The sequence below is a fragment of the Nestor notabilis genome, unplaced genomic scaffold (genome assembly GCF_000696875.1).
Source record: "Nestor notabilis isolate BGI_N333 unplaced genomic scaffold, ASM69687v1 scaffold7922, whole genome shotgun sequence".
Taxonomy (NCBI): domain Eukaryota; kingdom Metazoa; phylum Chordata; class Aves; order Psittaciformes; family Psittacidae; genus Nestor; species Nestor notabilis.
In genome coordinates this window covers 1-58,094 of record NW_009918707.1, presented here as the reverse complement: position 1 = coordinate 58,094, position 58,094 = coordinate 1, and the positions used below count along the sequence as shown (strand labels likewise).

At 37.8% G+C, this 58,094-nt stretch overlaps 1 protein-coding gene across 1 annotated transcript; it reads right to left on the bottom strand.

The window, feature by feature from the left end:
- Positions 1-15,266: 15,266 nt before the first annotated feature.
- On the bottom strand, positions 15,267-56,041 carry ATP11A (ATPase, class VI, type 11A; the record flags this gene model as incomplete). The annotated part of the gene is made up of 26 exons (XM_010009860.1): positions 15,267-15,762; positions 22,330-22,495; positions 23,303-23,406; positions 23,694-23,759; positions 28,774-28,797; positions 29,357-29,492; positions 31,110-31,237; positions 32,297-32,356; positions 33,162-33,307; positions 33,557-33,659; positions 34,906-35,080; positions 36,148-36,399; positions 37,129-37,310; positions 39,306-39,409; positions 39,642-39,715; positions 41,944-42,015; positions 42,343-42,506; positions 43,914-44,087; positions 44,732-44,929; positions 46,087-46,237; positions 47,248-47,329; positions 48,955-49,019; positions 51,434-51,484; positions 53,346-53,449; positions 53,933-54,061; positions 55,934-56,041. Coding segments are annotated over 26 exons (3,276 nt in total), but the record flags the coding sequence as incomplete, so codon positions are not given.
- Positions 56,042-58,094: the final 2,053 nt, after the last annotated feature.

Sequence of the window (58,094 nt, the reverse complement as noted above, 5' to 3'; positions counted from 1 at the left end):
GAAGGGTTTTCAAACTGAGGGCTGTGCCGTGCTGCGTCCTGCAGCGGCGGAGTTGGGGTCCTCATGTGCCTCTTCCTAGGGAAAGCGGTGGTTTCCAAGGAAAGCAGTTACTACCTGTAGGAGTATCGCTTCGTCTTTTGGGGAACTACGGTAATGGCAGAGATGCACGACCTGGCCAAAGTTTTGCAACCTCCATGCTGACGTTTCCCGGTATTTCAGTGTTTGGCTTCCAGCGTTTTATTTTGTTTTTATCTCTGTACGTGGAGATAACCGCTTTTTGTGTTTGCCTCTTGATCAGGCAACTGAGCAGCTGGAAGTGGACTCGGTTTTGCATTATTGAAAGAAGAAGAAGTAGAAAAAAAAGACACCAACCAATAGCATGAATTTGTTTTCTTATTTGGGTATCTCAAGCAGTAAAACCTTTGCCTATAAGCAAAATAGTGCTGGATATATCAACACATGGAGGATGGGTGCTGCAGAGAAGGTGAGTGCTTCAGGGGAAGCACCCAAGATGTGTGCATAGCTCTGAACACGCACACTTCCCAATGCCTTCTCTCAGGAGGTCAGCAGTCTTCCACACCACTCTCCACATCCCTGCTGCTGCAACAGTGGTGGTTTACATTCCTCATAACCGAACCTCAGGTTTCGGGAATTAAGTTTTCCAGGAAGAGTATTCCAGGACTGAGGATAAAGGAGGATTACCATTTATTTCTTGCACTCTCTTGAGTGAGAGGCATTTGATTTTCAGAAATGCATCAGATGACAGAGATATGCTGTGTACAGTTGTCATCTTAGCCTGAAATGCTTTTTCTTAAAGCCTGGTGACCCGTGATAGAGTCAGGAAATGGCTTAAAGAAACAAGGTTTCAGTGTCCAGGGGCTTCTTACAGCAGCTTAACCCAAAATGGGGGTCAGGCAGAACCTGAGGTGCAAGGAGGTAATCAAGTAGCCTTAGCGGCAACCATGCTCCATGAGATTCCCTGTGTCACAGTGTGCCATGGGAAAAGGTGATCCTGTAACACTTCACTGCAGAACAGGGGACTCCCTGGAGAGAAAGTGCAGATTCAGATTGGTCACTGGGGTTTTTTGGGTTCTTTTTTCAGTACCTCATGAGGGTGTTTTCAGTGTTGGTTGAAAAGATCTGGCTGGTTGTCCAGGGAAAAGGGCCAATTAATGATGACATGAAAGAGCAGATGGGACGCCTTAATTTGGTGATACTGTCAAAAATAGCTTTGAAAGAAGAGTCTGTGAAGCACAAGGGAGACGTTGATGAAACTTACAATTTAGATTTCAGTTCTGTTTTCTGTTGCAGGCACTTTTTGATCTCTATCCCTATAGCTACCCCTATAGCAGTAAACTGAACAGGGATAGGGTTCAGGCTTAAACCATGGCACATGGTCATCGTCTGCGCTGTTTCCTTGGTGGCAGTATCCCCAGCATGGTTCTGTCCTACCAAACTAGCAGTCTCTAAAGCAATTCCCAGTGCGGCTCATGGGTTGGGATGGGCCAGGGGCCATTCCCAGCAGACCATCTGCATGCAGCTGACCTATTTCAGGAGATAAGAGAATTTAGTTGTGCGTATGCAAGCCGTGTTGTGCCAGCTGGTTCCCGTGCCAAAGGACAGTGCCTGACCTGCTTTATTTGCAAGTAGAAACATGAGGGGGTTGACTTGTGCGATCCCCACTGTGTTCTGTGTCAAACCAGAACGTCAGCCACTGACTGATTTCAAGCACTGAGAGGTCAGGCAGGAAGATCTGAGCTTTCTTTGATTGAGCAGGATTTCTGCAGAAATCTTTGCTCAAAAGAAGGCACAGTTACTTTGGCTAGTAGTGTCAGAATAACCTTTCTTTTGTTTCCTCAGAAATGTTATTTCTTCTGCATTAAATGAAATATTACATTGGCTTGGATAAGAATGCTATATTCCGTGGAAAATACTCTTTTGTTTCTAGTCATGCCAAGAAGCAGGAGTGAATTTCAGCAAGGAAGCTCTTAAGTTTGAAGCAAATGTCAAGAACAGATGGCATTTAGGAGTTCTGAAGAAATTAATAACAAAAGTAAGTAAGCCACTAGAGCAAATGTGTGCTTTCACATTACAGCAGCCGAAGGTAAAAGTGGGTTGGAATAAGATTGAGATAACTTAAGGTACGCATCCTAAATAGGAGTAGAGTGGGATTCCTAGGAATTGTAAACCAATGAAATATCATGGCTCTTACAAAAATTGTACATGGACCACCTCCTTCAAATGCATGTACCTTCTATTTCTGGTGCCCTGTCAGTGTGCAAGTGCTATAAATAAATATGGGACAAGGTTTGCTGATTTTTGATACTTTAAAAAAAAAAAAAAAACCCAAAAAAAATAAAAAAAAAAAAAAACCAAACAACAAAAACCCAAACAGCTCAAACAAAAGCTGGGAAGAAAAATCCCAAAAGGATTCTAACAATTGCTGAGGTGCTGGATGTACTCATCTATTGCACAGATGTTGCAGACTGTGAATGGACAAACTGCAGTCGCTGGCAAGGCTGTGCTTTGGGAGTCAGGTTGGGAAGCCAGGTGAGTACTTTCAGTGAAGGGCCTTAGTTCAGGAGTTCACTTCTCTCTGTCTAGTGCCCCAGGCCTGTTGCCAAATTTCTCCAAAGAACACTCTAGGATGCACGTTTACTTTAAACTGTAAGGAGTAAGAAGAGGTGTACAAAGGTATCTAGATAATACCTCTATTTAGTCTAGAGAAGACTGAGAGGAGATCTCATTAATGAACATCAAAGGCAGGTGATGAATCTCTCAAAGGCAGGTGCCAGACTCTCTTCAGTGGTGCCCAGTGACAGGACGAGGTGCAGTGGCCATAAACTAAAACACAAGAAGTTTCACCTCAACATAAGGAAGAACTTCTTTACATTGAGGGTGGCAGAGCACTGGAACAGGCTGCCCAGGAGGTGGTGGAGTCTCCCTCCCTGGAGACATTCAAAACCTGCCTGGACACGTTCCTGTGTAACCTGCTCTTGGTGGTCCTTGCCTTGGCAGGGAGGTTGGACTGCATGATCTCCAGAGGTCCCTTCCAACCCAATCTTTGTGTGATTCTGTGAATAGGGAGTCATTGTTGTGTGTGCTGTGTGGTCTGGTGTGATTCTACATGCACGTACTTCAAGCAAGAGCAGAAGCAACTATGGTGCTGTAGGAAGAAGTGATGTTAGTGCAAGCTATACCCATTTCTGCAAGTTATGAAGTCTGGAGGGGCTCCAAAATGGCAACAGGTTGGCTTTCAGGGTGAAATGATATGAATTGTGTCTCTCAAATATCCGAGACCTTTCTTTATTGAGCAACTGGTCTAAGCCACATCTAATACAGAATCAGAAAGTGCCTGTAAAGTCATGGTATTCTGCTGAGAAAAAATACACAGAAAATCAAGCCTCAAAGCCGTTGTTTGGAGAAGTTGTCCCAGGTATTCCAGGGACATTTTTTAAACATGATGAGGAAAAAACAGTAATGATTGTCCACAGAGAAGAAGAAGAAATTCAAAGCTTTGGTTTTGTTTGGTTTTTGGGTTTTTTTACATAGACTGACAATGATTAACTTTTTTATAATTGTGGCAATAATTAGTGAATAATGTAAAATAAAATCGTAACAAAGGCAATCTGAAAAAAAAATTAACCAGAGCAACTGTAATAAAGCACTGGGCTGAAGGGTTTGTTAGCGGCAAGTGTAATGGAGATGTGATAAACTGGAGAAAGGAAGAGCTCAGACTTTCAGGAATCCCATTGGCAGGCTGCACAGTTCCGTGTTTTTGCAAGATGTGAGCAAAACAGGTTACCAGAAAACCTAGCCTGTCTTCTTATTTCATGGTGAACATTAACAAACATGACTCATAGGCTCAGGGGACGCAGTGCAATCATACTCTGCTTTCTGATGGGGTAAAGCAGCTCCAGAAATTCCTTCTCCTCTGATATGAAATATTTACCTTAAAACAAATCCTAAGAACTCACTAAAAATAACAGCAGACTCTCCATAAATATAGAAAGACTCTTGATTGTAGAGTTACTCTATGGCCGAAGTGGAATGTGCTAGAAATACCAGCATAGCCCATAGTTGTCCTTTTAGCCTATAGTGAGTTAGATTTTATCAGAAGGGCACGGCTGGAGATTCAGCTTGCTACGGCTGGATGATGATTTTGCACCCACCAGAGTTCTTAATGAAGCACAGGATGATTGCCCATAACAAATGGCATTGCATCAAAAAGAACTGGCTTTAGGAGCAATTGAATGGACAAGACACTCAAATCTGTGCATCGAATAGAAGGAAAGCTACAGGGAAAAATAAATGTGCGCACCAACTGCTCCTCAGTGCCCCTCCTCAGCTCATTTTGATCAAAAAGCATTGTACAGGCTTGGGCTGCAAAAACCAGATGGTAGAATGGGAGACTTTTTAAGCACTGTTACAACCTGTGGGAAGACACGCGGGGGTCTGGAGATGAAGTCATTCATTGCTACCATTTATTGCCATGATCCCCTGAACTAGTCACTGGAACAGAAGTGAAGATGTGCTCCAGCCTTGTAAGATGCAAGAGGAATGAATAAGCCAGGAAGAACATAATCTCCAGGGCATCAGTTGATGAAGGGGGGAATCCTTTTGTGCGAGATCTTCCTATTGAAAGGTACTAGGAAATCTGTAGCGATAGGAGCAGGGACTAAGGGAAACCATAGCTAATGTGAAGGAAGACTCTTTGTTTATATTGCTCTAAAAAGGCAAGTTAAAAACTCTGAAATCCCCCAAGGGTTTTTTCTGGGATTTTGGAGGTTTTCATTCTAATCAGAATTTTTCATTCAGAGTTTTTCATCTTACTTGAACCACCACTGTGTGGAAAGCACTAGTGGCACAAAACAGGCAACGTTCATGCAGTTGTTACTATAGCTACACTGCATAGCAGAGCTTCCAGAAGGGGCATGGAAGAGCTGCGTGTGGCTCTTCCTCAGCAACTCAATCTCAACTGCCTGTCACAAGACAAAAAGTGGTTTCCTACAGGCACAGGGAAATCTACAGGGCAGCATTTCCCTGTATGCTGATTTAGCAAATATGTCAGATTTCCAGCAAATTCATGCTGGAAGTGCCTGTGGAAAATCTGTCCTGTTGTTCACATCGGTGGCTGGCACAGAATCAGACTCTTCCAACTTCTGGTGCCTGTTAAAGCGTATCTGATGGGTTGAGCATGTGATTCTCTTTCCTCTCCTCCCTTCCTTCCTTTCAGGGTTATAAGAGTCAGGCCAGGCCTCTCGTTAGCAGTCCTGCAGCCATTAAAGGTGTTGGGAAGACTGGGAGATCTGCCTGTAACACAGAGTGGGGAATACACCTAAATGGAAGGAGGAAGATTCCCTGGCTGAAGACCTGGGACTGTAAAGATGCTTAGGTCCTACAAAACCCCACAGCTGCACACTGCAAGATCCAGACCTTCACAGGTAAATAAGATTAGTGTCTAATCTGTGTATCGGGGATGCAGCCATGGGCAACCAAAATCATGTGGGAGGATGAAGCTGTAATTCCATCCTGCTAATAGCTTGTACAAGAGCCCAAATTCTATCCTTCACTGTTCACATTTCAAATTCTTCGTGTCTCTGTGTCTATGTTGTCATAGTGACAGAAGGCGCTGAGGATATTTTGTCTTTTTTTTGTTAGACATGGATGCAAAACATCCTTTGACATGTATGTTTGCTTTCCCTTCCAGCTGATTTTTTACTTGCCTTTCCTAAGAGTTTAAAAAAGAACTGCAACAGAGTTCACTGTGCTTATGTTTGGTACCGTTAGACAGTAAGTACATTTTTAATATCTGACAAACAAATATAATACACCCTAAAGGGCTTGGCTGGAATGTCGTGATTAAAAATATACTGTAGGTACTATTTGTTCTTATTCTCAATGTATCATCTCACAGGGAATCTGCTGCTGGCTGATGTGGGAGCTTAGACACCTGCACTGTACATACACAGCTCTAAGGGCCCGAACCTGACCCTCATGCCTGGCTTCTCAGATCGCATTTTGGTGTTTACTTGTTCAAATACACGGCTCCCACTTGATTCCTGCCTTGGCTTATGCAGAGAAGAGGCAGAGAGGGAGGAGGATTGTGGGAAAGTTCCTGGGACTAGAAAGATTGAGTGCTTTGGTCTGCAGTATGGAAGGAAGGGATTTCAAAGTTATATGTGCTTGTGTCTACTGTTGGAAACACAAACTGCAGATCAGATTTTTGGGCTGTGCACTCTGAAACAGCTGAAACGTAATAGTGAAGACTAATAATTAAGGAAATAATAAATTGTTTGGGACTGGACAAAACCCTGGACCTTTAAAAATATTTGTAAGGAAGAGCGTGTTAGTTTTGACTACACCCAGTGGTGGTAGTGAGTAAATGGATTCACAGCCCATGAACCCTGTGAGGAGAGTGATGTAACATGGCAGTAAGATGAAATGTCTGTGAAAGAGTAATGTAAGAGATGAGTTGTAGGTAAATGTTCAAAATGGATGTTCCGTGTGAGAGGATGCCTGAACTATACTGCGGATCAGTGAAATTTATTTTTAGCTACTCTATTACTTCCTTAACTCCCAAGCCAAGATGCTTTAATACAGCATCTGTAGTGACCACCTATGGAGGAGAAGGCAGAGCAGTGACAAGGGTATGGCAGGATATATACTGCCTGGCAGCTGTAGTCTCCACATTTTGCACAACATCCACTTTCCTCCCTAAATCAGTAGAATTCCAAACAAACTGTCAAACAGGTTCAATGCCTGGATATAAAATTAGTTATCGCAAATCAGAATTGGTACGTGTGCATCTAGTGGAAATGTAAAGGGAATGTAAATCTTCATAAAGTGAAGCAGTTAAAAAGTTAATCAGGTGGTTGAATATTAACCTCATGAAAAACATGAGTACATGAGTACCGTCTAGAAACCAGTTATTTACTGTTCTAAAATAGCAGCAGCTCTTAAACAATGAGGAAGGGTGGAGACTTCTCAGATGAGAAGATTAGTTGCCAGTGAATTTAAGATAATCCCTCAACTTTCTGTATTTTCCTGCTCATATGTATTTGGAAATAAAGAGTTGGCAGATGGTTCTCATGACCTACATTGGGAAATACAAGATGCCAAAGTGGAGTGCATGAGTATTATTCAGACAGGTTATGATGGAAAGATTTGCAGGCTCAGGATAGTGGCATATTGCCCAAAGTTACTTGAAGGATAGATCATGGTGGATGCACAACCAGATCAATATGATGGAAATATATCTTTCAGATCTAAGAATTTATTTGGGGGGAATTTAAATAGCCGTTCTCTTTCTATGGTACCTTCAAATCTTTGGGTAGGTATGAAAATGGACCTTTTCTCTTGTCTTAGAAATACTATCACTCTTAAAAAAGATTCTCCCTAGAGATCCTCAGTATGTGAGTGGTCAGGTAATGTGTCACTCAAGCCAAGATCACAGGATACAGGTAGTTTGCAATAAACTCAGAGGGTTAAAAATTCTTCTTTCCCCCCCGCCCCCACTTTCAAATCACAACTTTCCTCTAGAAAAACAAACAGAAATCCATGAGACCATGTATCCAGTTGGAGCAACCAGCTCCATTTATATGGACTCAGTAGAGAGAGGGCTAATTTCCAAAATGTGTTGAATTTTAGTAGACAAAAGGACAGATGAGCTTATTTTGCATCTTAACTTGCTTAGAAAGAGACCCAGGAAAAGCAAGAGACCTGTGTGCGGGAGGAAAGTGAGTGAGAGACTATCATCTCCCACGTGACATCCACACTGTGCGTGTGTTTCGTGGTGCTTGTGTGCACGTTCCAATATTTCTTGCACAGAAATAAGCAAGGTAGTAACCATTGTGGTGGTGACCATAAGGCTTCAGACCTGCTGGTCTGCTTGCTAAATGCTCCTCTGGGACAGCATGAAAGAGAGAGAGATCTCTCATTACCACATACGGGACTATGCTTTGCTCAAACATGGCAGGAATGGTTTCTTCCTTTCATAATGAGCATGGAGGGCTAAAATAGACTTCTGGGGGAAAGGAGGTGCCCCACCCAGCATGTCAGGTACTAGGTAGGAGGCAAGAAAGGGGAGATGTAAACATATGTATCCCATTTCCAACCTATAGGGAAAACACGAGTTGAGCAGGCATTAGAGTTTGAAACCCTGGTCATACTCTTTAGGTAGACAATTCTCAGTTTCATCCAGTTTTTTCTTTTTTTCCCTCCACATGCACGTTTTTTACTTACCTAAAGGTGTGGCCCAGCTAACCCCATCCCTTAACTGTGTATGCTCACTTCTCCTGAAGTTCTTCCTGCTGGCTGGTTGAAGCAGTTGCTGTTCTCCAAATCCCCTTAAACCCTGCATTATCAATCAGTTTGCATACAGCACAGCACTGGTGTTGCCTCCCTTCAAGTCCTGGCTGCAGTTTTGGGCCTTACAATATTAAGAAAGACGTGAAAATATGGTAACATGTCCAAAGGAGGGCAACAAAGATGCTGAGAGGAGGGGAGGGGATGACTTCTGAGGAATGCCTGAGGATTCTTGGTTTGTTCAGCCTGCAGGAGCCTGAGGGGTGACCACATTGCTGCCTACAGCTACCTCATAAGGGGAGCGGAGAAGGAGGTGCTGGTTCTTCTCTCTGGTGTCTCATGATAGGGTGCAGGAGAGCAGCTTAAAGCTGTTCACACTCGGTATCAGGAAAAGTTCTTCATGGAGAGGGTGGTCAAGCACTGGAACAAACTCCCCAGAGAAGCGGTCATGGCTCCAAGCTTCTTGGTGTTCAAGAAGCATTCAGACAACTCTTAGATCCATGGCTTAACTTTTGGGTTGCCCCAGCTGGAGCTGGATTCTGTGGTCCTCATGGGTCCCTTCCAACTCAGGATGTTCAGTTTTGCATGAGAGAGACTGGGAGTCACCTTTTGCTTAGTTTTACGACAAAGAAATAAGAACCTCATCACCCTTCCCCCCTCTCTCCCCCATACCCTTGAAATGGCTATAGTAGGACTTACTATATTTAGGCAGCTGACTTAGCCAGCACTGGTACTGTGATTTACAGAATCTTTTTAACTGATGCACATTCAAAGCTCTTTGCTGCAATACCATGAATTCAACTTTTCCATGCAGATGGCAGCAAAAGACTGTAAATTGTGTACGATCACAAAGACTTCAACTAGATTTATCAGCTTTAGGAGTAAAATCTCTTGTTAAGAAGAATGTTCTCTAGAGGTTTACCTTATGGTTGTACATCTGATTGGAAGTACTTTCTGAAATAAAGTCAGCTTGATGGTCTTCAACAACCTTGGACCAGGACTTGTCACCCTTCCTTTCTAAAACTCAAGTGTTTATTAGATTGCAAGATATATCTTTCAAATTAAATTAATGTTTCAGTGTGAGGTATCTTTACACAGTATGTTTAAAATCTGAAGGTAAGGAAGTGTTGATGTGCTTTTTGAACAACTGTTAACACTGCTTTCCTTGTTAGGAACAAGCAGCACATCAGGTTTTCCCACATTAAATAAGAAGACTGGATGTTAACAATTCTTCTGATACAATCTGATCAGGGAGCCTCGGAGCCTAGCAAGACACTGCATCCTGTGTCATTTTTAAAATCTTAATGTACCATGAGGTTTCTTAACCAAAATTAATAATGGAAAACAACAACAAACCTTTTGGTGGTTTAAAATTGAATATTACTCCTATTTGTCTCCTTTAAATGGAAAATAACCACTTAAATTGTTAAGAGTCATCGCTATTAATTTACTGCAGAACTGATCACACACTGTAATTCTCTGGTAAACACATCTCAACCTAGATGGGGACATTAGGCATCTAATGAACTGCTCTGCATAATGAAATGATTTAATGGCTGTATTTGGTTTTGTCCCTGTACTATCACTTCATGCTTATCACTTCCCCATGTAAGTGAAGCCTCTGAATGGCTACAATTTATGCTTTAGCATTTGAATGAAATCAAAATTAAAAGATCTGTAAGTCTGTGTAATGGAAATGGATGCACCAACAAAGCCTCATCAGAATCACAGAATGGTTTGGGTTGGAAGGGACCTTAAAGATCATCTGGTTCCAACCCCCAGGGCTTGGAACCAGGACTTCCCCATGGGCAGGGACACCTTCCACTAGACCAGGTTGCTCAAAGCCCCATCCAGCCTGGCTTGGAAGTTCAAGGCCAGGTTGGATGGGGCTTTGAGCAACTTGGTCAAACACTGTTTTTAAATTCCTGTAGAGTATCACCTGAGGCAATTGGAATATGCAGAAAACAAACCCAAGAAACTTCAGTTGGTCTCCCAACCTATCTCACTTCATACAGAAATAACTTTCAGTAAAGGTTTTATAAGCAGTATTGCACATAGTGCAGGAAAAAATGGATCTTAAAAATGTATGTAATGTAAGAAAGTTTTCATTATTTTTACAACATCACTTACTAAAAGAGCGTAATTTAATGGGCTGAAGGAAAACATAAGGTATTCAGTTTAGAAGACTGTTCAGAAACCACTGGCTTGCTCTCCTTTTCTCCTTTAATAAACAAAACGTATTTGTATATGTAAAATAAAGAGTTGTCTACTTATAAGGTCATCTGTTCCCCTTGCTACTGTGTTCCTCCTGAAATCCAGATGCACCATCACATGGATTGTTGGTTTTTTTTTTTTCCAAAACCAGTTTAAATTTAGTATTTCTATCTAATTGCAATTTATGCGTTTTCTTTTTCCTTCATTGCATGAACAAAGAGAAAATCATCTTCCATTTTTACCTTTTCCCCTCAAACTACCTTCTGCAGAAGCTCATTCAGTACAAACACAGGTTTTCTTGATGTACAAAAGGGAGATGGGTCCGGTATGCTCCTATTGTCTGGATAAAAGAGTTCATACAAACAAACCCATTCCTCTGAAATCTTTATTATGGGAAGCACGAAATCAAGGTACAAGGTGCCCAAGGATTCTACACAGCCTCAGAGTGGAAGCGGAAGGCACCTGCCGCTCTGAGTGGCTTTGCAGAGGCTGCTGAGGGTACCTTCAGCCCGACCATGTCAATGCACAGTGGGGTCTGTAACGGTTTTGACACAACTGAAAACCCACAGTACTGTAACGCCAAACGGAACTCAGTGATGGCATTTCTGTGCACTCAGCCTCTTCTGGAAGAGCCTGTGAACACCACTACCAACTCAGATGGCAAGCACAAAGGGAAAATAGCTCTGGGTTCCTTGCACAGCAGAACCGTCAGGAAACAGATCTTCACGTGTGTAGCTCACAGGTTTAGTCTGCAAAGAACTTTTGTCCTTACCCAGTCTATGCAGGAGGAGCAAAGCTCTCCTGGACTGGCACCAATTCCTTTGCCACAACCCCCCTGCACTGCTCACGTTCCAGCTTTCTCCAAATTTCCCTTCTTGTTAGCTTGTTTTATCAGCTGACTACATAGACACTGATAATAAATGTGACTGCAAGCATAGACAGTAACAGAATCAAACACTCATTCCATTTTCTGTTATGTACTTACATTTTATTACAGACTAATATGAAACCATCTCATATTCATACTAGATTTTAATTACTCGAGAGTAATCTTAAACCAGTCTTGAATGTTTGTGTTTATTGCAAGCAGATTCTTTTCTCCTCCTCATATATTCTACATAAGGATCCAAAATGTGACTGCGTATAAACAAGTTATATTTGGTTATCTACAGAAATAAACATTAAAAATAGCACTGAAAAGAAACTTTACAGTAATGTATTCACACACTGACTCTTCAAATCAAATAAACCAAGTGGTACAGGATAATCTAAACATTTGATTTGAAGGCTGATTTAGTTTCAAATAAATGCACCTATAATTGTACAATTAAAAATAAGTGTCAGTATTTGGTGCCGATGACTACAGACATCTGTTATGTTTAATGCACAGAGAACTACCCCCCAGCTCCCATACAGCATCTTCCGCAGATTCTACTTTACGTTAGTCATGAAAGGACATCATCTAAACTGCAGCGTGTACACAGCACAGAGCGTGTGTTGGAGACAACGCAGGTTAAAACTGTGGATTTTCGTAAGGTAAAAAATTAAAGCTCTATAAATGGATTTTTAGATTAGCCTGCAAAGTAGAATCACGTACTTTTCACTTCCAAAATACTTTCACAAATTTCCATTAAAGCCTTTTTATCAGGCAGTAGCATGAGCACAATGATCCCACTGGCTTCCAAAAGAAAAGTAGTGCAGTTGCTCCACTAAGAGATTTTTTGTTTCCTTTCACATTTGCAAGCCAGTTGGGTCAAGACAAACAGGCTAATGCAAGCAAGAAAGTAAACTGGAAGCTTTTACATTTAAGTGGCTGAACAAACAATTATTATTTATGGTAAAACAAAAAAGACCTTTTGCCACAAGCCACTGTGGGAATATATGAACTTCAGTGGCTGAAAAGCTTGAAATACTTTCTAAGTCGTCACGTACATTTGGTTAGCGCTTACCAGTTTCAAGACATTTATAGAAGCAGTTATGGAGACACTATGCTGTTAAAGCTGCAACAGTTTAAACAAGGCAAGTTAGGAAGTTATGTAAGTTTTTATACTTTTCCCCTTTAATTTTTTAATTAATTTCAACACATAAAAATCTGTCTCTTTTCAGGGTCCCAGCCATAATAAAACATTCTAGCACATTTTGATCTAACTTCTATTTGTTCATCTTTGTATCGTCTGATCCATTTACAACGGAACTCCCAGGTAACACGGGCTGCTGCAGCGGACTCGGTTTGCATGGCAATAGTAACAGGGACTGAAGCAAAAGCACATCAAGTGAAACCCAGTCGATGTTTTATGGGGTTTTTTTCCACTAAACGGTCTATTTTAACACGCAAACAGTACCAACTTTTCAAGGTAAAAGTATTGCTAAATCAAAGCAGAAACTTACACTTAAATTCAAGCATTCTTTCTCTCTCTCCCCACCCCCCCTGTCAAATGACATGCTTAACTGAAATTTCCCAAGCACTTATAGAGGTGTTTCAGCCTCAGTAATGGCAGTAATTTCGAAGTGCAGGGCTACATGAAGTTTGCAATGAACTGCCTTGTTAGTAGGCAGAACAGGAATGCAGCATTTTCAAAAACATCAAGCAAAAAAATCTCATTTAAGGCTAAAAGATGGAACTCAGACAAGTAAAAAGGCAGGAGGCTCTAGAGAGTAAAAAAGCCAGCAGTAGTAGCACAGCGCTGGAAGTACAGCGCTCTCCTCTCTGCTATTGCAAACCCCAACAGAACATCAACAGCTTGGGTGAGACTGGCAGAGCAGCAGACCTGCTTTTCTCATGTGACATTCATTAGCATTTTAACATTCAGCCACGACTCCACGCTAAGCTAAATCGAAGTGGCCAAAAACTCATAGGTATAAAAAAAGCCTTCGAAACATATACTTCAAAAAAATAGAAATGGTGTGTTAACAAATGTATGCGTAAAACAGATTTATAAATAGCTACAGTATGAAAAATATTTCAGTGCAAAGGCAATTTTAAGATTTCTAAAAAATACATTACAAATAATTTGTTAACTACACACAAGAAATTTGTCACTGCTACTGGTATAAAATTTATAGCCATATTAACTTCTTAAAAATATATACACCAGTGTTTTATGTAGGGGACGGTTCTAACTGACCCACATTCAAGTCTGCAATGGCAAGTACATGTACACATACCCGCACCCACACATGTATGTATTTCAAAATGATACTGCTATGAGGACATTGTTTGAAACTTAAAAATGCTACATGTTAAATGGTAAGAATACCTTCAGCTGTGGTGCTCCCCATTACACTTCTTTAAATTCTCTTCTCTTTGGTATACAGAAAATTTCACGTCTCACTCTACAATCTCTGCTTGTCCCAGGCCATTTTGATAATATTTCACTGTTCAATGTGAAAATTACCCAGAATATTGTGAAGAACATTTCCTAGTAAGTTGATTTTTCTTTTATTGAAAAGTAAATTAGGAAGTAAACTATTTTGCTTCTGCTTTTTTGATTGTGGTTTTTTATTTGTTTTGGTGTTATGGGGTTTCTTTAAACACAAAAGGGAAATTTTTTCTCTGTCTCCCTGGTCCATTCAAAATACAGCTAAAAATCTCTTGGCCAGGTCTTCCAATAAAGGCTGCAGCTCTGATTTCAAATATTTTCTTTTCACATTGAAAGAGCTTTCTAGCTAATGTCCTCCCAGAGGTATCTAATAATGACTACGGTCATTAACCAGTACTAACCACCAGGCTGAAATTGACTGAAATCAGATTACTCCTTCAGATATTTCTGCACCCCAAAATAAAACACTGGACTAAAGCAACAAGACAAGGACGCAGCTAATACTTGAATTAGTGCCGGATAACATAAACGTAGCAGAGAAAGTGCAAGTTGGCTGTCATTCTTAAAGTCACTTAGAATCCTTGCAGTCAAACGAGTTCCTATACCACAACTACGGTTTAACTGTTCATAAACAGCCGTGTGCCACCTTGTGGTTTGCTTGCAGAGGTTAACAGTTGCGTGCTTTGCAATACATCTAATCAAGCCAATTAGCCAGTATTTAACCATACACACACAAAAAACTTACATCAAAATTAAGAGGATGAATCCAGATAGTAAGAGCCGCTTATCTGGAAAAATAGCCTTTCTTCTTTTAAAGAAATAAATGTGTTCTAAAGGGTTTAATATGTAATGCTTTTGGCTATGCCTATTTTATAATCACAGGGAGAGGAAGGGGGAATGCTGGGTAACCTGCACCTATGACAAATTCACAAAGACCTTTTAGGCCAAATGCTTACATTCAGGTTTTAAGTAGATACCAACACTGATGATATTTACCTACTTAACAGCCAACTTGACTTCATACAGCATGTACATAATCCACACAAGGATTGTTTTGCCTATCTTTCTACAGGGGAAAGCTAACTGAAAACCAGACATAGCCCTGATTTGGCCACTTACAAGGAAGTGAGCATTAGAGAGTGTTTCTTGAAAGCAGATTTGCACAGAGGAAACACCAGTTTGTTCTACAGAAAGAGCAAAGAAAGAAAAAGGACAGAGGAAAATCAGAAACAGCACTTGTTAAGTATGATTTAGGAGACTTTCATTGGAGATAACTGAGGTCATTGCTTCTGGCTGAAAATTAAACCTGTTGAACTCAAAATGTAGGTCGCTGACTGAAACTATACACTTCAAGTAACAAAGACAATGACTAAAGATGACAGAAGCAGTAAATGCACAAAAGTCTTGACACAGGATGAAGAGAACTTTTAGTGCTACCAGTCTCACAGTACCAGACTGTGCAGATTGTTCATTGCTCCAGTAGTTCAAAACATAAAAAGGGGCCTATTGGCCTGGAAGGGTTCATACTTCTAGCTCTTGATCCTGCTTGTCTGAACACTACCTCAGACAGCAAAAGCCACGTATAGTTTAATGTATTTCTGTGACATATTTGTTTCCTGAAAAAAGAAATAAATAGTTTTTAAAGGCTTGACTTGGTGTTCTGTCATACAGACGTTTCCAAACCTGACCCACTGTAGTGGTAGCCTGCACTGGGACGGCAATGCCTATTTGAATAGCCAAAGACAGATGGAAGTACTGAATAATCAATGCCTCTCCAGTGCGTAAACATCATTTTTTTAGAATGAGAATTAGACCTTCTTGCTGGGGAACTGCTGCAGTCACTGCTCCTGTATCTTGGGCTTTTCAGACAGGCAAGAGGTGTGAATTCCGAGACGTGCTCCTGACAGTGCCTCGATGCATCCTGTTAAAGGGGAAAAAACATATACACAGTAAATAAATGATTTTGGAGCTAAAAGTCGACAGTTGTGTTCTTTCTTAGGGCCACTGTGGCCTTGGTATAATAATGCCTTTCACTAAATTGACACTCTGGCTATTTGTTTCATGTAAAGCTATAACCCCTCATGATGTTGAGCAATCAACCATTTTCAACATGATTAGTTTTATATTAAGACCTACAGAACCAGGTTTAATTTTACACATAATCTCTAAACCTGATAATGGGCTCTTTAGAGAACAGATGAAGACACAGAGGACTGCTTTCAAGTTGAACTGTTTTAAATCAGGTTTGTATTTCATTTCACAATCTCTCCTGGCACATCTTTTTTATCTCTGAATATCTTTAGTCAGGACTTCCTACAGAGAATTTTAAAACAGAATAGATTCAAGTACTTTGCCCAGTACTTCCAAAGAGAATTCTTTACAGTCAGTTTGTGTTAATAGATGAAAGTTCCAGGGGTTTAGTGCACTTGATTTGTACTTCTAAGCAGTATCTGATTTTGGACTTGCTTAGGTTACATGTAGCAGCCAATTTACGCTATTTTGGCGTAATTGTCCATAAAAATTTATAGGTACCACATAATCACTCCACACTGGCAGAATCAGCACTTCCACTCAGGAAATACTTGGGATTACAGTAACACCACAGCCGCATGACAAGACCCTGGAACATATTCATGAACTAAAAGAAAATTAGCACAGCACTTTCCCTCATCAGTTTATCTAATTCTTCATACCGAACGCACAAATAGTTTCCAGGTATAGAGGTATGGAGGTTACAGGATGGTATTTAAGATAAAAATGCATTATAAACATGATTTAAATCAGTGTTATCAATCACACTCTCCATAAATGCTATATAAGCCAGTTAATCCTCTATCTTGATCATCACCTTCCTCCTTTCCTGTTAACAGCAACACAGGAGCAAAAGGGACAAAATCACAAAGGAAATGTCAATGATGTAGCTTATAGAAGTTAGAGAAGTTTGACTGAGAATTTAATATCACACTTTTAAAGCCAATCACAAGCTTGAAACAATACTTTTGCATAGCCAAGAGCAATCAGAAAACTCTTACAAGGGATACTCTTGGAAAAGTCAGTAAAGTACACCAAACTGCTCACTAATGGTAAGGCCTGGGTTCTTTTAAACACACATATAGACCAAACGCCAACATCAATACAGAAAAATGTAGATAGGTAACAGAATAGCAGACTTTGTTTTGGAAACGTTGGAGGGAGTATTCATACACCGTATGGGAACTATATTTCCTATTCTTCCAGCTAAAAAGTGAAGCATTTTGGTTACCACGTGTATTTCTAAAAATAAAATAATGGGTTTTCTACACATAGCTCCAAGGCAAGCATACCTGAAGTTGCCCAAGAAAGCTGAGTTCTTCTACCACTATTTGTCTAGCAGTTATTAAAAGTAAATCAAAAGCACCCTTCGACTACCGTGAAGCATCACAGCCCATACCAGCACATTACACTGCACCCGTCACCTCCAAATATTGGAACTTTATACCTTCACTTAATCCTTCGTGTGCTGCTTCTGGGGTCAGGAGAGCATGAAGTGACTGAAGCAGATACGGTACCCAGGTAGGAATGTATCTGCATAAAAAGTGTACCTTCTTACCTATACCCACTGGTGTTACCAGTGGCATGGCAAGGAGATGAGGTAAAGCAGAGAACTTCATTCTGCTGCCCTAATGTTTGGAGGAATTAGGAGCTCATTACTTGTGCTGGTTTCTCAAGTATTTGGCAAGACTACCACCCTTCTCTCGTGATCCGAGGCAGTGATGCACCAATGCACTGCTCTATATAGATACATTACTAGGTGATAGATACTACTGGATATAGAGCCCCAGTCTCTGTATCTGACCCAGGGTCCTAGTCACAGCTCACTTTCTTTTGCATGGTTATTTTCCTATTTTACTGTCTGTATTTGGTCTATATATGTATTCAAGACCATGAGAGGTGATGGAAAAAACTGCTTGTGTATTAGAATTACTTCTGACTTTATGTATTCTACACCATGGTGTAATGTGAGTACAGTCTGCAATGGCGACCACAGTTCTTACAGAAGAAATGTCACACAACACCTACACATAACATAATGTATTTGTAAGACCTTAATATGGGTATATGGATTCATTGTTTTGCCTTACCCAAGTAAGTGTCTGAGACAAAAAGATCTTACCTGTGGCATGGAACATCTCTTGCAAAAACTAGGCTCTCCAAGTAAAACATAATGATGTTGTATCAATATTGATTAAGTACATCAAAAACTCTGGAGGAAACAGTTGATTTGAAAATAGCACAGTTCAAAAGAAATTAACCCAAACTGGCAACACGTACAGTACTGTTACCTAGCTTTGATCTAATTATGGCTCGGAAGCTGAAAGATTTCCTTCAAGAAGTGGCCCATCGCTGTTCACCAGTGCATTTAGGGCTGTTTTATGTCTCATATTCTTCTGCAAGGATGAGGAAAAACAGTAAGACTCTCGCTGAATACAAGAGGGAAATGTGAATGAACTGTACCATTTGGTACAAATGTTACTATTGTAGCAAAGTCCTGTAAAAGTGATAGATTTTCTGACATTTAAAATGGAAAGGTTATCCTGTGTAAAACAAGGTTTCTGATCCTTGATACTAAGATTATCATTTGAGCCCCTCTGAAGATGTTTCTAGTTCATTTTAAACTCTGTTAAAAATACTTAGTTACTCTCAAAAGCACTTAACTGTACCATGACTAAATACTGTGGGCTGTCCTTCCCCTTTGACAATAACCTGTACTTGGGGTATGATGAAGCCAAGTCGATTCCAAATTAATGATCAGATGTCCCACTTCGCTTCTCCCCAGAACGACTGGTTGGGGAGGTGATGGGGCAGTGCTAATGATGGCTGACTGATAGCTTTGGCATTTCACCATGGGGAGAGGGCAGGGAGTTACCAAGCTAGCTTCTCCCATGGGATTCAAATATTGCAACAGCAAGATCTATCTCTTTGTTTTCCATAGAAGAGGAGCCTGACACATGACAAAGGCAACAGTTTGCTGGTGACCAGTTTTCTAAGAGGAACAGAAGAATAATGAATCCCCAGAGAGGCTTCCCCAGGCAAAAGGACCACTTTGGGTTTCCCCAAGCGCAGCAAAGGGTAGAAATCTCATAAGGAGGCTGACGGGCTGATCTTGTGGCTGAAGTGAAAGTAATTAAAAAAACAATCAATGAGAAGCAAAAAGTATTTCTTAAAAAGGGATGAAAGCACAGAAGTTATTTACAGCTCAGAATCTAAACACCTGGTATTTCAGCTACAGAATATTTGGGATTGCTGAAACACGGTCAGTCAATGTGATAATCATAAAAAGAGGAAAAGTTAAAGTGAATTTATATTTTCCCTAATATAAATTCTTCTGAGCTTCTGCTATTAGTGAAAGAAGAATAAAGAAAAAGGAAATATAACCAATTAATATAGATTGGATATATAAAAGAATACCCTATTGCTTTTTAAAAGTAAAGGCTGAAAGAAACCTCACAGCTGCAGAGTTCCCAGTTATAGCACAAAATTCAGCTTGTTTCTTTGAGCCAAAGAGTCGCTGGGACTACCTGTATTAGAAACGAGCAGATTTTGACCAGAATTACCAGAAGGCAACAGATTCCTCCAAAGCTTTTGCAGAATTAATGTTTTAGCCCAAGAAATACAGCAGTTCATACATGTGTGTATATATATATAAATATACATGCACATATATATATACACGTATACTTGTATGTACTTACATGTACGTGCACACACACACATCTTTGTGTGTGTGTATACATATACATATAACTGAAAAGCTCTCTCAAAACCCCCAGAACTATAATTGGGAGTGTTTAACAACCTCTGAATGATAATGATGGTTAACTATCACCCACCACACACCGGAGTACTCAAAAAAAAGAGAAAAATATAGAAGCATAAGAATTACTTAAAAGCCCCGTTCAAACCAATCTGAAGGCACTTAAAAGCCAATTTAAGCCAGATTTTTCAATAGTGAAAAAAACTTCGTGTGTTTTCCCCTGACTTACATAATTACAGTGACTTTTATTAGCTATACATTTTTGAAAGGGGAAAGAAGGAGGAAATATCTACCTTATCTTAACCAGTTAAAAAATAAAGATATAAAATCTGCAATGGAAACCAACGTCTCCTAGTATTAAGTCAAAAATAGTTTTCTTGCAGACTGTAGAGAAGCCAAGATTTACTAGCATTTCTCCTACTTTTATGTTATATCATCATATACTTCTGAATCTTGAGCTGCTTGCTTTCTAGAAAAAGCACAAAATTTCAGAAAATGGAATACAAGAAAAGCTCAGTTTCAAAATTCATGCTGGACATAATTTATTAATAAAAATGTTGCATTTCCTTTTATCACAGCAGAGCAGATATGTTAATATATTCCAAAGATAGCTTAAACTGCTTCTAGTAACACATTTTCTGTATGACATTAGTAACATCAACATAATCAGAATTATCACTTCTTTGTGTGGCAACTATTCCATGTACTCTGGCACAGTGCAAATGTGTCATACGTTCACCTACAGACAGACCAATGATTAAAATGGGGATCTAAGAAGCCTAGATTCTTGAGGCAGAAACACTATGTAAAACACAGTGACAAAAATGATAGTGACAGTGACAGACTGTGACAACGATTCATGGAGTCTTTGAGATAGACAGAAGAAAACAACTATTCTTTTTCAAAACATAGTTGACATGAGTCAGAAATGGAGATGAGTATGGTAAATAACTTCTGATGATAAACTTTTCACTGTCCTTTGAATGAAATGGCCAAGCATGCAGAAAGGCAGAAAAAAGTCACCTTTTGTTCCATTAGAAACTTAGACTGCTTGAAGTCTGAGAAAGCATAAAGATGGTGGACTGCTCAACAGAAAGGCACTGATGCTTAGTCTGATTTCCCCAGGAGGTTGTAGGAAGTAACCGTGCGCATCATTTATGTTTAAAGCAAGGTAGCAGTTATTTAGACAAAGCAGATTGGAAGACAGAAAGAAACAGAGAGGGAAGAAGAAACACAAGGGATATATCTGGTTAAAAGTCATTGATTTTCTACTAAATACTAAAAAATGAATACTGCCAGTGTTAAGCCCAAGGTCTGCTTTACAATTGATTCATTTTCCAGAATTAATATATAATATCTGTAAAAAATGCTGTAATAGCTTTGCTTGGGCTTTTGTTTGCTAGCTTGTTTCTTTGCATTAACCCATCCCCATTTTCTCTCATTACACTTTAAAGCATGCAGAACCTAAACTGAGATCAACTTTTTCCACAAATAACATACATGACAAAGAGAAAAAAAATATATGGCAAACCAGACAACCACTAAATGCTGATCTGCCTGTGAATGCTTTTTTGCTGTTTATTCTTTCCTGTCCTCTTTGAAGTGTGGCATTTTCACAACTGTGCATTCAAGGAATACAAAACAATGGCAAGGGCTTTTACTTTGCAGATATGAGGGAAGAATTTTTTACCTTTGCCAAAGGGGAAATTTTACCTTCCTTGGAAGTAAAGTTCCTTTATTCCTTTCCTCTTTATACAAAGTATCTTCTCAAATAAACATCAAAATGCTAACTAATCCCTACAGAAAGAGTTGCTGGTAACTCATTATTTTAACCTACAAGCTGCAGTTGATAGGCTGAAAAAGGCAAGGGAAGTAACATTAAGTTTTAGGTTCAACACCTATACTGTCCTTCACCTTCTAAACACATATATGAAAGTTTGCTGGGGTCAAAAATACAGGTAACATTTTCTATTGCAGTTGGTTTGATGGCCCAGCATAGTACCATGCTTCCCACAGAATCTGGCTTCCCTTTCAGCCTCAGCAGAGCAGGCCTGTATTTACACAGTAGTTTCTCCTTTTGGGCTGATGAGAAGAAACGAGGCAACAGATTTTAAAATACTCTTCCCATTGGCATGTTAAGGCACATTTATGTAGAAATAATGTATCAGAAGAGGTAAAGTGTGAGTTGAAGTATAAAAAAGGAAAAAAATATTAATAAATATGAGTAAGTTTTAATACATGTGTAGTTTTAACAGGCATAGTGTAAGCATAAAATAATTTGCTACAAAAGTATGCACAGATCATGCAATATGAATGTTGGCATAAGTTTACTATGTATTCCTTACCAACTTTCTATATACTCATCACATTTATTTTAAGTGTATAAACTCTAGATGTGTTCAATAATAACAGTGCTGAGCCATTTATCTGTCTCCCACCATCTGCATCAGCTACTTCCCTGTGGTTGCTGGTACAGAGGCACAGGGGCTGCCCCAGGATTCAGGTAAATACCACCATGTAAGTAACAGGCAGTGACTTTCACCATACTGCTCAGAAGTGGCTGGTATGGAACCGGTGATACATACCACAGATGGCAAACCTCTGCTCTAATCTTGTCTCTAACCTTGAACTAGGACTAACTATTAGAGACTTGTGATACAAAAAACCTAACTTCACAATGAAAAATATTTTTACCTGGATTCTTTCTGTTGCTGTAGGCCACAACTGTCTGTAAAAGACCTTCTTGAGAACATCTGGAAGAAGGCTGACAGTTATGAGCAGAATTATACCCAGCCACGCAGGACCACTAGACAGCATTTGCATGAACACGTAATACATCCTCTGATAATTGAGAAAAGGCCTAGTAGGAAAAAGATTAAACAGATAGTACATTTCAGTACACAAAGACTGGCCATCTAAAATGTAACAATTATGACACTGATGAAATACTTCAACTTCCCAGTCTGTGGGAGTTCATCCATCCTTGTTTTCTCAAAAGCAGATCTAAGAGAGGTAACTACCTTCCTCTTGTATACCAGGCTGCAAGAAATAGGCTCTATCCTCCCTCCCATGCTGCCTCTCACTTACAAAGACACACAAACCAAAAACCCCAACACTTTCAAGTGGTTATGTGCAAGACTTATACTAATTCTCACAAAGCTTCTGACCAACAGTAGAACAAGTAGGTGCCCAGGCATCTACAGTAGATCTGCTTTGCTAAATAAGGGCACCAATAATAAGCACAACTGGTTATCCACACTTCAGCGTGAGTACTGCTCCCTGGCTCTAATTGAGACTGCTAAAGATAGCTCTCTCCAAGATAAGCCCAGAAGGTAGGTAGAAGCTGCACAGACATGACCTACTCAGTGACATTTTGCCTTAGCTCCATGAACCAGCCTTTGGACTGCTTTTGGCTGCCCCAGTGGCAGTATGATATCTGGTATTCTTCTCCTTATATTCTTCCTTAAGAATATTTTAGCAGACAGTAAAAGAAGAACTGAGCATTCTCTAATTATCGTTACAGATGTGCTTAAAATGTGATTGCTATTTGGAGTTCTGCAGTATATAAACACTAAATTTAATTCTGTTTGGGACAAAAAGGTGAAATATGTAACAACTTTTACGTCTGAAAGAACTTTTGCAATGCAATTTATATTAGGGTTCATACCAAATAATTCCTCCCCAGAGCAGAGAAAAGACAACGTAGAATACCAGTGATCCCCAGATCATGAAGTGATTTATCCACGTCCAATAGTGTGTATCTAGTGCAAGCTGACAAAAAACAAGTGAGATCATATGGTGCTGTTACTATCTAGAAGCAACAGAATACTCAGCAGGAGATGAAATAAAATGACACCCTTTGAAAAAAGAGAATGATTCTACATAGAATTAGCTAAGAAACTTTTTTGGTTTTGAGCACACTTACGAAAGCACAGATAGCAAAATCTGTATTTAAACTAATTTAAACTAATACAACAATGTATGTCAGAGAGAGAAACCGATACAAGTAAGCAGCAATCAGAAAACAAGCCCTAAGAAAATGTCACTGGATACCTTACCTTCAATGTAACCGTGAATACAAGCACAGTGAACACCAGTGTCCCAAAGGTCCAGTTTCCAAACATCTACAAAAAATGGTCCAAAGCAGTTATAGGTAATATTGTCTACTACCTGAACTGTCCAGAATAAACGTCCTAAAACTATGTATTGCTTTGTATCAGGAACTCACAGTTAGGCAAAAACACCGAAATCCTACATGATCTATCCAGTGCAAAATGTTTTCACTTCTTGCTCTTGTGTGTACACACCTCGGATTTCATACAGACAGGAAAAAAACTCACAACTGATGCACTCAACCTGAAGTTCAGTTATGTTTCCTAATTAAAATCAGGTGTAGCACAGTTAATAAATCACTGAGATTTACAAATGAACCGGAGTAATTTCATCAATCTTCTTTGATATCATCTTTTCTCTGATCTCCCTTCTCTGTGTCCTTGGTACGCCACAATTTCTTGGAGGTTCAACAGCATGTTATACAGATGAGTAACAGAAGAAGAAAGCATGTGCTAACTATTAAAGCCATGTAAGTATATAAACATTCTACATAGGTTTTAAGATAAAACACTTGTGAGTTGTGGTTGATCTTCTCCACACCTGCATAATGAAATAAAAACATTTCAGCTTTTCAAGTGGGCAGGAATTATCATTAATGCTGAGGGAAGGAAGAACTGCCTGTGAAAATGGTCACAGAGGATTGCTTGGACTGCAGCAGCTAAGAGATAACCAGGTTCAGGATCTAGAGAAGTGTTAGGAAAGTAAGCAATGGAGTTCGGACAGTGCACTTTAGGAGGAGAGACTTTGTCTGATTCAGGAATTGCACCCCGAGAGAGAAGGGTGCCCAAGAGAGCTGAATGAACAGCTGAATGACTTTGAAAGAGACAGCTGCTGTGATCTCATGAATTCTCTTCTGCAGGAAGATATGGAATTTCAGAAGACCACCTACTTGGCTGAGCAAGATGTTTCTCAATGAACAAAAAGGCAAAATGGAAGCATTCAAGAGATGATAATATGCGCAGGCAGCAAGTGGGTAGCATAAAAGCATTACTTGGATATAGAGGAAGAAACTCACAGATGAAGCCCAGCTCAAACTAAGAACTGGCTGAACCACGGACTCAAAAGTTTAATGATCCATGTCCTTGATGTTTAGGTGGCTGCTGGCAATACCAGAACCACACAAGGAACTGATAATGGGGCTGCTACTGTTGAATATCTTTGTTAGTGGCCTCGATGGTAACACAGGGAACATCAAATTGCCAGGTGATACAAAAATAGTAAATATCTGACATAATGAATGGCAGGGTTTCAATCCAGAGAGATCTACAATGATTTGAAAAGTGGGCTAACATATATCTTAAGAAATTAAATAAGGAAAAATGCTAAGTTTTAGACCAATGGAGGAGCACTGCCATATATTAGAACTGACTGGCTGAGCAGTGAGTCTGCTAAAAAGGAAGTTGCAGTGGGGTTACAGTGGATGCCAGGTTGGATACAAGTCTATACCATGCTCTCTATATACATAACAGAAACTGCAAACTGAGCTGTATTGGATGGAACATGGCCACTGAAGAAAGGTTATTACTCCTATCTATGTGACTATAGTGAGGCTGAACCTGGAACACCATGCCCAGTTTTGGGCCTCTCAGTTCAGGAAAGAAGTGAAAAAAAAAAATACGGAAGGATCAACTGGCAGGCAGCCAAGGTGGTTAGCTGTCTATAGCTCTCCTGTGAAGAGGCCAAGGGACTTGTGTCTGATAGAGGTTAAGGAACAACCTAGTAGCTGCCCACAAACGTTTGAACAACTACAAAGATGAAGAATTGCAACAAACCTCTCTTCAGCAACAAGAAAAATTCTGCTTAGGATTTCGGAGATTTTTTTTCACTATGGAGGCAGACATAGGAAGAGGTTGCCCAGGAAGGTTATGGAATCTCTATTCTCAGGGATTTTCAAAACTTGAAAAAGACTAGACAACGCCTTGAGCAACTTGATTTTAATTAGTCCCACACCAAGCATAAAGTTGAATTGGATCACCTCCAGAGTCCCTTCCCATCAACATTATTCTATATGAGCTCACCCAGTATTAGATGACAGGGGATCCACATGAACAAGTGATCACACAAAAGTGCTGCTGCAGGAAAAACTCTGAATGGAGACCACAGCCAGCCACGAGGCAGAAATCTCTAGGAAACTAGGCTGAGAATCCAACCAGTTTGGAATGGGAAGTAATTTAAAAATATTAAAACTAATTTTAAAAATAAACATATAACCAGCTGAAAGATTAATTTTTCTGAGTATCCATTTCATTATTTTAAGATTACACAATGTGTGACCAAATGCATAGAACACAAGATGAAGTGCAGAAAACCTTCAGCATTTTGACCTTTTACTTTGATGTGTAATGTGATAATTTTATAGGATCATGCCATTGCTACCATATTTTGTGTGCCCTAAAAAAGATATCGGTGCAGTTAAAACTGGACAGGAATCTAGTTCATGAACTACAAATTAGGCCATTTACTGACTGTCTGCTTGTAGTTAAGTTTTACAATACTCTCATGTCATATCTGGCATCTCAGGCTAGTGTCACTCTAGGTTTCTGCATACTGAACAGATGAGTCTGTATTTCCAATAAAAGCTGCTAGATTAAATAAAAAAAATTGAAACAACCTTCCTCTGCCTCTGTCAGGCTAGACAGAAAGCATCGGGCTGTAACCAACCCTTCACCTACCCACTTTTTTGTCTTAAAAATAAGGTCACAGCGAAGGGACAGCAGGCTCCATAAAGCTGCTAATTTGGCACAGAGAAAGGTAAGCAGAGCAATATGGGATGGTGTGGGTTACAAAACCTCACAATGTATCTTCAGCATCGAGTATCTCAAGATGCTACTTGTCTTCAGGCTGTGAATCATTCTTTTGTATGTCTGTTAACATCTAGTTTATTAAATATTTTCCCATGCTCTGCTCCCAGCCTATCCAATTCTCCCCCTCCTCCTGTGACTGTATTTGCTAATCCTGCATGTTCCAGTTCATCATTCTAGTTAACTCTCTCCCTTCCTACTGTTTTGTATTTCCCATTCCATTATTCCTTTTAACTTAGTTTCTCCTACCTATCTCTGAAACCAGCTTAATTACATTTAATCCACTCTGCACCGAATATTTAAAAAAAACCAACCACACACGGGAAATACATTATTACATGGGTAAGCTAAGACGACATTTACAATCTGCAAGTACTTTGACAGTGCCTTCTCTTCTTTCCTTCCTTATGTAGTATGTCTCTAACTTTATGTTTTAATAACACCAACAACGATGTCATATCCAAAGCGAAACACCATTCACACAAAGCAGTACCACAAATTAGGAACAATTAATAGAAGATAAATCTTTGGCATCTTAGGTTTGTTTACCAGGAAATGACCAAGGCAGGCATTTATGAAGTAAATCTCAGTGATTAAAAGTACACATTTCCATTATTGTAGTAATATCACTCTACAGCATGCAAACAGTTTCAAACAAATTTCTAAATACTGAGAAACATCCTGGGGGCAGCTTATGTTTTGAAGCAAGCTTAACGGTATGTAAATTTCAGTCTGATACAGGCACCAATTTAAATGAAAGATACTGACTTTCTTCACTTTTTACTGATTTTCCCACAAAGGCAATTAGTTTCTGGACAGGAAGAGGAACTAAAAATTTTTGCTTCACCACCCATTTTAACAATTTAGAACTTAGCTTGAATCATCTTACATCATTTATGGTTCTAGTGTTACCTGCAGCCCCTTTAACCTGTTCTCTGTTCTACAGTAACATATTGTTGTGATAAACCTTTCAGATCTTTCATTGACTTTTTCCAAATGTGAGCATAATTTCAATACTTGGAAATAACCATCAACACCAACTAGCATTTATGCATGTATGAACTCCTATGTATCTCTGGGTATTCCTGAACACTAACATTTTCAAGCCTAAAATTGCAACTCTATATAAATTTTTATACACACACACAATCATGCATGCTGAGTAATGATGAATTTTCTACACTCAAGAGTCAGAATGTCTCCAACAACACATTTTAGCACCAAATATTAACATGGGTATCCAGTTGTAAATATAAACATTCACGATTTGGAAGTTAGGTACTAGTCTGGCTTTAGAGCTTTACCAAGCATTTGACTGAATGTGTGCAACAGGAATAGAATAAAATTTCAAAAAAGAACTCGGAATATTTGCAGTACAAACTTTGCATAGGTATAATTTGTCTAGTTTTCAGGACAGTAAACATAAGCTGATGCAGAATTTTGAACACCTAACATAGAGCGTAATGGTACCACAAAAAGAAGTGCTCCAGTGTATGCCTAATGGAAATTCACTCTGTCCTTCTAAAAGATCTTGCTAATATATATTTTCTCACACACTAGAAGTTCATTTCACAGAATCATAGGTTAGGGTTGGAAGGGGCCTTAAAGATGATCTAGTTCCAACCCCCATGCCATGGACAGGGACACCTTCCTCTAGACCAGGTTGCTGAAAACCCCATCCAACCTGGCCCCAAACACTGCCAGGGATGGGGCAGCCACAGCTTCTCTGGGCAACCTGTGCCAGGGCCTCACCACCCTCACAGTACTTCACTGTTATTTAAATGTTGAATTTCTAGCAAACATGTACATTACATACAGGCAAGAAAATCATGTGCAATTTATTTTCTCTCTCACTTTAAGGGTCTTTCCTAAAGCTATTCAAGCACTTTATAGCATAAACTGGAATAAATTTTCTATAGCAGAGAGTCAGCAACAAAATGTAGGTCACAGAAAAGCACAGAACAAAATAACAAAAAGCAAGGAAGCAAAAAGCCTACTTATTTTTTAAAGTTTATGGTTCTTTACCACACCTCATATAACTCAATATACATTATACTCTATAGAAATTAAGCACTTACAAAGCAGCAATAAAGAACATTTCTATCTATAGGTTTAAGTGATATTTTGAAATAATTATAGGAAATATTTAACTGCTCTTTAACAGTTTAATTAAAGAACAGTGAAAGATGAAATGGATATCATGACAAATCCACAATAGTCTTACCATGTGAGTGCTGGTTGTCATTAGCTGAGGATAGGAAGAGAAGCAAGTAGCAAAAAGAAAAAAAAGCACACAAATAAAATAGACCAAAATATCAATGGGTAAAATAAATAAAATGCAAAAGTTCTTAAAATCTGCATTCATGTGACTGCAAAGCAAGTAGAGATAAGATTATTTTAAGCTGCCATATGTCAAAAATCATTAAAATATTAAAAAGCTTGTTATATTTAAGCTCCTTTATGATCATTTATAACTACTCTACCAAGAGCCTTTTGATATGTTAATCAGATATTCAGTAAATGCATGTTAAGCATAAAACTTAAAAGTTACTATGTGAATTCTGAAGGAATAGTTGGAATTTATGACACATATCTCTGTTGTATATAGTCCTATGCCTATTTACTGATACACAGCATAGCCTATCGCATAGTTCAGACTTTGCTAAACAGATGACCCATCTATCTCACCATGACTCATAAAAGTTACCTGTGCTGGAAACATCGAAGAAAACAATTAAATCTATGTTCATAGCACCATCAACATTAAAAAAATTACCTTTGATTGATTGATCAAACCCAACACTAACCTGTCCATTGCTGGTCACAACTGTGTTGTCATACAATAAATAGGCACCAAAGAAAAATACCACAGCATCAAACACTCCTAGGAATGTCCAATAAATAAATGCACGCCAGCGCAGCAAAGCATTCTTGGCAACATCTCTGTGTAAATAAGATATACACATTCATTATCAGCATGCTCAAAAATCCCAGACAAAAGATGTCACTCACTGTTTTTTGAAGGAAAAATCAATTAAGAATTGCATATAAACCCACCACATTTCCATGTGACAACTGTCTACCACTTCACATCCAAATCCTTTTTGAATGTCTCCTCTTTATTATTATTTTTAATTTAATTTTTCTAAGCCCTTTTAACTGTTGCCTGTAATTCTACTTATTTCAAGTGTGTGGTAAATTCCTCTGTGCTGCCCCCATTTATTTTTCAATCTTTTTACAGAAGGTTTCTGTTTTCCAATACTTGCTGTGCATGTGATGATCCACTGTAGATTTTAAATGGAGACACTAGAGGTCTCTGGAGACTTTGCTTTATTTCCTATGGGGTGCTTTTACAGAGAATATTGTAACGAAATATTCATTTTATGTGGAACATGTGAAACAAGGATTTTGAAGTTGAGTTGAAGCTTCAGGTCAAATGGTATTTCTTGAATGTTTTCCCACATAAAACAAAAATGCAGGGATTGGGCTGCAATAGAACTGTCCACTAGTGTGCACCTTCTAATTACAAAAGAAATTTAAATATTAAAACCTTAATTCCTGCACACAGAATGAGTATATATCAATTTGGTATGTATCATAAAATACATCAGAGTAAATCAGAACACAGTTAAGTGAAAACCCTGAATTACAGACACATTTATTACCAACCAATACTTTCACCACAGGCACTTTAAAGACTGATGACCATATGAAGTACTTCATCCCTGCAGATTGCCAACAATCTGTACAAAACTGTATTTGGCCAACAACAGCCTCATCTAGCCAGAACAACTGCACTATTGCCCAAAACAGCTTAGCAATAAACTGTTAAAATATCAAAACCCCAACGTTTCTGACCAAATAACCTCCACCAGCTTTTAAAAAACAGAAAGGTCTTATGAATGACCATTTCAAAACTGAAAACATTTAAAATATAGAAGAGAAAATAAAAAGGGATCAACAATAAGAACTTGTATTCCTCTTCAATTTCACAGTTAAAAACTTATCACTGCATTGATTAAATTGATTAACCTTTAAGTATCTAGTATTACCTCTCTCAAAAAATGTTTTCCCTTCAATTATCTACTGTTGCCACTATCTGAAACGTACTGGTTTTGCGGCTGGGCATTGTTCGTAATTTAAATGGCTACATGCAGTTACATGGCAAGAAAAGTATTTCAAGTGGCTAAGAATCTAAACCTGTCACAACTTCAATGCCCAGAAGTGTGTCAACAATATGCAGAGGACAATGTTGGACAATGCACAGAATTCTATCACTCAGTCCTCTTTTCTTTCAGAATAAAGCATGTATATAGAAGAAATGGTATGCTTTCTCTTTTTAAAATATTGTTCCCCATGGCCAGAAGAAAAACAGAGCACTAAACCACATGTGTCTATTGTAGTTTATAGACTGTACATATGGTCTTCAACCTTTCTGTTGCACTTTATCTGGTGTTCTACTCCAACATTGTGGTACAGAAATCCTGAGGACTTCCATTACAAGAGAGATAGATCTCACAATTGAATAATATACTTTGGGGCATAATGTATGATTTTTACCTGTATAGGGAAGGCTCTCTCTTGAGTGTGTCTGCACTGACATGCTGTTCCATTAGACCGTAAAAGAGGATAGGAAGGGAAGTGAAGCTGATATTGTACAGTGTTAGATACGCAGTATCGTATAAAGTCTGTAGATGGAAAAGAATTAAATGGGCTAGTTTTAATTTTAAAACACAATCCAATGCATGGCACTTGATTTAAAATGAGTCAACTTTTTTAAAAAAAGTAAAATGTATCCCTTCAGAATGGAGGCAAATATTCCTGGACAGCTAAAAGCCAAGAGAAAATTATGCATTTGTACCCTATTCATCTGGAGGACAAAAGGTCAACTAAAAGATTGGTTTAATAGTCTCATCCATGTATCAGCCCCTCCTATTGTTTCAACTGTAAGACACTCCACAAATTTAAAGCAACAATAGTATCTTCTCCCAATTAAATCCTCCTCTTGTCCAATTTAATCCTGAAAACTTAATCCTCTTGTCTAAGACTGGTCCTTCATTCCTTTGGGGTTTGCTCTGTCATTCAGAAGGAAAAGACAGATTTTTCCACACAAATTAGATGGGAGCAAGGAGGGAAAAAAGTAAATAAAATTTAGAAAGGAAAATACTGGATCCTCCTTTCTACACGCTTCTGGTGAGCAGCAGTTCACTTTTCCTCTATCTTTCTATGTGGTGTGGTTTTTTTTCTTTTCAACTAATTGAATGCCACTATTTGTCTGATTTTTGCAATTCATACCTGTACATGCTAGAAAAGACAAGTTTATTCTTCCATTTTCATTCTGAATGCTAAAAATGAACTAGTTCAATTACTTATCTTTCAGGATTGCCTCTGTCCATTTTCAATAAGCTTAAACCTGAGACACTACATTTCCCACAGACATTTCACTTTGCACAGCCAGTTCCAAATTTTGGTTTCCTGTATTCTTTGACTTTGAAAATAACACTGCTTCAATGATAATTCATAAAATTGGTTTCTGAAACTTAACTGCAATTGCCCCTGAAAATTATATGAACCAAAAGTGGCGCTGCTACTTTTACAATGTGTAAAGTAACCTAGAAATTTTGTCAGATGAACAGGTACAGTGTTAAATAATCTTTTTTTTTGAGGGGGAAAGAAAAAAAAAAAGGAAAAAAAAAAGGAGGGGAAAAAAAAAAGAAAATGTGGCAATGAGGGGAAACTCAACTAACCTGTTGTGAAAACCCACAGAAGAACTGATATAAAAACTGAGGAAAAATGAAGCAGACATTCTGAAAGACAAAGTGACACAGTCATCAAGTGGAATACAAGCAGTAATTTATATGCTGTACAATGCTATATAGCTATGTATAGCATAGTTTTATAACATTAGTAATAGTAAATATTGCAGGAACAGCACAGAGAGAGCTGCATACAGTAAATACCAACATTCTCATCTTCCAGTAGTACTATTAAGAAAAATACTTAACATATTTTGAAAGCAAACGTAAGGCTACAGTTTCAAACTTCAAGGGCAATGCATTTTGCAACCCAGGAGCACAGCTCAGTGCAAGCCAAATAAGGGACAAATAAGGGACAATGCACAGTAGGACACAAACTGTGGTAAGCAAGCACGGATACCGTGGTTAGCATGTTTCCCAGCAAAGTAATTCTGAGATGTTTCTAACTAGGACCTCAAACATCATTGTTTCCTAACTATACATATGGTCAAACACCAAGACCTTGAATTATCTTCTGAAGGTTCCTATTGTCTTTCATCATTTCCCATCATTTAGACATGACAACTTGTCCAAACAGGAGGATGCACATGATAAACTACCCTGATGAAAAGAGAAACTAATGTACATCGAGCTAAGCCAAGTTCTCAAATACTATTTCCAACTTAATTTAAAAGGCCACTCTAGAGAGAACCCAGAAGGTACTGAAAATAAGCAGAACAGTCTGTGACAGAATTTGTAAGAATTCTTTTTTTTTACATGCAATTATTGGGGTTTTGTACCACTGACAGCACAAAGCGTATATAGATATTACCATGTAAGTTTGAGATTTATGTAACTAGAATAAGCATTCTCCTACCTTATAAAAGAAGTATTGCACAAGTTCAGATATCCTAACATAATAAAAATGCCCATGAACAAGCAACATTTTTTTCAAATGTTTAAATTTAGGTATTGCATAGTCACTGTTTCTTGCTGCTTGACGACCTTCTTTGCCAATGATTCCTTTAAAAAAAAAAAGTGATGAAGCTGTTTAATAACTGAAGAACTATTTCAAAGATACACTTATTTGGAAAATGATACAATAATGCTATGACATTCATCTAGTAAGAGATCACCATGGTAGTTACTGGGGGTAAATTCAATGAAAGTTGTCTACAAAATGTATAACCTGATTCTTTGAGACTGCCTGTTTTTAAGAAGTAAATGCTTTTGTCACTTCACTTGAATTAATATTATAAAAAGTACACTTACCTATGCCAACATGTGCTTCTAGAATCATACTGACGTCATTTGCTCCATCACCAATTGCTAATGTGATAGGATGCTCCTTTGATAACTTAATCAATTTCACAATCTGGAAAAAAACAGTGTTAAAAACTCTCCTCTGTTATGGTTTGCTTATTTTGCATGAGCTTACAAGTAATAAAAAATGACCAACGCAGTTACGTAAGAAATTCTGTGAAGGGACATAAAACCAATATTACCCAATGCAACTACTATAAAGATCACAGTAGTTTCTTCGTATTAGAAGTATTTGTTCCAAATGTAAAATTACATTTTTCAAATACTTCCAAACTATTAAGAGAGACAGACAGTAGGAAGGAAGAGCAGAAGAAAGGAAGATGATCAGGTTGCTTAATGCAGTGTAAGCACATTAATAAATTCAGAGGGTTCCAGAGACAGAGCATACGATTTCAAAGAAATTCTGAAATAAAGACTGATTCTGCTTTTTTAACTGTGCTGATGTTGTTTTCTTACTATTTAAGAAAAGATAAGAAGACTCTCAATATATCTAAATACTACTGATACAGAAACTGTCCAAAAATTTGACCTCAAATGCCTCCATTGTAAATGTTCACCTCTGTCCATTTGGTGCTGAGTCAGCTCCAACTGAAAACTTCTACAGACTTCCAGACAGTTAAAAGTGCTGGCTAAATACATGTGTTAAAATGAAAAAAGGCTATATATACTGTACCTAAGCACTTAAAAAGAGACGTGACAGTGTGAATGATAAAAAAGTGTATATTCCAATGTTTCTTTCCTTTAAAAGTTCTTCAAGTATATTGAGAAGTTTCAGCAATCGAAGCATATGTTTTTACTTGATACAAACTAGCATACAACAATCAAGAAGTACTTAAAAATGATAATGCGCACATTTTTCTGTCTGGATTCTTTTTTCTTAGCTTTCCACTTACATTAAAAATAAAGAAGTATCACTCTACAGTAATAATGCAGGTTCTTGTAGTATCGACAGGTAGTAGACTATTCAAAGCTTGTTAGGTTCAAAAGGAAGCAATTAGTTTGGTTCATTAAATATGTTCATTATCAGTATGTTCCAACCATAAAATTTGCACAACATGTACATAAATCAAATTCAGGTGCACAGCTGGCTGCCATTTTAGCATACCATTATCTAAACTGCTTGCCAGGAGAAATTCGCCCCTCTCCTGTTTTGGGTTTTTTTTTCGCCTTTTCCATTTTAGAAAATACAAAAGTGAATGGTAACATTTTCAGTTATCAGGATAAGGTATACCAAGCATTAACTTTCAGTATTTACATATGTGCACAGCTAACAAGCAATTACAAAATGAAATACAAACCTGTGCTTTTTGCAGAGGTGCCATTCGACAGCATAACACTGCACTGCAGTTCCTGCAAATCTCAAGAAAGAGCTCTCTGTAGTTACCAGAGCTCCCATCTTGTCTTGGTTTCATTATTAATGATAATGCTGCTCCATCAATAATTAAACCATAATCTTGCATATCAGTTGAAAGTCTGTTCAGGGATAGAATATAAACTAAGAGTCACTGTAAAATTCTCAGACACATTTAAAATTCAGCAATAGTGCTTTCGTGAAAATTAATTACTTCAAAAATAATGACTATGGAATACTGCAAAATTAATATACTTCTAAAGGAAATTCCTGCTATTTATGACATACTAAAATTCTAGATTATGTTGAAAATATTCAGTGCTTCACCAGTTCAAAGACAGAAACCTGATACCTCAGTGACTTCACCAGTGAGTATGAGTGTATATGTCATTCAAGTTCCATTTGAAAGGGCTCTGAGAACTACAGTGAGGTAAAGTGACTTGCAGGAATAAAGTTATTTTTGTGGCACATTCCATAACAGAGACAAAAAAAAGTTGAAGGGAAAGGCCTTTGACACTCTGAAATCTACTTTGACGAGGAAAATCAAATTTTCTTCTTCCCCCTCCGAGGGAAAAGGAAGTAAACCATGCTCTGAAGGAAATGCCAAAAAAAGATTTGTTGGCCTGGAGAGACATGGTCCCTGCCTACCTTTAGAGTATCTATCCTTTGCATTTAGTGTGGTGGCTAAGTCTGATACATGTATACCTGTAATTATATTCTTAAAATATAGTAATTACATATGTTACCTATAATATTACACTATGTTATTATCTATGTTAATCTATAACCGGTATACCTGTAATAATTTGGGCATTGCTAGAAGTATAACCATGGTGGCATGAAGCACGGTCTACCACAACAACGTATGCCAAACAAATGAGGGAAGATGGTCCACGCTATGAAAGCAGTATTTTTGTAGCATCCAAACTAGTTATTTCAAAGCACCCTTGCATTTGCCTTCATTACAGAGTTAAAGCAGTACTGGAAATGAGCTAAAGCACCATGCGGGTGAAAACTTAAACTCATGTGGAACAAACTTATACTTAATTGCCATACAGTAATTCACACTTTTAACAACAAAAACCTGAAAAATAGCACTTAAGGCAATTGATCAATCAATTAATCAATGCTTTGTTTATGAAATGCACAGAAGGCTATTACTGGCTTGAAAATTCAACTTTTTCCTTACCCTGAGAAAGTATCCCTGGTTAAGCTGCCACTGTGTCTTAGAACAGTTTTGCTTAGGTCAAAAAGCACATCGTGTAAACTCTGTTCCTCAATTTTCTTTGTGGTTAGCTCAAGTATTTGTGTATTTCTCCGGAAGAGTTTGCAAGCATAGCAAGTAGCTGCAGCAGTCTCCATTTTGTCTCCTGTCAGAACCCAAACTTTAATTCCAGCTTTCTGAAGTGCTTCAATAGTATCAGCAGCTTTTTCCTGTAGTCTGTGGAAGTCAATTGACAACACAGATTGATAGATTGCTTGAAAATGAGAAGTTCAGAGATCCTTATTGAAAGGCTTCCATAACCAAATAAAAAAAAAAATTCAATAAAAGTTATCAGATCTAAGAATTTTCCCTGAGGTGTGAATATAAAATGTTTAGGGGAGTAGTACATTATATCTAACTAGTTTTGAGAGTTTCAAAGTGCTCAAGGTTACCTTTCATTCATACAGCCTAAAAGATGCTTCAATTCTTCAGACTAGTCCTTCAATTAAAATATTTTCAGCACTTTCAGCTGACGACACCAAACAGCACTGCTATTATGAAGTTACAGAAGTACTGCTCAGTTAAAGTTACCTCCTAGTTTTAATAGTTTTCCTTTTTTGAAGGCCTAAAGGTTCTTCCTTCATTTCCTCAATACCCATTTTTTAGCTCTTTCCCCCAAAACTTTTCACTACAATTTGTTTAATAACGTATTACATGAACTGCATGTAAACGGCTTGAATATACTGATTTTTGTACACTTAACTATTGTTACTAGACTACTAAATTATAAAGTTATCATGTGTAACTTTAGTAAGCTAAAGGTATGGAATTGACTCAAATGGAGGTTTTTGGTTTTGGTTTTGTTTTTTTTTCCCAAATAAATCTCTAATCCAGAAAGAGTTACAAGAAAGTCTTCAACTACCTTGGTACCATTACTAAACATAAGAAACTAAGAAATGCACTAACCGATCTTCAACAGCTGTGGCACCAAGTAAAATAAAATCTCTTTCTATCTTCTCATACACTTCTGCCAATTTCTTTTCTCGGTCCTGGAGGGCCAACTTTGCATTCTGAAGCAGCTTCTGTACTTTGCTATATTCCTCTGCTGTGAGCTCTTTATATGCAACACACAGTGTTCGCAGTCCCTCCTAAAGAATATAATCAAAAGAAACAAAGCGCATCTCAGAAAACTCTTCTTAGACTTCCTGCTGGTGTTTATGCCGGAATATTTGAAAAAACCTCTATAATTTTACTACTAACATGAAGAGTCCCACTACTCACTTTATCAGGGATTGTAGTGGTGGGACAAGGGGTAATGGGCTCAAACTTAAACAGGGAAAGTTCAGGTTAGATATAAGGAAGAAGTTCTTTACAGTGAGAATGATGAGGCACTGGAATGGGTTGCCCAAAAAAAGTGCTTCATCACTGGCAGTTCAAGGCCAGGCTGGACATAGCCTTAGGTGACATGGCCTAGGCTAAGGTGTCCCTGCCCATGGCAGGGGGGTTGGAACTAGATGATCTTAAGGTCTTTTCCAACCCTAACCATTCTATGATTCTATAGTGAAGTGAGTATAGCATATACTAATATACTATAGACTAGAACACAAGTCAGCTTGATTCTGTGTTGCCCTGAACTCAGTTAAAACCCGAGGGACAAAACTCAATTTTCCAGAAGAGAAACAGCTCAGTAACCCAACTGGATGTGTGAGATTAGTAGGGAAATGAGAGTCAGGGTAAAGGTTTCCCTCCTTACATGTATAATTAAGCAGGATGAATCAGAATAAATAACAGTAATGTAAATGGTAGCTCCACAGAGTGATTTTGAGACAGGGACAAAAACAGAGTGCTGAAAGTGAAAATTAAACTATGCATTTTCAGTGAAGTGAAAACAGAATTTAGCTGTGGGTATTTGAGACATAATCAGACTTTTGGAGTGTGTAATGAATAAGAAAAATTATATAGACTGTGTTAAAAAAAAGCGGCTTTAACACAAGTTTTGCCACCTCAAATATATTCTCACACCATGGCACTTTATCTCCATTAGCTTTAATCCAGTAGGTCTTTGTATAGTTACTTATTACCAATCCTAGAAGAAGTAGTATTAAAATAGCTCCCTGGCTTTTGCTGCTGATAAGGGTAGGTGCCAGGTGACTGCCTCTATCTTCTTTCAGAGGCTTCTATACGTAGAAGCCAGCGCTATTTCCAATTATCCAGGATGAAGAAAAGTCTGCTAGTAGAGACATTGTATGGATATGATCCATACATAAAATATTCCTTTAGTTTCATTAAGCCTCCTTCAGTTGTAATTATCAAACAGCTGTATTTTACAGTAAAGCTTAGCAAAGTACTTTGACAAAGAATTTCGATGTTTCGCTTCAAAAAAAGGCAGCTAACACTGTAGGTATTTTTTCACATACCTGTAAAAAATACTTAGTTTTCAGTTCAAGTACTAGCTGCCAGCAAATTTTACCCTATTTATAAGACTATCAGTCATATTCCATTGCAGAGGGTTCTGCACATTTTTTGACACAGCAAAAGTCAGTATTTTTCAATTCCAAATACTACTTTTAGGTAAAACCAAGTTCCGAATTTCTTACAAGGGTGATTAGGCCATTCATAGCTCATTTTTAGCAAGCAAAAATATAAGGATGATCACTACGCTGTTTCCCCATAAGCAGCACATTTGTTGCTACACTGTGCTGTAATAGATTTTCCCTTTTAAGAGCTTGTAAAACAATAAAAGGCAGCAAATCACAATTGCTAAGGCTGGGGACTGAAAGTAGAAATTAAACTTTCAGTGAAGATTTTCACTTTTCTTTCACTCAAATGTTAATTCAAACCACTACAGTTGTGAAAATGCCATACTAAAAAACTAGTTGATCACTTCTGATATAACACACAGTTGTGCATATCTATGCATTCTTACCTCACCACAACTGCCTTATGGAAGATGAGATGGAGGAGAGATTCAAATAAAAGAGTAACACAGACTGCTACCTGTACAGCCTTTGTGCACTTTGGCATAGAATAACCTCAGTGCCTGGGATGACAAATCTGTTACCTGATCAAGCAGGAGATCAGAACACTATTTTTTTTTTCACCCACTGATATCATATGAACAGATCAATAAAATGGAATCTTACCACTGCATTGCGTTCAACTCTGGATCGTATTTGGTCAATTTTGCCTTCTTTAACTCTAGGAAATATGGAAGAATCTGCTCCCTTACAAAACAGAAATATATGACCTGAAAGAGACAGCATATGGAATTCAAAATGGGCAAATGTATCTTTCTTCAAAAAATCACGCAAATTACTAAGCCTTCAAAAACGTTTCTTCCAAATTATATAGCATTTCCAGTTATGCTGGCACCTAGTCCCCTTTTTTATAAAGAAATTAATGCTTAACTCTTTGATAAACCTCAATAAACTCAAGTCAGACAAAAACATCTCAGAAGAAACAGAATGTGACAGCCCCACCTGTTGAAGATCTAACAATGACACTCATCCGCCGTCTCACAGAATCAAAACTCAAAACCTCTAATAATTCAAACCTGGAACAGAAACAGAATTATTTTTTAAACAACTCTGCTTTTCCAGATCCCTAAACTGGCTGTTACAACTTCAAGTGTATCTATCAAAACATTAATTCTAACATGGAAAATTATATTAAGTACTATGGAATGTGAACTACCACAGCATTGAACAGCAGGTTACAAATAAGAAATAGAGGAGGCCCTTAGCTTCTAATTACTTGAAACAGAATTTGTCTGCATGATGTACATAAGCATCTTTAGATGTATAGTCAATATAAATTATTTGTAAGACTAGAAACCTTGCAGTAGGGCTCTATACTGCTTATAAAGTAAGTAAATTCCTATGTATAATACCTAGGGATAGCCTTAGAACTTGAAATGCATCAGTGTTTACAAAGAAGTCTTTATTTGATATTTTTCTAATTTTGACTATTCCTATTTCCCCAAAAAGCCCACATTATTCCATAAATCTTGCTCAAGTGTTGGCTGACAAGTTATTAAACTGAAAAAATGTTTCTTTTTACTGGTTTTATATTTGCTCTTGTTTTTTACAATTTCATTTTATCCCATTTCCTTTCTGTTCTAGGAGGAAAGTATTGTGTACAGTTCTGGTGTCCTCAACATAAAAAGGACATGGAGCTGCTGGAGCAAGTCCAGAGGAGGGCCACGAGGATCATAAGAGGACTGGAGCACCTTCCTTATGAAGATAGGCTGAGAAAGTTGGGGCTGTTCAGCCCCGAGAAGAGAAGGCTGCGTGGAGACCTCATAGCAGCCTTCCCATATCTGAAGGGGGCCTAACATATCTGAAGGGGGCCTACAAGGATGCTGGGGAGGGACTCTTCATTAGGGACTCTAGTGGTAGGACAAGGGGTAATGGCTTTAAACTTAAACAGGGGAACTTTAGGTTAGATATAAGGAAGAAGTTCTTTCCAGTGAGGGTGATGAGGCACTGGAATGGGTTGCCCAAGGAAGTTGTGAATGCTCCAACCCTGGCGGTGTTCAAGGCCAGGCTGGACAGAGCCTTGGGCGACATAGTTTAGTGTGTGGTGTCCCTGCTTATGGCAGGGGGGTTGGAACTAGATGATCTTAAGGTCCTTTCCAGCCCTAACTATTCTATGATTCTATGAAAAATGAACACCAGCTCCTGTTGTACTGTTTCTGTATCATTCATCAGTTAACATACTTTTATCATTTACCACCTTACCTATTTCTTTTTATATAAAAGAGCATCCCAAACAATCCCAATCTCTTCAGGATTCATCTCTGCTATTACTTTGCTTATAAAACAGATCTGCTTGTTTAATTAGGTCATTCAGTTCTAAGTCCTTACAATCGTTTGGGATTCAAACCTGTACAAGACCACAGTGCTTTGTTCATTAAGAAGTTACAACAGATTCTAACAAGGCGTTAGATCAGGGCTATTATCTACAAACCATGATGCATTTTGGAAAAGATTCGTAATAATTATAGTACTTTCATAAGCCATCAAATGATACTGACTCCAGTTCTTTTGAGCTGAGCCATAGAAGTCTGAAATAACTTTCAGGAAAAATCCTCCATATTCCCCTAAAAGGAGGAAAAAATGCCAGCAGGGTTCCTATATTTGTGTCCAAGAATCCCTGTGTAGTTAGCAGAGTGCACATGCAGGAAGACTCAGATATATGATAGACTTAACCAGTAGACATCTACAGAAGTGGAAAGTAATTTTCAAGTATGCACACCCCACTGAACAGCTCTACTACTAAAATGTTACTGAAAATTTTACTCATATTACAGACAACAAAATTTATTCTGTGTGTCAAAAGAAAATAACAAAAAAACAGTACCTGTTTTAAATTTTATTTGAACCGGCTATAAAAATTTATGCTACAGATACTACCTTCCTGTAAATACAGATTATTTGCGAACAACAAACTGGGTACACACCATTTTCTATTAAGAAATTATTACTCACCATGTAACAAAGGGAAAGTAACCTAACCATAGTTCCTAAAACTATCAGTAAGTATCAGATTAGGTAATGAATCCCACACCACACTTTTGTTGTCATATTAGTATTTTGTATTGCATATACTGTCAAGCTAACAGATTAAGTGAAAAAATAGAACTTTTCTACCAAAATATGCAATTTCTGAACTTTTCTCAATTAAAAATTAATGTATATGGAAAGAATTATTTAAACACATCAATAAAAACTCCTCAATGAAATATCCTCGGTCTGTTTTGTTATATTTTTAACCACTCACTTCTCTATGTTATTTTCCCGATTTACAATCTCCATAAAATTGTCCTTCAGCCTTAGATAGGTGTAACCAAGTCTGTGAAATGAAACACACATCAAGAGAATGAATACAACAAATATATAATTATCCAGTTTAAGCATGTCATAAGGATTTCTCTTGAGGGTAGGAAGGGGGAATAGATGACCAAAACATGCCCCCATCAAACTACAAAACCAAAAAACCCCACGCACGAACTGGTTTTATTTGATTTATGAATATGAGTAATCATGACTGAATGTTAAGAAAATCATCGGCTGTGCTGACTTGGTGTTTCTTATTACAATTTTTGTGCTTAAACCAATTTTGAACTTCAGTGATTAGATCCATGAATTAAAAGATTATAATATCTAATTATACACATACCTCTGTATTCCCTCAACGAGAGCAACTTCATCTGGTGATGACGATATATATATGCAAGATCTTCTTGAGAGCTGGCTTTTCTTCAATCCATCTACACTGTCATCATCTTTCACCTGAACAGTGTGGCAGAGACAAAGAGCTCGGAAAAACAGTTCCTCTCTCTCCTGAAAAACAAAAGGAATAGTTGCTGTTATGTGTTACCACTTTCACGCATTGCTTTGATTACCTTCCGAAGGAAGGTCCCTAATTACTACTGTTTCTATCAGATAAAGGCAGTGTCACAGGTCACCCTAAAGGGGGAGCCAAGTCTCTCCCAGTGGTAACCACACAACTGCTCAACAGCTGCTAGTGCTACTAGCATTGCCATGCAAGCCAAGCTGCTGATGCCCAAGAGTGTAGATCTTTTGCTTCACGCGTCCTAGATGTGGCTAAAGGGTTTTTAACTTTACTTTTACTTAAACTTTGAACAAATAGTTCGATCATATACTAGGTCAATCATATACTAGTCGAGGTACAATTTTAAAAGTCCTGAGTCCAGATGGACGCAGCACCTGGAGCACAAGTCTTAACAGGGTTTACAGATTTTAGTTCATTAGGCAGCTTGAATATCTTTAAAAGCTATATAAAACATAGGAGTGTGGACATTTTGGCAGCTGGAGCAAACAATTTGTATGAAGTCTCAGATGGTTTGGTAATGACAGCTTTCTGACATCAGAAAAAGATTTCTATTTCATGGGTACCTGACTGTATTTTACTTGTCACTTCGTGTCCAAATCTTACTCTTCTGTGCTGTTCAATACAAACTGACTGTGTTATTAGAATTCCAAGATAAAAACACAGCATACCTTGGCACCCCATTCTGAGGGCCATGGGTGAGAGCCATAAGGCTGCTGAATTACAACATATTTTAAGAGGCCTTGTTTTGCCATAGTGAAGGGTACGGCCAAACTATGATTGGAGACTGTACTGATATATTTAAAAATATGTTGACTGTCCTTTGGCTATGATTATCCTGCCCATTTACAACCTGCTCATCAGTTGACATGTGAGATCTCCTTAACTTTTGCCTAACTTTGCTTTAAACAACAAGAAAGCAGCAGCAGGTACACACTGTGTATAACACATTTCAGTTTTGGATATATTAAGTCACATTTAAAAGTAATTTAATTTGATCATAAACCATTCTCTGGCCACATCTTCACTCAGTGATGACTGTTTGCCTTGAACACTCATTTTCACCCTTGAGGAGTTTCCTGCCTTGCTCTCCTTATTACAGCTAATGTTAAATGTAAACCAGCTATTACATTTCTTTAGCTACTAAACAAAGACAGTTCTGTATTTTGGGGGTTTATTTAATTCAGTATTACAGCTGCAGTAAGTTGGGAAACCTCCCATTAAGTCTTCAAATCTTTGTCTAAACTGGGAAATGAAAATGTCTGTGTTGTGATGCATCTCTTGCAATTATCTTTGATTAGTGTAATTCAAGAATGTTATATTTCTAATATTCCCTTCACATCAGCACAGTTCAACTTTCATGTTTCATTAGAAAAACCAGGAACAAGTCACAATACCTTTCCACTTCCTCCTGGAGAAGAATCAATCATATCAATGCCTGTACAATCGTGGAGAATCTGGCCATTGCAGATAACATGTGGCACATAAACGTGCCCTTCAATGCAACATTCAACAAATTCCATGTTGTTCTCAGTTAATGTTCCTGTTTTATCTGTGAAGACATACTCAATCTGCAAATAAGCACAAATTAAAAACAGCATAAAAATATGAACAGAGATTTTCCAGCATCTCTTAACAAAACTTAAGACTGTTACTGGGTTACACCTTCCTTTAAAGATCCTTATGCAGGCTCTTTTGGAAAAAAACAGACAATTTCTTTTGGGAGTCATCTTGCACAGAAATGTGGGCCTGGAAAGATTTTATCACACAAGACTTTCAGCAAAGCTATCTTCTGCCTCGTAACACATATAAATAATGTGTTTAACCTACTTTCTCTCTTCTCTCAAGCTCCTTTTTTTTTTTTAATTGTTTTCTTGCTCCAAGACAGATTTATGGAAACAATATGCACACGAATTCAATTCCCCAAGGATCATTATTTAATGTACATGCCTGGATTTGGATCGGTTTCTGTCAGAACGGTCCTTCGGGTAGTATTAGAATTCCCCACTACAATTACATGAGTTTAAGTGAGGATTCTGGACTAATGGCCATATGCAGTTCTATACCTGGGCAATGTTACTGCCCTGGAAATATTCCTTTTGTATCAATATTGACTTTTTAATATTTCAAGCTGAAAAAATAAACCCTAACAATTTTAAAATAAAAACTTACAGTAGAAAAGGCTGAAAAAACCTTATGATTTGTTGATATTTACCTGTCCCAACTCTTCATTGAGGTCAGAAGTATTCACCAGTGGTCCTTCACCTGTGTCCTCATCAAACATTTCCTCGTCCCATGTAAGGAAGTAAGAACCAAGAAATTTCTGCATTTCCACAGTGACATACATAGATACAGGAATAATGTAGTTGAAAAGAACCATGAATGCAAGGAAATCTGTAAAAGCTCGAAGAAACTGCCAAAGCAACAAGATGAAAACATTGATTTTTCAGATACCATCAAAGCCCAAAAGATGACTACATACATTTGCAGATTACTTTTTTTCTATAAACATTCAAACAGTAAGCAACACCTTTCACAGCTCACAGTTCAACACAAATGTATACCTTCATGATATATAACATCACAACTAATACGGCATAAAGAAAAAAAACTTTTTAAATTTTGCATTTTTCTTTACAGGTGTAGAGTACAGTTAGACATCATTGTTGCAAATTCTAGAGCAACTTATGAGAGTGGTGAACACCTGTATGAGAACAAGGAAAATGGTAAAATGTACATTCACAAATTACCAGAAAAGTAACATAAACCTGCAGCAACTCATTCAAGGGTTACCAATTATATAACTTTCAGGCAGCATTTAATTAATAAATAAAGGGTTTCCCTTCCTTCTCTCAACACAAGTAAAATGTGTGCATATAACCTGGCTCAGTTGTTTCAGGGGTGGAGACTTGTGGAGGCATAGTCAACCTGCTAAGCAGGCTGAGATGGTGCTACTGGTGGTAATGAGAAATCCAGAACATACCTGGCTAGTGTGTACCCATCAAGCCTTTAGGTTAACCAAGAAAATTCTCCCCTAGACTAACTGGAAGGATATCAGTGAAATAATATTGTGCTTCCTGTAATGCTGGGCTCAGCTCATTACTTTGGATCATGCGGGTGTCCATTCTGGACTATGTCCTTGCTCCGGTAGGGTCATCGGACACTGGCAACACTCTTCTGCGTCTCTAGTGCTCATGACTAAGTTACAGAGCTATATGAAACTAAGCTTTTAAGGGGTACTGTTACAGAGATTCCCACAGCGGGTTCTTTTGAACACATCTGTTACATGATTGCCAACAGTTGTCAGATACCTTTCAGTCCTATATTTGTCTGCAAGAGGTCAGTTCTTATATTAAACCAGGCATTTTCTCATCAGTTAAATTCATACATACAACTTAAGCGCAAAAATTTAATATACGATCTTTCTACAAATACACTATCATCACTGCTAGCAAACAAAAGCAACATTTTATGATGGGTAAGTAAGCAGGCTGTATACACTTTTCAGTAGGATTCTTACACATTACAGGTTTAGTAAAACATTTTTGGTATTTAAATGTATTTCCATACCAAATTTCTTTTCCTTTCTGGCTCTGTTTTTTGATTATACCATGGCTCATCACGAAATGGTTCACTCTGCCAGACATACTTCAGGACAGTATTTATCAGTGCTTTACTGATGAGGATACAGAGGTATACAATAAGGAATACATTCATTGATCTAGGGGAGGAGGGGGAAAAAAGAAAAAGTGAGAATTCCATTAGCGTATAAACTACAGTTTTATATTAAAAGATGTTATACTTGTGCTTCAGCCTAACACTTGCTGCAAGTGATGTTATGTAACTTTTCTACAGCATTTTCCCAACACAGAAAAATATTACTGAGGATCATTTTCTATTCAAAATGTACACTGTTGTAATTGTTTTCCAAAATGTGTCTGACACCTTACCAAACCTAGTACATTAGTGAAAACAATAGCATTGATGGAAACATAACAGAATAACCAGACATGTATCTGCAGACCTTTTTATGCCATTTGTCTGAAGTGATATAAAAACACTCACATAAGCACTTTCATAGAATATAAATCTCCTGAGAACATTTTGCTGTGTGGCTGTAATGGTTTAACTCTTTCTAGACAGATCTAAAAAAAGAAAGAGCAAGAACACTTCACATTTAAAATTATATTTTTATTGATAATGGGCATGAACTAGAAGCCATGGATTATACATCAATAACAACAGAAAGAGACATATCATCAATGCTTGGTCACTGTGTAAGAGAAGGGCTGTCAGCTAGTGAGTACATCTTGCCTTAATCAACATCTTTATTTTCTTACGAGGCTGGACACCTTACTCAGAACTGATGATTTCAGATAGCAGAGTTGGACTGAAGAATACTTATCTCTTTTTAAAAAAGTAAGCAACCAATGTCAGCTCATTCCTTGAGGATAGCAGTGTCTTCCTTTCCCATCACATATGCCTGTTGGAACTTTTAATTTTAGCTAACCCCTGAAAACCCTGCCACAGACAGGCTTTGTGTTACTGAAGTTGATCCAAAGTAAAGTGCATTGAAAAAATTGTTTTTACTGAACTGAAGACAAACTGTAAGTCCCTCTACCTCTAATGAAACATACACATTTAGTAAAATTAAAAAACAAGAAAATCCCCTTTTATTCACCATCTGAACATGAAGTTTTCCACCCCCAAAATAAATATTAGAAATTTTACTTTTCTACAGCAGATCGTTTCTGTGATTTTGCCTGGTAATTTAATGCCATCTTAGTTTCCATGCCAGTGTAGATAGCAACACCTGAAATTAGACAACTTGTTTTACTAACAGTTACACAGTACAACAACTTCTTAAAAGCACAATTCACTAGATTATTATACTCCATTATTTCTTTAATTTTCTGTAGTCTGAAGAAAAAGAACAAATATCTGGATGACACTCAGAAACTAGAAATAGTTTTAATAAAGAATAACTTTAATAAAGTTCTTAGAGGGAAATTTTAAACAGCATTTACATCCCATTTCAGAGTTACAGTTCCCAATCACTAAAACGTTGCTATGTATCAAAGCCAATCCAAATCTGGGTTTTGAATAAAACACCCTGCATTTTTAAGTTCTCTTTTGTGGCTATAATTTTAGAGTCTGAGTCATATATGGTGAAAGAAAATCCAGATAGGGCTAAACTACAGGATACATCCAAGAAGAATAAAAGGCAGCCATCAATTTTGCTTGCTTCAGGAAAACTTTATAATTCATGAAAAGAGTAATCTTCTGATATTACAGATTTCCTGTTGAGAACACAGATCAACAGACTAAACCTCAGAAGACTGAATACAGCAACTAAAAAAAGCTGTAAACAAGATGATGGACTTACAGTAGTTAAGCAGGCACACCTGTACATTGCTAAATATTCAGGATATGGATTGTGCTGGAGTAACAGCAGATGCTGCATGTGTAAGGCAGACCAGAAACAACCACTCATTAGGAACATTTCTGCCCGATTACTCAAGATAACAGAAATATTAAAACCATTTTCTGAAATTTACAGAAATACTTCCTACAAACTAATTCTATTAGTTCACCTATTTTAGACTACAACTAAAAGCAGAGAGAGCAAGTTTAAACTAATACATACTTTTTGCACTCTATTTGGAGAAAAAGTTGCAAGATTTTGGTAGTTTAGGCTAAGTAGTTCATGGCTATCATTGCTTTTTCTTGGGAGTATGGAAGTCATAAATAATAAAGGATGATTTGGATCCTTGTTCCTTTTGTCCACCGATAAAGACTGTCTTGTTACAGTGGAACTACTACTCCCATTAAAAACTCTCTTGAAGAATTTAAAATATAAAAAAATAATAAAAAAAAAATCTCAGTTTATACTTCCTATTTCTGCTAAAACATGCAACATTTTCTATGGAATGAAGACAATTTGTACACCTAAAGTATACTTGCTAACAAAAAATCTAATTTTGATCAGGAACTTAAGTGGATTTACTTAACACTTGTTTAAGTGTTGTTTTTTGATCAGCCATGTTTATATCTGGTTGGGGTGTCTGTTTCAACAAACGAGCAAAACAGATATAAGAGTTTGCAACAGGCTTGTTAAATACTTCGGGACAACATCAATTCCCCCTGCCTGTTCAAAAGCTGTATATTTACGTGAAGTTGCGTCGTCTTCTTGAGTCACCTTCAGTAATCCTTAAAGACTAAACAATAAAGTCCTCCTCCCAAAAACTCTCTATAGTCATTATACATTATTAATAGTTACTTCATGGCAATTACAACAGCAGTAAACCTCATTAAAAAGTTGTAAACCAAGTGACTCAATAGAAATCATATGGTCAGTAGTAACTGTAGGGTTGCAACCTTGTTTAATGCTTGCTTATTACTTCACAGTCCATTCAAATAATCAATAGAAATATTTACCAAAGATTTTTTCTGTATTCTTTAAAGTGGCTCCTCTAAGAAGCAGATTTTCGGATCCTAATGGCCTGCAAAAGATAAGTGTTACAAAATAAAAACATTTAGAGAGAAACAGCAGACCTTAGTGGAAGCCACATAAAAGAGGAAATTAGTTTTACTCAAATATTTTTACTTTGTGTAACAAAATTCCTATGCATTTAAAGCTTTCAGTTAAAACTAAAACTACACAGAGATGCCTAAAATTAAGCTCATAATTTCACAATTCAAGTCTTAAACCAATGTATCCAAGAACCACATATGTAGGTATCTAAATAAAGACCCATGATTCTAATTGTAAGGTGCTTATTTTAAAAAACACTGATCAAGTCTTTTTTAGGCTTATATAAACTATAGTGTCACACGTTCGAATTACTTATTAAGGGCAATACATTCTTCCATTTTATTTTAAGTGTAAATAGTATATAAGGTATTGTTTGATATTTACTGAATATAGGTGAAATTTGAGAAATTGAGAAATAAGAAAATTAATGTAAGGATCCCCATGCAATTTAAAATAATACGTAATACAAATCACCATATAAGTGCAAAACCAAGGACTACTTTATAGGCAGAAAGCATGTAGAATTATCAGACTATGTATACAGTAATGGGAAAAACCCAAGAAGTTCAGTATTTTTTAATGTTTTTCAAAGTGTTCTTGTGGTACGAAAACCTTCAAAATCAAGAAACTCTAAAGACAAAAAAAAACCCCAGCCAGGCTGTAAAACCTGAAACTAGTTCCATTTAAACCAGTGGAGTGATGTTATATGAATGTCTTGGATTATAAGACATTATAACCCAATATAGTAAAAAAATACCCATTGCTCTAATAGTGCTGTCCAAGAAATACAAGTCTTAATGCCACAGACTTTCTTCTCTAGTTATATACAGATCAATCTATTGCTGTTGAGATTAGAAAGGTATTTTTTGCTTATTTTCCTGTCCTCTCCCACCCAAGTTCATTTTCAAATGTGTTAATCTTTAAAGAGAAATAAATTAAAAAAAAAAAAAAAAAACCAAAACAGTTTTCAGAGCAGACTGTGATAGAAATCACACATGTACAGACACACATGTACACCACCCACAAACTGGAGTCAAGGTATATCACCCGAGTGAGAAGCTTTCCCTCCTATTGCTTTGCCTCTTTGTAGCAAGGACCTGAACAAAATAAGGTACAGTAAGTCTCTTCCTTGCTGGTAGACAGAAGATCCTAGGCAGAAAATACAGGAAGACTCATGCCTCTTTTGACTGCTTCATTTTTTCTTCTTTATTTTGCTGGACAAGCAATGTCCTGAGCTACAGACTGCTCCTTGAGCAGCAAGCACTGCATTCCCTTCAGGATAAAGCCTATTTGAACAGGAGGCAGACCCTTCTAGATGCCAGACCCAGGGTAGCAGATCATCACGTCCTACACAACATACAAAATGAATTTCCCTGGATGACGCCTTCCCAAAGACACAGAACACTAGATGTTTTAGAAAAATGCACAAAAAACCCTACCAAAACTATACATCATGTTGGTCATGTTAAAACTCTTAAATTTCTAAGAAGAAAAAAATCAGAGAAATACACAAGTGATACTATTCATATTGTTTAGTGCACTACCAGGATCTCATGCTAATGGAGCAGTATTGTACGAGCACTTTCAAAATCCTATCAACATAATTTATAAACTAAATACACGTCAAATAAAATTGTAGCTGAATAAAGACAAAAATATAAATAAGATAAATCTGATTGAAATATGAAATACGAAATAAGTCTGGAAACTTCTAAGAGAAAAACATTCTATTAATAAGACAAGGCAGCACATTGTTGGTGAACCAAAAGTAATGTTCACTATTGATATCTATTCAAACCTTGTTGTGTTTTAACCCCAGCCAGCAACTAAGCCCCCCACTCCCCCCCTCCCTCAATGGGGTGGGGAGAGAATCAGAAACGTAAAACCGAGAAAACTCATGGTTTGAGACAGAGACAGTTTGATAGGTAAAACAAAAGCTGTGCACAGAAGCAGAGCAAATCAAGTAATTCATCCACTACTTCCCATCAGCTGGCAGGTTCAGCCATCTCCAGGACAGCAGGGCTCCATCACACATAACAGTGACTTCGGAAGACAAATTTCCCCTGAACATTCCCCCCTTTCTCCTTCTTCCCCCAGCTTCACATGCTGAGCATGATGCCACGTGGTCTGGGATACCCCTCTGGTCATTTGGGGTCAGCTGTACTGCCTGTGTCCCCTCTTAATATCTTGTGCACCCCCAGCCTGCTCACTGGTGGGGTGAGAGGTAGAAAAGGCCTTGACCCCGAATTATCAACACTGTTTCCAGAACAAATCCAAAATATAGCCCCAATACCAGCTACTATGAAGAAAATTAACTCTATCCTGGCCAAAATCAGTACAACCTGGAAACATTTAAGTGTGTAAAAACTGGATTTTCCCTACCTTGCAGTAGGCTCATTCCTATCATGGTAAACATTTATTCGACCAACAAATCTGCAAGGGAAGTATACAAGTAGCTTAACAATATTGCTAATTTGTGTATTATTATGCATGTATGTCCAAATATTTCAGTTTAATGTACATTACATTACAGATATATATACACCACACATACATGTTTAAAAGAAAAAGAAAATTACTCTCACTCCCAAAAGATACATGTAAGAATAGATTTGAGAAATATTTTCTACAAAGTATTTATTACAGCGAGCACTCTCCAGTTGAACAAACTCTGATTACCCAGAACATAAACAAGAACATGGAGATACATGAAACAGAAAAATACACAGAACAGTAAGCAAATTTAAAGTTTCCATATAAAAAGAAGAGATTCTAAAATTAGAACTAAATATTCTAAGTAGACCCATTAACAAGAAATAGCAAGAAATCTTATTCCCTAAATTACCTGAGGTAAGCCAGTGTAATTACTATCCTTTACGAAACCTAAAACCTACAATTGAGTTTAAAACAAAAGTGTAAGGCAAATAAGCAATTTTCTCTCTGAATATCTCTAAGTACATTTTATCTGTATGTGGTTGGTTGATGCTGAATAGCAACTAAGCACACACTAGCCTCTTGCTCATTCCCTTCCCATCTGGAAAGGGGAGAGAACTGGAAGAGCAAAAGCGAGATAATGACAGATTAGTAAGTGAAGGAAAAAATACAAGTGACACAAAGACAAGCACTCACCACCTCCCATGAGCAAACCAATGCCCAGCCAGTCTCCAAGCAACAGTTACTTTTGAAAAACTACTCCCTTGCTAGTTTTATTGCTGAGCATGACATTATACGGCACAGAACATCCCTCTGGTCAGCTGAGGTCAACTGTCCTGGCTGTGTCCACTCCCAGCCTCCTGCCCACCCCCGGCCTACTTGCTGGAGGGGCAGAGTGAGAACCAGAGAAAGCCCTGACACTGCACAAGCACTTTTCATCAACAGCAAAAACACTGGTGTGTTATTAACACCGGTTTTGTTACAAATCAAAACCACTACACCGCATGGGCTGCTATGAAGAAAATCAGCTACCTTCCAGCCAGACCCAGTATGCTGTATTTGCAATATCACAGTCTAAGTGGATAACCTCAAATCAAAACAGACTAAGACAGACATTTGCATTCTGGATGGTAGAGGAAACTGGGGAGCTGGTGGGTCTGTTACCCTGAAAATGAAACCTCCCAGGCTCAGAGAACTGGCAACCTGTCTGCTGAGAGAATATACAACACAATAGAGCCACATCTAAAGACACTGTAGAGTTTGCTATGATGCATCATGATGTAAAAAGACCATGTGCCTTTGGAAAGAAAGATTTGCCACTGTGGTTTGTTGAGCACTAAAGTGCCAAGCAAAAAGTAGCAGAGATAGAAATTGTCTACCAATACATATTCTCATTATTTGTATGTGCTGAAAGCACAAAAACAAGTGAGGGTGCCACAGGCAACCTCTCCATGTTGCAGAATATACTCTCACCCCCTGAAGACTTGTCACAAACTATATGTGACATGGGACTCTGACACACAGACTAAGTAAGGGTGCCAATGTCAAGAAATGTATTAAACATTAGTAAAGCTTAATTTCTTTCTTATTTTTTACATTAAAAAACCCCCAGAAGTTGTAAAATTTTTGTCACGCACACAAATGGACTGCTTTGTGCACCTCTCTTTGGAGACCACCGCCCTATAGCAGACCAGTGAACTATCTGCAAGAAAAGAGCATGGATGGAGGACTAACCTGACTTCAAGCTCACGCTGGGACCCACTCTAATGATCCAGAAGCAGCCAGTATATTTTCATTATGATGTTCTTATAATTTATTGTTAAGGAATATTAAATAAAATGGGTAAGAATTATTTTCTTACTTATAAAGGTCAGGCTGAGGTTGTTCACATTCAATGGTAGCATGTAGTGCATCGATTTCTTGTTCATTGTGAAATGCCTTTGTATCTTGAACAGCATAGTGAGTCTGGAACAAATATCAAGGTGTAAATAATAAAGGACAGATACAGGTGTAAATGAAATAAAAAGGGACAGATATAGAAGACATTAATCTGTACATATACTTCAGTTCAGCATGAAACAGATTTATTAACTTTTATGTAAGAGCTCATAGTTCAAGTGAGATGCACCTTCAAAAGCTCTTAAGTGGCCATCATCTTACATTACATGCAAGTACCTTGCAGTGTAGTCACTAATCAGGTCACCATGAAAGCATTTAAGTACAAAACAGTTTGTGCATTATCTCTGCAATCTGCATGCCTATACTGGACACAAACTCACAAATACATACATTTTTAAACTTTCCATAAATTGATACTTTAAGAGAAATGAAGTCAACTGGCAGAAACCACAAGTTAGTTTATCTGCTCACACATGTAAGCATGCAGCCACATGTGAAAAATTAAAAGCAGGCTTTGCCTCAGAAAGAAAATTTAGAACATTTAATTACTTTATGGCTGGATTCACCATCCAGACTAGCTGTTGTAACAAAACATGTTCCATCTTCTCTACTACTTGATAGAAATATTAAGTCACATGGGAATGTTTCATCTTCTTTTACCATTACAATATCTCCAACCTAAAGAAAAGATACAACAGAAAATGCATTTATCATTTATGTAGCAGCCCAATTTTCAGATTTCAAAACCTAGGTTCACTCAAACATTTTGAGAATTCATCCATTTTTATTTACACCACAATTCTACCACAGGAGTAAAAAACTACAGGAATATTTCAAAAACTGAATTACACCTTGTGGAATGACTGAGGTCTGCTGTGTACTATATTTCTTTTCAGAATAAGCATTTTGCAAGTACTGTCTTATTAAGTTTTGCAACTTTATTTTAAAAATGGAAGATACTACCCTTGTTTTAAGACTAAATACAACAAAATATTATTTTAAAAACAGCTGGAGAATTGAGCTACTTTTGTTGGCTCTCGAGGATAAGCATTTAGCTCTGAAAATTATTAGAGATAGCTGAAAAAGCTATGAATTCCAAGTCTGGCAATGATAATGGGATATATTTTCAGCAGAATTTATGACTATAATTCCATCCTATTTTTATCCATATTTAAAGATGAGCAAATTAATCTGTATTCATGCAAACAGGTAAAATTTACAGAGTGTTTGAGTGTCAAAGAACAGCAAACCAACTATAAATTCAAAATAGTACTCTAAAACATTCATCTGAGAAAAAAGTCTTTGCTACATTTTTGGGGGGTCATCTTTTTCAAAGGATTATAAGAAAAAAAAGAAAAGGAAAAATGGCATAGGTTGCCGAGGGAGGTTGTGACATCTCTACCCTTGGAGATAATCAAAAGCTGTCTGATCCTGGGCAACCAGCTCTTGGTGATCCTGCTTGAGCAGGAGGGGTTGGACCAGATGACCTCAAGAGACGCCTGCAAAACCCAACTGGTATGTGATTCAGTGAAAAAGAAACCTCATCTTTAATCAAATGTCCACAGGCTTTAGGTGCATAACAGTCTACCTTTACATGTTCTAGTCCATTTTCTTGCTTAATACATGTTCAAGGATTTTATCCAGACACTTATCCAGATATTTACAGATATCCCTTTTCATGCAAATATTTCTTAATGCCTGTCTCCTATCATCTAATTGCTCAAAATACAATCTCTGAAATGCAAAGAATAGGGGAGAAATTGAGAAAATATAGGCAACAGATTACTTAATGGAATACAAATTCCAGTTATGTGGTACTTTATTTGGAATATTTAACTGTTTAGTTACATACATGGAATACTCAGCATGTGATTGTCTGCATTTTTTTTTATTACCAGGAAGCCCTAGGCAGAAGCTATCACACTCAAAGGGAAGGTCACATCAGAAAGGCATCAGCAGAAAGGCTGTGAACACCATAGAGCCATTTATGCCCAAACAAGGCAAAGCAGAAAAAGATATCTCTAACAAAGATACCAGAAATAAGGAAAATTCCAAACAAATAACTATCAAATTCGCTGAGTTCTAAAGAGAATAATAATGAAAAGAATCAAAGGCCAACAAAGAGACTGTGATCTGATAAGTAACAAAGAAAGTATTCTGAATGTGCTGTATAGATATGTATGCATATGCATATGTTGTACACATAGGACATATAAGTGGTGTTGAGTATGATAATCTGTCTTAAATACATCATTAATGTGCATAGCCATAGAGGACTGAAAACAGAGAGAAGACAAATCATAAATGAAAAACTGGAGTTAAAGAATGGAAAATTAACAGAACAGTTATGAGAGGAGTTAACAAGATAAAATACAAACATATCTAGCTTATAAAATTTACTCAGTGGCATTACATTAAAAATTAGTATACTATTAGTCTCATCTCAATGAAATGTAATAAATGCTACAACATCATCATCCTACATATCTGTATAATTTTTTCTCCCAGAAGCGTGAAGTAAACCCTGACTGTTAAATCATAATTACTTACTCTTAATTTTCGGCTTTGCTTTCTAACCAGTTTACCATGTTGAATGAAATGAACAGGGTATTGGTTCATTGCATTGTCAGCTTTATGTCGAAGCCAATCTTCATAACCCTAGAAAACAGTGAAATGGAAGGACACAGTGATGCGCATTTGGCTATAAAGACACAGAACACCTCTTGCTTGCAACAAAACAAACCAAACAAATAGAGATTATCCTTGATCAAGATACAGGGAGGGAAAGGTGGGGAAGGGGGAAAAGAATATATTCTCACTAGAACAAATGAAACTGTGATACACATTAGTCATGTTGAACACTTACAAACAAGAATGTTCATGGTTAAAATCAGTCAACAAAATTACATTTTTAATTAAGACATTCTGATGAATAGGGATGTTTACAATGTGTAGAATGATTTCTGGTGGTTAAGTGATTATCTCTTGCTCACGCTCTATTGACTCCTGAGTGAGTGCAAAGTACTTCTAGAAGCGGATGCCAGGAAGATAGAGGCGTAGAAATATATTTTGGAAGACTGGGACTCCATAATGAAAGATGATTAAGTAATGACATAACTGAAGGTGGTCATTATTTCCTGACTGTTATACACTTGCTACACTTTTTAACCCTATATACAACATATATCAACCTGAAGAATTTTGTTTTAGGAGACTGCAGAATAACCTATTTTCATCACTCAAATGCTACATACAGAAACAGACAAAGTAAAGGACAGGGAATCTGCAAGTTTCCATTCAAAATGTGTTGCTGTGGGATAAAGACTGGGACCAAAAGACACCAGTGGTTCCACACTCACTTTTACATCTAACTCTCTTGAGTACATTTGAAAATTCAATGCAGAACAAAAGCATAACTGCCTTGGATGATCTCAGAGATAATCTGGGAACACACTTTATAACTTAAGTGTAATATACCTCCAGGAGCTTGTGCAGCTTATCAATCAGGTCTCAAAATCTGTACCAGTTGCTGGGAGGAAGACTCCAGGAGATAGACAGAACTGCAGTACTAGGCACAGCACATCATGGCTTTGGTAGGCCTTGGTAGGCCACTACCAAACTAGAGTAAAACTCTAGAGTGCAACACTTAAAATATTAAGTGTGAAAGCCACACCTAAAATACTAGCTATTCCATGTATCGCAGCTTTTGCTCACCAGCAAGAGCTGAATTCTACAATGGAATATACTCAATTGTATATAGTTAGCGCTGTAAATATGACAATACTGCTCTTCCTAGTTTCTTTGAAAACTAATGAAGGAAAAGTCTGCATTTAGCATAAAGACTGTAAAGGTAATAAGTTACTCTATTCAGGGATAACCAAAATTATCCTCTGTTCTGGGTCTGACTGGAATGGAGTTCACTTTCTTCACAGTTCCCTATATGCTGCTGTGCTTTGTAATTGGGGCTAAAACAGTCTTAGTTACACCCCAGTGCTTTGGATACTGCTGAACAGTGCTTGCACCAGCATCAAGGTTTTCTCTCCAACCTCCCTCCACACTAAAAAAAGAGGCCAGTTGACTGGGGGTAGTGGGCAAGGGGCTGGGAGGGGGACACTGCCTGGACAGCAGACCCAAACTGACCAAGGGGATATTCAATACCATATGAAATTGTGCTCTGCAAGAAAAACTCAGGGAAAGCAGGCAGAAGTGGGTCATTTATGGTGATGGGATTTGTCCTCCTAAGCAAGCATATGTGCTGAAGCCTTACTTTTCTGAAAGTGACTGGACATCTGCCTACCAATGGGAAGTAGTATATGAATACCTCATTTTGCTTGGCTTGTGTGCATAGCTGTTGCTTTCCCTATTAAAGTGTGACTAACATGACACACAAGTGTCTTCACTTTCCCTCTTATCTTCCACAGAAGAAGGGAGTGAGAAAAAGGCTGGGGAGGCGTTTGACTGCTCTCCAGGGTCAACACACCGCATCCTCATTTTTATTAGTCATTACTTTAATCATCAAATCTGTCACAGGTATGTAAGAAATACAGTCTCTTCTTTACAAGTGTTGATCTAAAGTAAGGAGCACTTTGACCTAGAAACTGTCTTAATGTTAAACTACTTAATGGATTATTTTTTTTTCCCCAAAAGATAACATTTATTGGAAGCACGACATAAGAGATCTTTCTTATTGTCGTGGTTCAAGCCCAGCCGG